The following is a 63,979-nucleotide window of genomic DNA, read 5'->3' as shown; positions in this document are numbered from 1 at the left end:
GTTTTCATAGAAATAGAAATGTATATTTTTAACAATATTTGGCCCCACCTCAATATTTGAGTTAGTCTTTCTGTAATTGGATGTCAATCGTCCATGCTGATTTTGACGCTTAAAAACTAACTTACCCAAGAACATCATCAATAAGGAAACAAACCGTTACTGGAAAACCCCTTGAGTCAGGCTTCAAGCTTGAGACCTTAAGATCTCAAATTTTACAAAATAAATAAACGTTACACAGAGAGTTATACTCCTGTGACAACACAATGACTGCCAAGTAACAACCGACAACATGGTTTCCTGGGGGAACGCCAAAGCCAAACTTTAAAGCCAACATGAGCTCAGTTAAGACAACATAGTCTAACTAAAACGAGACAACAAGACCCTTTAAAATTAAGGAGTTCACGGTAACCTAACACACAATAAATTCGCCGTTAGAAAAAATAAACAAAGAAGAAATGACCGAAATTCAAAAATAAATACAGTTCGGTTTCTGGATTTTAAAAAGCGTTAGGTTCTGTGTTTTTTCGGGTTGGGTCGAATTTGGGCTGAAACCGTATAAAAAACAGAAAATTCAGTTTTTGAATTTTGAAAACAGTTCGGTTCTGGGTTTTTGGTTTGGGTCGGTTTTGGGCTATAACGGAATTAAAAAACCAAAAAATCGGTATTTGAATTTTTGATAACTGTTTGGTTTCGGGTTTTTGGTCTGCGTTCGGTTTTAGTTTTTCTTGGTTTTGTCATTTGATATTGAAAATTTCGGTCAAAATATAGAAGCGAAAACTGAAACTTTGGTTAATGATTTTTTTAATATCGTTCGGTTTTATTGGTTTCCAGTTTTTGGTTTGAGTTCGGTTTTGGTATTTTTTGGTTTTGTCATTTGAGTTTGAAAATTTTGGGCCGAAATTCTTTTTGGCCCAAAATATAAATAAAATGATTATTCTACATTTGGGTTGAAATATTTGAGTTACATATTTTAATGTTTAGTTATAAATAACTTAAAATAAAAACAAAATGAAAGTTCAAAAAATTCGGTTCGGTTTTTATCAGTGACGTCATTAGATGATTACGGGTTTTTGGTCGGTTTTGGGCTCAAACCGAATCAAAACTGAAAATTCGGTTTCTGGATTTTGAAAACCGTTAGGTTCTGTGTTTTTTCGGGTTGGGTCGAATTTGGGCTAAAAACGTATAAAAAACCGAAAATTCAGTTTTCGAATTTTGAAAACAGTTCGGTTCCGGGTTTTTGGTTTGGGTCGGTTTTGGGCTATAACGGAATTAAAAAACCAAAAATTCGGTATTTGAATTCTTGATATCTGTTTGGTTTCGGGTTTTTGGTGTGGGTTCGGTTTTAGTTTTTCTTGATTTTGTCATTTGATATTGAAAATTTTGGGCAAAAAATAGAATCGAAAACTGAAACTTTGGTTAATGATATTTTGAATACCGTTCGGTTTTATTGGTTTTGAATTTTTGGTTTGGGTTCGATTTTGGTTTTGTCATTTGAGTTTGAAATTTTGGGCCGAAAATTTTTTTGACCCAAAATATAAATAAAATGATTATTCTACATTTGGGTTGAAATATTTTAGTTACATATTTTAATGTTTAGTTATAAATACCTTAAAATAAAAACAAAATTAAAGTTCAAAAAATTCGGTTCGGTTTTTATCACATGTAAAACTGAAAAGGTAGGTCCCAGCAGAGCCCAGTTGGACCCGCAAGACTCACCTTAAACAGGGAAGTCTGCGCAGAGACCAACTGGATCCGCAGAACCAACCATGCTCAGAGACGTGACGTCCTTACGCGCAGTACGCAAGCTGGTCCCGCAGGAAATGCCTCCCAATGGTGAAGGACTCCGCCTGTCCCCGCAGCCTCGGATACAAGCCATTAGGGAAGGCCACCCGCGCAGCATGGCTACACGCACAAGGCACTTAGCTCTCGATCATTCAGTGTCACCTGAAGGAATGAGCCAAGCCGGGAGCAATCCCGCACAGAGGCGGGAGGGGGAATACTCCCGCCCAAATAAGCCAGTCCGTATACTGAAGGATCTTTTACTGTACCTGACGAGGTATGGGCGAAAGATCTGATCAGAGATACGACAGCTCACTGATACAGTATGGCGAGCAGCATGCTCCTGTACTGTATCACTATTAGCCGCTGCCTACTCACCAACTACTGTCATACCACGTGCATAGCCGGCAGTTGGTGGAAAGGGAATAGTACACAGCAGGCCTGGTCACTATCAGCCGCTGCCTACCCACCAACTACCAGCAGGGCACGTGCGTAGGCTACTGTTGATGAACAGGAACACTGTAGCAGCCGGCCATACCTCCTTGGAAACCTACCTTCGGCTATAAATACCCCAAATGGTATGATCATCTCAACATTACATTATCACATTATCATCATAATATACCTGATATCTGCTCTAGCAATCTCTTAATATATTTTTATATTTAAAGAGCAATCTAGTCTGATTCTCACGCCGGAGGGTGGTCACAAGGAGGAACCCCCCCCTTCTCAGTGACGAGCTCACGGTGTCTGTTTTGCAGGTTATCAGAAGAACCATCTTCCAAGGGTCTAACCCCTCGTGGGAAACATCTATCTAACCCCCAGGTTACCAGTAATCTGCCCGGGGACCGGTTAGTGTTTCTTCATTGGCGCCATCCGTGCATAAAGCTAGAACTACAATTTTCTCCAGTTTTTTCAAACTTTTACAAAGATGGTTAGAGAAATTCCGGTAACCACAACCCCAGCTACTGGGGGGAATACCGGCAACACAGTTTTTACAAACACTACCCCGGCTACCGAAGCCGGGGCAAGTGAAGTAAATTTTACGAACACTACCCCACTTACCAAAGCTGGGGCAAGTGCAGTAAATGATCAACTACTGGGATCCACCGATACCCAGTTTGAGAAACGAAGACTCCCCCGCCAGACTCTCGATGAAGTTAAGGCATGGGCGGAGGCACAACAAAAGGAATTCCAGGCTGAGTTGGACGAACGCTTGCGTTCCGTGCAACAGGCCGACGAATTCGAATACTGGGAGGATGACTCGGAGGAATCCGACTCCGACGCGAACCCTCGCCATAGGGCAAAAGGGAAGCGTAAGGAAACGGAATCCCAACCGAAAAGGCATTTTGGACAAGCCTTCAAACCAAAAAGCACAGGTGGAAGTCCACGAGACTTCTCCAAAACATTCAGACCAAACGTTGCAAATGCGGGAACGTCCAAATTTGCTAGGGACATTGCGGAAGCAATCGCCCCAAAGAGTGCCAAACAAATGCCTAACATAGGCACATATGACGGTTTATCTGATCCAGACGATCATTTGAACAGGTTCATAGCGGGGGCAACCGTCAGCAATTGGACGGAACCCACGTGGTGCTACATGTTCCAAATGACGCTTGTTGGGGCTGCTAGAGCTTGGTTTGATCGTCTACCGGTCAACCACATCTACGACTGGGCAGACTTCCAACAGAAGTTTAGCCAACACTTCAGCCAGCAACGGAAGTATACCGAGGAGCAATGGACAATCCTCAAATGCTTACGAGAGGAAGATGAATCTCTGCCAAACTTCATCACTCGCTTCAACTCAAAGAAGCTAAGTTTGGGCAATATCAGCGAATATCTTGTTCGCGCTGCCTTCATCCAGGGCGCACATGACCCAGAGCTCATCCGCACCCTAACGGGTAAAGATGGCATGCCATCCACATGGGATGGCATCATGACAGCAGCAAAACGCTATGCGGAAACAGAGAAGCAACTGGGTAGAGATCTCCCACAGAGCACAAACCTCTACACTCAGAAGACGAGAGAAGACAACGTCCTCACCGCCAGACTAAATAAAAAGCGAAAGCTAGGCATTTGGCAGTCAAGGGTAAACTTTGACACCTCATCCGGCTTGCAACATCGAGTGGGCGGAAGGGATAATGTACAGTCGCACCGGAACTCCAGATGGACGCCACTCACCAAAAGCGTCACTGAGATATTCGCCACTGAAGAGCTCCCATGGCCAAAGCCTCCAATAATCCGACATCGTCACGATGCTGATCGGAGCAAATACTGTGACTTCCACAAGACAAAAGGCCACAACACTGAAGAATGCATAGACGTAAAGGACATGGTCGAAGCATTTGTCAGAGATGGGACGCTCGCGCACCTCGTGGCACAATAAAGGCTGAGCAGGCGGGTGCGTATAGAACCTCAGCTGGGGAAGACACGAATCAATTCCAGCTTCAAAATCGAGACTACATGCTGCGTAAAGAACGAGATCCCGAACCAGGTGCGTATCGGCTCGATGGCACTCACATCCCAACATGGAAGGGAGCTCATTTACACAGTCTGTATGTAAATCAATTCCAATTTGTAAAGAAAAGGCCAAGAGCCACTTCTAATGGAAATGATTCTCTTTAAGAACATCGAAGCTGATGATTTTACATTCATACTTTTCTGAACACTAATATGCCGGTTTTCACCGCATAATTACGTGAAGTCATTGCATGGGAAGGCGGTCCTACCCGCACGAACCCAATAACGTGACAAACCTTCACGCAGGTCAGTTTAGGAAATAGTTCAGCACCCAAAAATGAAAGTGCCGGTCTATCCGCATGAATCATTAAAGGAAACTGAATAATAACCTATCAACAACCGCGCGTCGAACGGTTAAACTACGCGACACTGGTGACGGCGTTCACATTACGTGAAGTCGTTGCGTGGGAAGGCGGTCCTACCCGCACGAACCCAATAACTTGACAAACCTTCACGCAGGTCAGTTGAAGGGGAAGAGTTCAATTATCCTATTAAATGAAAGTGCCAGTCTATCCGCATGAATCATGAAAGGAAACCGAACACTAACCTATCGACAACCGCGCGTCGAACGGTTCAAAACAAAATTCTTAAAAAGGATAAGGAAAACCTACACGCAGGTCAGATAAGGGTAAAGTTTTGCCATCCTACTAAGTGCAAGTGACGGTTCTACCCGCACAATCACGAAAGAGGAAGCAAGACTTCCTGTTATCAACCACGTTCAAAGGTTAACTTATCCTCAAAAGGTGAGAAAAACCTACACGCAGGTCAGATAAGGGTAAAGTTTTGCCATCCTACTAAGTGCAAGTGACGGTTCTACCCGCACAACCACGAAAGAGGAAGCAAGACTTCCTATTATCAACCACGTTCAAAGGTTAACTTATCTTAATGCCTTAGAAATTTCGAAAAGGAAAACCTACACGCAGGTCAGATGAAGGTTAAAGTTTAGCCATCCTACCAAGTGCAAGTGACGGTTCTACCCGCACAATCACGAAGGAGGAAGCGAAACTTTAACCCATTATCAACCACGTTCAAAGGTTCTTATTCTAAACACTTGGAAAATTGCTAATTTAAACTAAGTATGCAAGTCATAAGTTTATAAAGCAAGGAACCCAAAGAAGGAAATAACAATCTTATACGCAAAAAGATTAATATTTCAAGAATATATTACAAGAATGGCCGGGTAACTACCCGCCTAAGAGAATAAAACTATACAAGTCTTAGCAATAGGAAGGGATCTTCAGGATCAAGCTTCAGGGCCGCTTCCACTTGGACCCGCTCCGTCAGAAGAACGGGGTGGTTCGAGGAACGCTTTGAGGACAGCTAACCCATCATCAGCAGCAGCTACTTTGTCGACCTTTTCCACCACTGGATGCGGGAAGGCGGCGTATTGGTTCAATGCTTGGTCATAAATGGCTTCGGTATCCACATCGAACAAAGGGAAGTTGGAAGGCGGGACGCCTTTCTCAACAAACCCTAGACCAAGCAGGAAGCCGGCCTTTTCCCCATCCTCATGAGAAGCGTTGAGGGCTGCGGTCATAGCATCATCGTAAGAGGTCTCTGAAAAGACCCGACGCACAACCTACAAAGAAAAAATACAAGTATTAGAACCTTTTCTTACAAAAGAAAAGCGAGAAGATAAAGCTAAACATACCTGAGGCAACGCTTCTCGAAGAAGCCATTGGAGGGCAGCTTGAGCTTCGTTATGGGCGCGTTCGGCTTCGCTCTTGTTAAGGTTGGCAAGTAAAACTTCCTTTGCGGCAACCTCTTCGACGCCCTTAAGCTTCCGCTCGGTGTGGTCAAGCACCCCTCTTTGGTCCAAGATTTCCTGGAGTTTCTTGGCATCTTCCATTGCCAATGCATCATGAGCGCGTTGGAGAGCCTCTAATTTGGCCTTGAGCTCCTCATTCTCCACACGCAAAGGCTCAGCAACGGCTTCAGCCTTGGCAGCCCTCTCGGTTGCGTTTCGCGCAGTCTCCCTGGCCAGCCGAAGCTGTTCATTCACAGCTTGGGCAGCCTTGGAGCGGGCCTCGAGTCGCGCCTGAACTTCAACCTCGAGGGCCTTGAAGGCCTTCTCCTTGTCGGCGGCAGCTGCCGCCAGCTGTTGGTTCTCCTCCCGAAGAGCACGCGCCTCAGATACGTCCTTGGCGCGAGCTGCTTTCAACTTGTCGTTTTCACGACAAAGCAGCTCGACGCGCGGCTGCATCCGGGCTTGGAGAACCCGAAGCTCATTGGTTAGCCTACCCTCCTGGTAGCTAGCCATGGCTTCCCCCAACGCACCATGAGGAGCAGCGTGGCGAGCCCAGTCCACGCACTCCACAGGGGTACGAAGGGTTGTTCCTCGGCGTATGTTCCATCGCGGAACATACACTTCATTGGAATCCGACACTGCAAAAGAAACAAAGGCAGTAAGGAAAAGATGATAAAAAACATAAGGGAAAAAGAAAGGAACCCTACGCACCTGTAGGGTCAATGACAGGCCGATAGCCGCCAAACCCATCACCTGAACCTAAAGGAAATCCATCCAACAGGTCAGGCAGACGGGAAGGGGGCAAAGATCGGCGGGAAGCCCTGCGCGTACCTGATGGTCCGGCCGTAGGTGCCGGTGGCGCGGGCATGGTGGCAGCCGCCGTGGTCGCCGTTGTGGTCGCCGCCGCGGTCGCCGCCTCCTCAGCAGCAGCAGTAACCGCCGGCTCCGTGAAGGATGCTGTAAAAATCGCACTCACGGCCGGCGGTGACGTCATCTCGGCCGGAACAGTTGGCTCAAAGGAACGAGCAACTGGACCAGCGGATGCAGGCGCAGGCGCCTGGGTCGACGCCTCAGGAAGGCTGACCGAGCCTACCGTCATTGGCGGGGAGGTACTCCCCTGCGCTTCACCCCGGAATGCGTCAACATCCACGCCTGCACAAAGAAGAAAGTGTTAAATTTAAGAAGTAATAAATCTGCAAAGACATTATGATTGTACTTACGGGTTTTCTTGACCCTGAACGTACGGACGGGCGGGGAGGAACCCGATGGAGCCGGCCTCTTGGTACCGGTCACCGTCGTCTTCGTTGGTTCTCTGGAGGTAACGGTCGTAGCCTCCGGAACAGTGGTCTTCTCACCACCGGGCTTCCCCACCACCTCTTCACTATCTGACTCCGAGTCAGATAGAACCACCGGACCCGCCGTGGAGGCCTTCTCCTTCCCTTTCCCGCCGGCAGCAGCTTTCTTCTTCCGCACCAATGGAGGAGCATCTGAGGATTCCTCAGAAGAAGACAGGTCAAGAATTCCAACAGCGGGTACAACATTGAGAGATTGAGGAAAGAATATCGCCTTACCTGGCCGCCGGTGGCTCAGGATCTCGTGGCCCAGCGGATAGACCTCCACAAAACGATCCGCCGTTTGCTCCAGGATGGGCAACTCGCCCTCGTCCAGAGCACGAGTACCCATCCGCGCGGGACCGTCGGTTTCCCGCGGGAACAGAAGCGACTCCAAATTATTTCCCTCTGAAAGAAAAGAAACAGTTAGAAGACAAACTTGTATCAAAAAGAAAGACAAGACATACCATAGGGAATAGAGTTCAAACCGTATTCGAGAAGGATGGGAACCTGAGACGCATCCTTCCACACCCGGCTCATCCCTAACATGACCATCCCGGACTCCGCAAACCGGTAAACCGGAGATTGGATCCGGGATATCTTCGAAAACCATTCCGCCTCCTGGTAGTTGGGGGCGTGAAGGCTCGGTATCGCTTGGCCATTTTTAAACTTCATGGCAAGGGGGATGGCGCGGGCAGAAATGTAGAAGAATTCCTGCTTCCACGCGCGAAGACTGCGCTCGGTGTCGCAAATCTTCAGACCCTTAATACGGGTCGTCAAGGTGTACCACCCCTGGATGCACCTCCAGGTATAGAAGGTCATCAGGCGGTCCACATGGGGCTCGATGCCCAAAATCCGGCACACCCACTCAAAATGGCGAATCTTGGCGATCGCCATGGGGTGCAGCTCGGTCAAATGAACACCGTGCCTCTCAAGGACACGGTAAACAAATTTTGTCAACGGGAATCTAAGATTCCCATAGACAAAAAATGCAGCATAAACCCCGATCTTGCCTCTGGGGGCATCATACACGGTCTGGTGGGATTCAGGAAACTCAGGCTCGAGATGATCGAGCATGAACTTCCTGACAACATACCGGTACTGATCGCCGGGCAGAGCACACTGGCACTCGCCAGCAGTACCCCTGTCGTCAGATATAGCTTCAGCATCACGAGAAGACATCTTGCAGAGAAAGAAGAGAACGATTTCGAGAGAATGCTCGATTGAATAAAGGAGTATTCGCCGGAAATCGCCTTAAAGATGAAGAGAAGAGTGAAAAGTGTGAATTGCAAATAACCCTCTACCCCTTTATATAGTAATCGCAATTAATGCGGTGAATTTAATGCGGAGGAGAGAGAAATCGAATGTGCAATGAAACTATGACACGTGGCAAAAAGCAAGCTGGCAACAGCTGTTGAAAGGACGTGTGCCAGTAATTTCGCGGCCACGCGCCCGAAAAATCGCGCCCACGCGCCTGAAAAAGCGATTGGAATGACCATGTTCTGTCACGTCACCATAACTTCCTGCACGTCCTGACACAGTCAGAAGAAACCGTCGCACGACGTTTCAGAGGTTTGGACTGTTCTGATCTTTTCACCAACTCTTCGAATTTCAAAATTCAAAATTCGAAAATATTAAAAAGTAAGCGGGAAAATACCCCTTTACCCATTGGCAAACAAGTAACCGTAAGACGGATGCGGGTACAGTGTAAAGGCAAAACCCTTCACATACCTAGCACCCGCAGGGAATTGAAGCCAAATAAACCTTGGCAAACAAGTAACCGTAAGACGGATGCGGGTACAGTGTAAAGGCAAAACCCTTCACATACCTAGCACCCGCAGGGAATTGAAGCCAAATAAACCTTAGCAAACAAGTAACCGTAAGACGGATGCGGGTACAGTGTAAAGGCAAAACCCTTCACATACCTAGCACCCGCAGGGAATTGAAGCCAAATAAACCTTGGCAAACAAGTAACCGTAAGACAGATGCGGGTACAGTGTAAAGGCAAAACCCTTCACATACCGAGCACCCGCAGAGAATTGAAGCCAAGTACCTCAGCAACCAAGTAACTATAAGACGGCTGCGGGTACAGTGTTCAGGCAAAACCCTTCACATACCTAGCACCCGCAGGGAATTGACGCCAGGAATACCTTGGAAGTAAAGTAACCGTAAGACGAGCGCAGGTACAGTGTTAAGGCAAAACCCTTCACATACCTAGCGCTCCGCTGGGAATTGAAACCAAGAAGGATCTTCTGGGCAATGCTTGCGGAAACGGAAATAACATCCCCGCATAGCGGGAACGTCGAGAACTACGTTGTTTGAAGCTCCAGGATGGAATTGGTGGTCTTAACATAATTGATCACTATGTTCAAAACTACCAAAACCTCATGGAAAATCCATACAACTGGGACTCAATGCTCCTGACTTGCGAGGAGGTTACAGACCTACCCGCATCATACCCAAAGACCAAGCAGGAAACTCGGGCATTTCTGCAAGTGACAAGGACTTCCGCGGAAAGAATCCCCATGGAAAACCTTACAAAACCCTTTTCAAAACCCTTTGCTCAAGTCCAAAAGTTCACCTCACTTTATTAAACACTCATGAGAAGAACATTGGACTGGGGGGACTTGAAGAGGTAGGTCCCAGCAGAGCCCAGTTGGACCCGCAAGACTCACCTTAAACAGGGAAGTCTGCGCAGAGACCAACTGGATCCGCAGAACCAACCATGCTCAGAGACGTGACGTCCTTACGCGCAGTACGCAAGCTGGTCCCGCAGGAAATGCCTCCCAATGGTGAAGGACTCCGCCTGTCCCCGCAGCCTCGGATACAAGCCATTAGGGAAGGCCACCCGCGCAGCATGGCTACACGCACAAGGCACTTAGCTCTCGATCATTCAGTGTCACCTGAAGGAATGAGCCAAGCCGGGAGCAATCCCGCACAGAGGCGGGAGGGGGAATACTCCCGCCCAAATAAGCCAGTCCGTATACTGAAGGATCTTTTACTGTACCTGACGAGGTATGGGCGAAAGATCTGATCAGAGATACGACAGCTCACTGATACAGTATGGCGAGCAGCATGCTCCTGTACTGTATCACTATTAGCCGCTGCCTACTCACCAACTACTGTCATACCACGTGCATAGCCGGCAGTTGGTGGAAAGGGAATAGTACACAGCAGGCCTGGTCACTATCAGCCGCTGCCTACCCACCAACTACCAGCAGGGCACGTGCGTAGGCTACTGTTGATGAACAGGAACACTGTAGCAGCCGGCCATACCTCCTTGGAAACCTACCTTCGGCTATAAATACCCCAAATGGTATGATCATCTCAACATTACATTATCACATTATCATCATAATATACCTGATATCTGCTCTAGCAATCTCTTAATATATTTTTATATTTAAAGAGCAATCTAGTCTGATTCTCACGCCGGAGGGTGGTCACAAGGAGGAACCCCCCCCCCCTTCTCAGTGACGAGCTCACGGTGTCTGTTTTGCAGGTTATCAGAAGAACCATCTTCCAAGGGTCTAACCCCTCGTGGGAAACATCTATCTAACCCCCAGGTTACCAGTAATCTGCCCGGGGACCGGTTAGTGTTTCTTCAAAAACTAAAACCGAACCGTAAGTTCGATTTTACATAAATATAAAATCAAACTATAGGTTCTGGTTTCGTTTGGTTTTTCTGGTTTTGGATCGGTTTTTAGTTCATATATTTGATTATTTGTCATCACCAGTGACCTCGTCAAATGATTACAGGTTTAGTAACTTTTGATCTTAATTCAATCATTGAATATTCTTTTGTCATCAATCACAACTTTAAAACAGTTATTAATCTAACTGAATCAAGAACTCATGCTTCAAAAAATTTAGAAATTGATAATCAGTTTGCTCTTGAAATTACTTATAATATTAAAAGTATAAATGTCTTGACTTTCTTATATTATAGTATGATCAATTTCCACTTTAAAATTATTTATATTATTAAAAATATAAAGTTCTTGATATTTTTTTTTTGTTAGAATACGATCATCGGATAGCTAGGGATGTTTTGATGTGTTAGTTCACTAAATTGAGTGATTATTTATTTATTTGAACAAAGTTTAATAATTGGCATGTTATTATTTGTTTATAAGATCATTAAAGTTTTAACCTTAAGTAGTTTTAAGTGTCTTTTTAAGTAATTTTGATAGATAGAAATTTATTGTTGTTTTTTAAAGATTTAGATTCAACAAAAGTTGAACAAGGTACTGAAGTGAAGAAAGGAAAAGCACCAATTGTTGAGCTAGCATCAGTTTCAAAGTGGCCTGATGAGAAGAATAAACTCCATGAAGAACAAATTGTCGATAAAGCATCGGCTTCAAACGAGTCTGATGACAAGAATATACTTCATGAAGAACAAAGGCGTGTGAACCAAGCACGAACATGCACGTATGAACAGTTAGTGAACGCAACTGAACATTTCGGATCTAGATAACTTTTGGGTCAAGGAGGATTCGGCAAAGTTTAAAGAGGAATATTTGAAGATTCTGGTCAGGTTTGTGAAAACAATATTTCTTACAGTTTTGATTTATTTTTGTAACTATATGTTAGCGTGTTATATTTTTGTTAGATAAATTTTACCCTTTTGCCAGCTCATCAGGCCCACAGAAAACGGCTCGAATGGAACACTAATGGATGCCCTGATATAAGTTTTGTTTAGTTTTTTAAAATGACAATTTTACCTTTTTACTGGGTCATCGGCCCACAGAAAGCGGCTGATTGTTGAATGTTGTCACAAAATTTTAAAATTGATAACTTTACCCTTTTGCCAGCTAACCAGGGTCACATAAAATGAATGTCTGTTAACAGTTTTGTTAATTTATTTAAAATGACAACTTTACCCTTTTAATAGGTTATCGGGCCCACAAAAAACGGCTCGATTGGAACACTAATGTGTTAATTTATTTAAAAATGACCGTTTTACCCTTTTGACTACTCATCGGGCTCACAGAAAACGGCTCGATTGGAACAGTAATAAAATATATATACTTCTTTAATATTAGTTTTATAGAGTAAAACACACAAATGGTTTATTCTAGGATCCAAATTTAAAAATGTTTACTAATTTTGAAACATGATAAAGCTTGTGGTCTCTAAACGGGTGCTTGTTAAAAGCTTGGTTTAGTTTTTAAATGACGATTTTACTCTTTTACCAGGTTATCGGGCCATCATAAAAGGGTTTGATTGGAGCACCACGATTAATATTGCAGTTGGTGCAGCAAGAGGGTTGGAGTATTTACACGACAAAATGAAGCCAGCGGTTATATATCGAGATTTGAAAGCTTCAAATATTTTGTTAGGTGAGGATTAACATGCAAAGTTATCAGATTTCGGGTTTGCAAGGATGGGCCCGCTTGGAGGCAAAACTCATGTTTCGACTCGAGTTATGGGGACTTACGGGTATTGTGCTCCTGAGTATGCAATGACAGGTAAACTCAACTTCTTGAGCAGCATGAGCAAGCCATTAATCGCATTTATGCAAATATTTATGATTTCAAGGTAACTTTGAGACATTTTCTTATAAACGGGATGATTCGAGTTATGTTTATCTCTAATGGGTCAAATTACAAAAGTTGTAGAATTAAGCCCAAAACTTGCTTATAAAAATCCGTTTTTGGCAGCGTACTTGGTTCTCGTTGATTTTTAAAAAGTTTTAAGCCCAAAACTTTAATATACACTCACTGAAAAAAAAAAAATACTTTTTAGTATCATATGATTAAAATTTTGCTACATATATAATACTACATGTGTAGAAATCCATACTTTGTACTTTGATGGTCATGTGCAAATTTAAAGCATTATGAACTGTTTGGGCAATTTTGATTTTTGGCTTCATTTACAACTCATACATTTTGCATCACTTGTAAATGGCAATTACAACTTGTTTTGGTAAGATGGAGTAGAGTACGTTAAACACTCTATTTTTTTTTTAGAAAATTCGGATAAGACGGATTCTTTAAATTCTCATGTTGATTACCCGACGGTTCCTGATTAATATCTAAAGGATGAATGAACACCTTTTATATTTATTTATGTAAGCTAAACATTTTATTTTTGATGGATATGTTGTTTGAATTTTGTTTGTTTTGTTGAATATTTTTGTTTTGGAGGTTCAAGGAAAGTATTGTTAACTTTATTCTTAAATGTTGTCTACACTTGATTATTTGGTGGCTCACTTATGATTATAGGTCACTATATATATACTCGCTTTTTTTTATGAAACTAAAAAAAAGATACGAAACTTAAGTGATCTTTTTAGAGTTTATTAAATTTGATGACAATACAACTCATATAGCTGTATACTATATACACTTTTAAAAAAGGTTCATCTGATGTGCTTACAAAATATGACATTCATGATAATAACAGTGCATGTTCTTATAAATCAAGTATTTATTTAATATGAAATTGTTTATGATTTAACGTGAGTTTTACCTGAAAAGATCCATAATGTTGGTCTTATCTGTATACATGAATTTGACAAGATGAGATCAGAGGATAAGTTTACTTTAAAAATACAATGCACAATGTGGTGTGCTTTTGTTTTCGTTAAACTTTTAATATATTTTATAAAAAAAATGAATTGGGGTTTCTATACTTAAACAATATCAGTTGCAAAAGTAATAGAAACGAGTCACACTACATACGTTGGTGCATAAATTTCTTACTTTTTATATCGTAAACCATACCAACTGTAAATTTTGCTATAGCAAATGCGATACCGTAACGAACCGAACAACCGGCGAGCGATTTCATTTATGTCCCCGCCGCAACGCGCGGGCTTTTCTACTATATAATCTAATATATATTGATGCTAAAGTATCACTTATTTTACACTTTCACATGTGTAAGGATTAATACATAGATAGACTACACTAGCTGCTACTATGTAATTTGTAAAATATTATATTAATAAGAAACTAATAGAAAAGTTGTATATAATATATCATGAGATGATTAATAAATAACATAAACGAGTATTGTGTGGCAACTTGTTTCCATACCCCCCCCCCCCTCACCGTACAGATGTCATCGAATTTTCGTTGCGTCTTAGCCACGAACCTTACTCGTACCTAGCTAATCCACGGTGAGTCTCGCCGCAACGCGCGGGCACACCTTTTAGTAATTTCAAATAATATTACTTAGGACTCATGTTTCTTGAATTTAACCCTCCTTTGAAATCTCAATCTCTTCTCTTCCGCATGCGTCATTTCCGGGCCTCCACTTCCGTCTTTACTCTCGCAACCGCGGTTAATATTATTATTATTATTTTCCAAACCCCATTATCATAAAAATCCAATCTTTTCTTCTCTTCTTCAAGATTATTTCAGATTTCAACAATGTGCTCCATAATCTCAACTGGGTATCTCTCTAATTTCTCCTTTTTCATGTTTTTTTGTCATAAAGTTTAGATTTTTAATCAAAATATTCAAATTCCCAACTGTGTTTGTTGTTATATTGATTTCTTTCATCACAAATTAGGTTTTTTAATAAAACCCCCAATTTTTTAAAATACCCAATTCTTCAAATTTGGTGGATTTTGATTTTGGGTTCCAAATTGCCAATTTAGGGTTTTCATCATGTTCAAGATTGCAATTTAGGGTTTTCATCATATTTGGTTTAGATATCTTGAATACCAGTATATACCAAGAAATCAAGATTTTCTTTTTATTAATTGTTTTGTTTTATTTATTTATTATTATTTTTCATTTTTAATTTACCAACTTTCTTGCCAATTGCAGAATATTAGGTTGATTTGATACCTAAGAATTTCATGTATGAAAAGTTTTGATCTTGTTGGGTGATCATATTTTCTTTTTGTATTTTTGTGTTTATTTATTAGTCCCCTTAATTATTGGTACCAAAACTCCAAAAGTAGTTAACTAATCTTGAAAGTAACATCCTTTTAAGCCGGCGATGACTGAAATGGATGATCGATTAGTTGTTGTCATGGGATAGCTTGAATGCCAGTTTTTAACAAGAAATGAAGAATTTATTCTAATTATTAATTAATTGTTTATTTTTCTTTTTAAAATTCACCAACTTTCTTGATTGATGCTTCATGTATGAGAGTTTTGATCTTGTTAGGTGATCATATATTATGCTTGTTTTTTTTTCTGTTTATTTATTAGCACATGTTATTTTCAACCTTAATTATTGGTACCAAAAGTAGCTAACTAATCTTGAAAGTAACATCCTTTTAAGCCGGTGATGACTGAAATTGATGATCTATTAGTTGTTGTTGATAGATCTATTTTGTTCCCTCTAATCATATCTTCTTTATGCAATATAATATATGTTTGGATCGATTATTATATGCTTAAAAGTTAGAACTGCTCTTAGTTTATTTGCAGTTTCTTGAAGATTGGAAAATTTGTGACAATATAAGTCAATGTTATGCCTGATATTATTGAAAATGGTTGGTGTGAGAATCTATATATTATTAATTACCAGTTTTGAATTTCATCTACTAGACTGTGTCAGTTTTCATTTAAGGTTTTGTCGGTGAATGCTTTTATTCCAAAAATTATATGTCTTTCATTATTAAAATGTAATTTAGATATCTAGCTTAAGATATAAAAATCTCACTGTTTGGATGCACGTTTACGCTTAATAATTAATTTCGAGTGTTTGGTAAAAACGAGTATTATTATGATCTTTTGACTATATAGGTCAGAATAACCAAGTTTGGATACGTATTACGTAGGTAACAATTTGATGCAAAGTCATATATTATTGAGATTAATGTAAACCTTTTGCAATCAAGATTCAAGACGTCAATTTATCTTTAGCTATCTTATTACGAAAGATTTAATTTTTAATTTTCTTTTTGCCTTTATATGTTTGTAATATGCTATCTTATTGCAATTTTAAGGGTATGAAAGGGGTAATTTAGGAATCTTAAATAGTCTTTAACTTGTCTTTTTGTTTGAATCTTAAAAATTAAATAATTGAGTCTGTTATTTAAATTTAATTAAGCTATCATTCTTTGACTTGCCGGCTTCGCTTTGACCGTTATTTTATAATCTATACAAGTTTGGTCAATATTTAGAACTTGTTATTGAGTTATTTAACATCAGATGTTCTGATATTTTGCTTTACAAATTCTGTTTTTACAGACAATACTGGAGCTATGATCGTGTATTAAAACGATTCAACTGAGGATTTCAATCAAGAAAAATATTATTGGGATTTCGATGGCGCCAGGTGGCAGTGCTTGTAAAGATGTTATCGAGTCTCACCCAAAAACTTTGAAGTATGATGTGGCAACATCAAAGACCGATAAAAGTGTTACAAGGACTGCAAGTGGAAAGCACGGGATGCAATCAACAAATGGTGTTCATGAGCTTCTAGAATGCCCTGTTTGCACTACTTTGATCTATCCGCCAATTCACCAGGTTTGTTTTTTTTTTCACTTATCACAAAGTATATATTTTGGTGGACATTAATGATCAATTCACATGTTAACTTCGCTTAGATTTATAGGTGATCACTATATTTTGCAAGTATCTAAACGTTAGTTCGGTATAGAATATATTATATAGAACATTAGAATCCCTCTTTTTCCCTTCATTTTTGGAAATTAATGTTCAATGTTAAGTTTGCTTAGATTTACAGAAAAACAATATTTTCTCGAATTAAGTCAAATAGTATATTATGTTGTAAAGAACCTTGCTTTTCAAGAATCAGAATTTCACTTGTTTACGTTGCTTAGATTTAAGAGTGCATCACTATTTCTTGAACTTATAAAGCTATATTGGATATTATGTTATAAAGAACCATCCTTTTTTGCCTTCATCTACAAAACCTTTTAATAAATTTTTTTTTAGAATATATTCTTTTGTTTTTAGAGGAATTCGCTATATTCTGCAAATTTCTAAAGCTAAATTGAGTAGATTTACAAAACTTTACATTTGATGATTGATGAGTGTAACTTGGAAGGTGGATAACGGGTCAAAATGTTCTGATTTGACAACATACAAATAAAGTTTTATTTTTATTTTATTTTGAATGACTAAATATTTTTGCACTATATAGGGTTTGAACCCATGACCAATTCTTTCAATTAGTTTATATTTGTTCTTTTTCATGTTAGTTACTTCAAAATAGGCGATTAGTTAACCAATTGATTCCATATCTTTGTAGTGTCCAAATGGCCACACATTGTGCTCGGATTGCAAACTTCGGGTGCACAATACTTGTCCTACATGCCGTCTTGAAATGGGAAACATAAGGTGTTTGGCATTGGAAAAAGTAGCCGAATCTTTGGAACTTCCGTGTAAACACCAAGATCTTGGATGCCACGACATCTTTCCTTATTATAGCAAGCTAAAACACGAGCAAAATTGTCAATTTCGTCCCTACAATTGTCCTTATGCGGGGTCCGAGTGTTCAATCACTGGCGATATCCCGTTTCTTGTGACACATTTGAAAGATGATCATAATGTGGATATGCATGATGGATGCACGTTTAATCATCGGTATGTTAAATCTAATCCGCATGAAGTTGAAAATGCCACATGGATGCTAACGGTAAGTTGCTTTAACTATTTTCTCTCAAGTTATTTCATTTTTGTTATCTTATTTTTCATTTTTCATAAATACCTAGAATTTGCTAAACACTTCAAATATGGTTATCTTATTATTACAACTGTTCCGAATCCCATTTTCTACAACTCATTTATTACAACTGACTATTGGTTTTAGTAATTCTATATCACATAGGGATGTAAACGAGCTGTCGGGCTTCACTCTATTATTTTTTATGAGTTATTTAATTTTTTTATTTGTATACTTGTTATTTTTACATATAGTTGTAATTGTAATTCTTATATATAACAAAGTATATAATTTTTAAGTTATTTTTGTAATAATAATAATTTAATATTTAATAGTTATTATTATGTGAATATATATTTAATATATTAAACGAAAGTTATAAAAAGAAGTTGAAGCTTGTTTATTAAATGAGCTTAAATGTAGTTACTTTTATATACAGTTCTATTTATAATATTTTATATATAACACAATATATATTTTTAGTTATTTCTGTCATAATGTAATATAACACTTTCTAAACACACATAAACACCCTTGACTCAAAAACATAAATTCATGTCACACGTTAGAACGGTTAGTATAGGGTAGTTTTGTAATATAAAGTCGGTTTCTTTACGCGTGTAGGTATTCAACTGCTACGGAAGACAATTCTGTTTGCATTTCGAGGCGTTTCAGCTCGGAATGGCACCTGTTTACATATCATTTTTGCGGTTCATGGGTGAGGATGATGAAGCCAAGAAGTTTAGTTATTCATTAGAAGTTGGAGGGTATGGACGTAAATTCACATGGCAAGGGGTCCCACGTAGCATCCGTGATAGTCACAGAAAGGTTCGTGATAGTCAAGACGGGCTTGTCATTCCAAGAAACCTGGCCCTGTTTTTCTCGGGTGGTGATCGGCAAGAACTTAAACTAAGAGTTAGTGGGCGGATATGGAAAGAGCAGTGAGTCAAATAGTCAAACTGGGGTCGGGTTTGTATAGATGGTGGCCTGGATTGGGCTAATGGCTGGGCTCGGCGGTCGATGAATGCTGGTGGTGTTGTGATTTAGTATTGTTATATGAACTATGTGATTGTTGTGTTGTTGGAATGATTGTTTATGAATTATTTGATATTTAAATATATGAATGTGTTGCCAGATTCTAACATTTATATGTTAATTCTGTTGGTTAGCACTTAAATGAATTATGGTTATAGTTATTGAGGCTACCTGTATAACTTTTTGGTCTTTTTCTTTTTCTTTTTCTTTTACCTCAAAACTACTTAAAACAATGTTTTACACAAAAAACATTATTAACAAATAAATATGCATAACATGAGGTTTGTGTGTGCATAGACAACTACTAATAGTACCATATGTGGTAAAGGTAAAAAGGTAAAAATAGACAAATATAACATCAGAAACAACCTGTAATATAAATACAAGAAGACAATCACATGCAAATTTCACATAACCTATAGGCAAAAAACTAAGTCCCTACGAGTATACGACCCACCTATAAAGCATTTATACATTTCTCTAAAAGTTTTTAACCTTAATCCTATGTTTCCACGAACTCCTATCAAATTCAAAACGTAAAAGGAAATTTATTAGATCAAAACTCAATAGGTATGATATGCTTGTTAGATCTCAATATGGATCTATGATTTATAATTCCATTAAACGAAAACACTACATGGATAAGAGATCTTGCATATGATTATGAACGTTACTGAAAAATGAAAACACTACAATCAAATTAACATTATCAAAACAAGGAAAATATACACTTGTACACATCTCACACAACACCAAAACTGAACCGAAACCCATAAACTTGTTTGTTATTGGATTTATGGTCCGAATCAACTGAATTGGAACCATAGATTTGTTATTTTAGGCGAAAATTTTATGACACAAATTCATAGGATTGAATCCTTCTGAATTTATGAAAGGGGACCAAACAAAGGAATTGCAACTTTAATCAATCTAGCCTATGAGGCTATGAACATGAGTGTATGACTTTGCCATTTTGTCAAAGACTTGAAGCACAAACATTTCAGGCACAAACACTTAAAGCCTAAATATAAATGTGAAAAATGATTTATGTGGCCAAGCCTACATCTTTAATAAAACTTTCTTTTTTGGAGATATAAAATAAGAAAAATTACCAAAATAGACATTTTGACGAAAAGCTTTTCAAAATAAGCAAAGAATGAAAACTCAACCAGAATAGGCACACCCAATTGAATTTCAACAAGTAACCGTTAAAGCACCACCAGGCACCAAGAATAAGTGAGTTGTCACCTCCCTTAATTATAGTGTCTTAGCTGGGCTACACATGTGTCTAAACGTGAATAAATAACATGCTACAAAGATGCGTTGTATGCTAGAGGGTAAGGCTAAGGTGATGCCTCACCTTTGGTGCTTGGTCAAGTTCAGTGCCCGACACATCCTTTTATGTTTTTTTTTTGGAAAGGAGGCAAGAGCCGCAAGACAAATTGTTTATTCATGTTTAGACACCCGTGTATCTCTGTTTAGACACTTGTTATTATTAGAGAGGTGCTAACTTAGTTTAATTTGCATAGCTGTCTTGATGCCTTAAGTTAGATTATGTGTTCAAGTTCTATTGGTTATTGTTTTACATGTATTTTTGTTTCTTTGGCTAATTTGAAGAGTTGTTTTTTTTTTGTTTTTTTTGGTGTGTGTGTAAAAAAATGTCAAAAACTATACAACCGAAACATATTACATGGATCATTATTAATATGCAAACTTAGTAATGTCTCATTTGCGCCGAAGGCTGCAAATTCTCAAGTTTGAATTCGATTTTAACCGAGACTTATCACAGTGGTCATTCAGGCGATGGTTTCCCCGTAATAGGAGACGGTGGACTTGGCTGTCCAGCACGATTTGCGATCACGGACATATGAGATTGTATATTGCCATTGGGTTATTAAAGTAGCCAGACTTTATTCGTTGGTCGTTCAAAAGAAGTTTTTAATATGCAAACTTACCCGTCCAATGCATGTAGGGAGAAAATATTAATCGGATCCAACAAGTGACCCAATATCTTCAACTAACTAACGAAAAAAAAAAGATTCCATGAACGTGCATTCATGAAACCAATGCACATGTATGTATATATAATGCATACACATGCATGCTCAAATTAAAGAACAAATACCCGATATTCCCGCGTATTCCAAAGAAAAATCTCTTCTTTAGAGTTTTGTATGTGTTGTTTCTAAATCCAGCGAGAGAGAGTGAGGAGAGAGAAATCAAGAAGAAAAAAAAAAGGATCCCAAACCCAAAATTCTCCGGTTTCAATCTTCTCTCCCCGTCCGTTTGTCCGTCAAAGCTCTGAATTCTCCATCTTTTGTTTCTTTCATTCATTGATTTCATCCCCCCTATATTATTATTATTATTAGGTCGGTCATTGTTGTTTGTTGGCGCCAAAATCTTGAATTTGAGGTATGTTGTTGTATATTTGAATTACGTACACCGTGTTTTGGTTTTGTTTGATTTATTTATATATGCATGTTTGATGAATTGCCTCAATGGTTAAAAATGGGAAAATAAATTACCAAAATACACAATATACATTGACCCTTTTTTTCAAAGATACTTAGATACACATTAATGACTTTTAGCCTACAACTTTCTTTCTAGATTGTGCCACGAGGGATAAGCCAGCTATGCCGGTTCTTTTTGGCTTAGAAAATCATAAAAAGTATTGGCCAACCATGAGTTGACACGAGGTTAATTTTAACCTACAAGATAAGCAGCTAAGGAATTGCATTTGTAGGCTAAGGTTAGCCTACCTGTGACACGTGCTAACTCTTGGTTGGTTAGAGGGTGGGCCCCACTAAATTTCTATCAATTTTAGTGCCAAAAAGTGGTAACTAAGGCTTAGCCTACTTAGCATATGTGGCGATTTTTGATTGGCTAAAATTTAATAATGTTCATGGTCATGTAGGCTAAGAGTAAATGTCTATTTTTGAAAAAGAATTCATTCATTCATTCATTCATACATAGTTATTTTGGTAATTTTTTCCAATGGTTAAATCTGTTTATATATGCATACTAAGTGTTTACTGAAGTGCATGCCTCAATGCGTAATATATGCAGGGATTCCTTTAGGGAGCTAGCATCATCAAAAACAAAAGTTTATGGTTTGGTGAAAAGAGAGTTTTTTTTTGGTGAATTCGCATAAACCTTCTATTTGAAGGATGTCTTGCTGTGGAGGTTCTGAAGAGGACACCTATGATGGTGCAGCCTCCAACAATGTCACCACAGCAGCACCTCGAGGACCGCCTTATGGAGGTACAACAATATTCATAATATCATACATAATATGAGAGACATAATTCATAGCCTAAAGTTTTTGTTTTACAGGAAGTAGTAGAGGAGAGCCAAGGAACACGGGCCCTGCAAGAAGTGGGCCGGCTCAAAAGCCGTTACCGATTGACAAACCAGAAATATCATTAAACGAGTTAAATAAGATCACAAGTAATTTTGGTACAAGGTCTTTGGTTGGCGAAGGCTCTTATGGTCGGGTTTTTTATGGAAAGTTAAGTACTGGTGAAGAAGTAGCAGTTAAAAAGCTGGATACAAGCTCGTCACCTGAGCCTGATAATGATTTTGTAGCCCAGGTGAGATTTTGTTGTTTGAAATTTGAATCGGATAATAAGATGTTTGAGTGTTTGGTAAATATGGAAATTTAAGGAATTAGCAGATTAAAGGAAAGGGTAAATTAGTCACTTTGTATATGTTTAGATGATAACTTGTTTTGCAGTTGGTATGAAACTGATTAGTGCCACTTTAAGTTACAATAATCAGAAAATCATTATTTCAAAATGCAAATCCAAACATAACCTTAAACAATAGATTGCATTGTGCAAATTAATTTGATGATGTTATAAGACAGACACGATTTGGCACAACAAAATATATATGTCGAGGAGATAATTTGGCCCGTTTCGTTGAGCGGGTCAATTTCATTTGTGTGTCATCTCAAACGGGTCATATCAAAGAAATGAACTTAAAAAGGTTAACCAGTAGATTATGATTATAATAAAGTTGGTCCATATAAGGGATGGAGGCTAACTTGTTGTGTTAAGTGCATGTGAAATTGACCAGAATACCCCTTCATATTTGTCCAAAACACGAACCAACAGACTTACGCTGGAGCAAACAGTTGGTCTAAATCTCTAATTTTTGGAACTTGGGGAATAAAGTTACAATGTTACGAAACCACAGGAACATCCGTGTAACTAATTCTTTATGAAAACCGTTTTAACGGGTCAACCCGACCCAACCCGGATCGTTTTGACCGAAATATACCCGTGCAAACCCGACACCATTTGACCATTTCAACCATCTGCTCATCTTGCCACCTCCGACATTATGTTAACTAAGCATTAACAATATTTTGGTTCAAGATTGTTACTAATATGCATGTTTCACCTTTTATGAATAATATGCAGTTATCCAACGTTTCAAGGCTAAAAGACGATCATTTCGTTGAGTTACTCGGTTATTGCTTGGAAGCAAACAACCGAATCTTGATTTATCAATATGCAACCATGGGTTCTTTGCATGATGTATTACACGGTACATATATATATATATATATATATATTTTGCAATTCTATACTTTCGGTCTCAAAATTTACAAAATAGTTTGGTGTCTTTTTCTAGGAAGAAAGGGTGTACAAGGGGCAGAACCGGGCCCTGTGCTGACCTGGACTCAAAGAGTTAGAATTGCATATGGTGCAGCAAAAGGGCTTGAGTATTTACATGAAAAGGTTCAACCTTCGATTGTACATCGTGATGTTCGGTCCAGCAATGTTTTATTATTTGATGAATGTGACACAAAGATGGCTGATTTTAATTTGAGCAGTCAGTCTTCTGATACTGCAGCCCGTTTGCATTCGACTCGAGTTTTGGGAACATTTGGCTACCATGCTCCAGAGTAAGTTTGTTTTAGGCCTGTATGCGTCGTTCGCGTTCGTTGTTCGTTTACAGGCCAAGTTTGTTTATTACGGGCTGGGTTGACCTACAAACATTTCTCGGTCGATCCTATTATAAATAATTAAGGGTTAATATTGGCTTTCATTCTAATATCATTAATGATTTCTGGTTCAGGTATGCAATGACGGGGCAGATAACTTCGAAAAGTGATGTTTATAGTTTTGGAGTCGTTCTTCTAGAACTTTTGACCGGAAGAAAACCGGTTGACCACACAATGCCTAAAGGTCAACAAAGTCTTGTTACTTGGGTATGTCTTTTGTCTTGTTAATAATAATAATAATCTTTAATACTAAAGTTCTCAACTTTTGTGAAATACCAAATTGCCCTTCAATAATGGATGAAAAATAGAAATCTTGTGAACAACTCGATACCGTTTAAGGGCAAATTGGTCATTTTGGCTTTAATGTTTTCTGAAAAAAAAATTTTTACAGGCGACACCGAAGTTAAGTGAGGATAAAGTAAAACAGTGTATCGATCCGAAGTTAAATAATGACTACCCTCCAAAAGCGGTTGCAAAGGTCCATTCATATATTTTAAAAACTTTTATAAAAAGTTAAGATGATAAATATAGAGTGTTCATACTTGTGTTTATACTCAGATGGCAGCGGTTGCAGCATTATGTGTTCAATATGAAGCCGATTTCAGGCCGAATATGACAATCGTTGTGAAGGCTTTGCAGCCACTGTACAATGCAAAACCAACAGGCTCGGAACATCAAGCTCCTTGATTAAATTTCTAGAAATATTATTTGATTTTTATCTAGGAAACCTAGTTTGAAATGTACTAGAAATTAATTGTGCAATTGTACTGTTTGTAGCATTATCCAGAAGTAGAACTGGTGGTATAGAGAGCCCATTTGTTGTAATTTGTTGTAATTTGTTGTAATTTTAGTGATGATATTGATTGATTTGTGAGCATCTGTGACAGTTTTTGTTGTAAGAATGAAAAGTTTTTGATAAGATTGATCAATATAAGTGCATGAAAACATGAAATGGCTAATATGAAATACTAAAGGCATATATGTTTTTGCTATAGTAATCTTTCATAGAAAGATAAAATGTGACTTTGACACTAAACCTTTAAACAAACCGAACATTTAATAAACCGTTCAAACAGAAAGTTCATTTACATTCGTTTATTTGACAAACCAACAAAGACGGACACAACTTAAAACGGATATATACATGTGCCGCTCATTTATTTGTTAATTATTAAATTATTAATAATACTAAATTCCTAATTGCCCGTGAGGTATTGCCTAGATTTAGTTTCGTTATCATTTACTTTTAATTGGTGCCCGCTAAGAATATTAACAAATGTGTACAGACATGCTAATTTTCTTAGCGATAATAAGAAAACATGTTCGTTTGTTTGCTTAAATTTAGCGCCCCCATCATCATCTATAGAAGGCTACTTAGGCCAAAAAAAAACCCCGACTCAAGTCAAGAAATAAACATCAAATTCTCTTAAAAAAGAAAAATTTACAGGGGGGCATTATATTGAAGCCTGATATCATTCAAATTATCCTTCTATTTAAAAAAATAAAAACATAAATATATATATATATATATATATATATATATATATATATATATATTTATATATATATATATATATGGGAGAATGGTAATGATAACATGATACAACAGTAGATTAAATAACAGCTTTTAATCTACTCTTCTTACATTTAAAAGCTTCTGCCCATTGCTTTCTCTCTTCTTTTTTTAAACTTCTAACTCCAAGATTAACGTCTAGTTCTCGGTTTGCAACGAAATTCAGCCATTAATGCGATGTGATCAGAAGACCATTCTGGTGAAGGAAGCGCGGTATCTTTCCTTAAACTATCTTCATCCAAAAGCTCCAATAAAGATTCCACACTCAAACTGTCCGCTGCATAATATACAAGACTGGTAAATTAACAATTTAAACAAGTATTCAAATAATATCGAAAAGCACACTCCTTGATCAAAGAGATGCCTTTTTGGTCATTTTATCTAAGTATTACAAAATTTGAAAACGTACCCGAGTAAAATATGTAATCGAGGGTACCAATGAAATCCCGTGTGCAATTTGTAAATAACGGTTCGTTTGTAGCGGGGTCCACTCTACTCTTTTGTTGTTCATAACCGAGACCACCTCCAATTCTTGCAAAAGACGAGTATGCACTCACCTGTTAAACACAAACCCATCATCAAGATTCAAACTTTTTAAAAAAAATAAAAATAAATTAATAATGATAATAATAATAGCAATAACAATAAGCGTTAATTACACAGATGGTCCCTGTGGTTTAGGCAAAGTAACAGTTTTGGATACTACCTTAAAAAAGTTGCATGTTTGGGGTTTGTGGTTTTAATTTTGTAACAAGGTTGGGTTTAACACTAACTTCTGTTAACTTTTCTGTTAAGTTTGGGCAAAATGACCAAAGTACCCTTGAACAAAAAAATATATACACAAGGATCATCTGTTTTGAAGTTAGTACCCAAACCATTTGTGCCAATAGTTTTAGTAGGAAAACTTTGACAAATAATTAAATATTAATATTACCAAGGGTAGAGCGTGGGTCAATTTAGTGGCGGGTCGAAGAATTCCAAGAGGGTCAACCGCTAAATCTGGATGGATCGGGTCAACTTTACCGATTGCTAAAAGCGCATGAGGAGCACTGCAATAAATTCGAAAGATTCAAATTTAGATGAAACTGAAATGAAATGCTTTTTTATTATCTTGATGACAAAAGAAATAAACAACAAACCTTCCAGGAACCGAGTTAAAATCGCCACAAACTAACATTGGTATATCAGCACTTGCAGCTATCTTTTCCAAACCTTTTAATAGAGTATGAACCTGAAAATTGAAATTATCTCGAATTTGTTAAGAAAATATATAATATATTAATAAAAACTGATACTTTCTCTAACTAGAGCTCAAGATAATTAATTACCTCCCATAGTTTGACATCCTTTAGATCTTGTTGAACGTTCACATGTGTATTTGCCTACACGCCATAGAAGTAAAAATATTATTTTCAACATTAATAAAAGATTCCATATTCAATAATGTATATTATTTGAAGATGTAACAATCAGATAATAAGTTGTGAGTGTGACAAATTATGTGAGTTGGGAGTAAAAGTCTCAATATTTAGTTTTACCATTTAATAATCTTTTTTTAGTACGAAACTGACTATCTAAATAATAAGTAAATAAATTGATAGCATCATACCACACAAAAAAGTTGCCGCTTTCCTGGATTATCAACACCAAGATCACCAAACTTTGCTTCTAGAACAACAATTAGTGCAACATTATCCTGTTCCAAACCATAAAGTTTGTACACAAATCAACACATTAAACCAATTAATAAAAGCAAAAGCATAACATAAATAATAATAATAAAAAGACTGTATGCAATTAGCAATATACCTTAACCAACCGACTTAGAGCGGTTTTCTTCTGAGCACTAGGAACTAAAGCATCAGTTAAAGACTGTGCAGCTTTATTAAACTCAACCTACATGTGCAAACTAATGTACAGTTAGGAAAATGATGGTACTAAAACATTATTTAAAGAAAAATATAATATTTATAACTATACCTCGTATTTTTTGACATGTGAAAATCTATCTCGTCGGAAAAATGTCGCACATCCGTCGATAGTCATAATACTGCCATTGAAAACCTGTAACCAAACACGCACTAGAATTAAAAAAACTCATTTTTAAGAATATTAATCAAAAGTGTCACGTGTAAATCACAACAAAATCTTACAAAAATGATAAAGTGTGAAACAAACCTCAGCGGTTTTCTTTTTATATAGAGCCTGATATCCATGTTTGTCAAGCTCGGGGGCAAAAAATTCCTCAAAATGATTGCTTTGAACCTAAAAAAGGGTAAATAAGTAATTTTACTTTACCCTTTGATAAAGTAGTTTTCTTGAAGAGACTAATATCAAGATTATCCAAAATGATTATGACCCCTAAATAATAAAATAGTTATTATAAACTAGTTATCAGACAATATAATATTACCTCTTGAAGACAAATTATATCCGCTCGATATCCAACGATTTCCTGTAACAAGTTTTGTCTACGATAGGGCCAAGAAAGGGCCCACGAAGGGCAATAACCGTATAAATCACTTGTGGCATACGTGTCGGACAAAATATTATATGACAACACTGTAAAATTTCCCAAGGAGGAATCCAAATTCCCGGCCGTCACGTCAGCGCTACCAACTGAAATCAACCGCCGAGGGCTAGGGGATGGAGCTGGGATCACCCGTGATGTCAGTATAGTGTTCAATGGTCCAACTGTTGACTTTGTTTCTAAGTCAACAGCCACACATTCAAACTTCAAAACATGACCGACATCATCGGCGGTTGGTGTGTAGGTTTTGGACCGCCCGACTTCAAACCATGTTTCACCACCATTCCTCTGTGTCACAGATGCAGGATATAACAGTGTGGATGCACCGTTTGCAAGGCTTGGGAGAGATTGTGAACTAGATAAGGTTTGATTACTATTATTATTATTATTATTATTATTATTATTATTGTTATCGAATCGACCGAACATTTCATCTTCTTCGTTTCCATTTTCAGCAATAGCAGTCGCAGCACGTTCGTGAAGAACACGATGGTGTTGCCATGCGTCGGAAAAACATTTAGGGGAACAATGGTAGCTTTTGGCAACGGGTATTTTGGCTTTAACACAACCTAAACATTGTAAAGTGGCTTGTTCTGATAGATGTATGCTGCAAATTGCAACTTTTTTGTCACTTTGTATACGGTACCTGAATAATTAGACAAATTGTAAGCTGATTAATACTTTAATAATGATAAAAGGGGTGTTTATATGTATTTATTCGCGTATTATGAAAATTTAAGGGGGTAATAAACAAAAAGAGTAAAAGGGACATTCTTGTTAAAGAAAGAAGATGTGTCGTGAAATGTTGGCAAGAACTAAGAAGTAAGAAACTATAAAATATTGCTAGAAAGGGTAAATTGGTCAATTTATTCTTACACTTGCACTAAGATTAACATGTTTACATATGGAATTTCTAATTACTTAAGGGGCTAATAAACGAAAATAGTAAAAGGGACATTCTCGCTAAGAAGATGTGCGTTATGAATTGTGGTAAATACCTATGAAATTTTGCTAGAAAGGCTAAATTGGTCATTTATTCTTACTTCTTACACTTGCCCTAAAGATGAAATTTTATAGCAAAGAACATGTTTTCATATGGTTACAAATAACTAATAAGTATCAGACATAGTTAATTACACATTTGAAGTAAGTAATCTAGGGCAAAACTTAAAAAAAATAGTATACAAAGATTTAATTGCCATATAATGGCAATTTGAATTCGCTCATGTGTATAGTTTATCAGTTCATTGATCCAAAAGATATGTAACTATATTTTGACTAATATAACCTTATGTAACATAGTTAAAACAATAGGTACAAGTGTTTATGGGGTTCTCGTAGATTTGGTTCCTTATCAAAAGACCCCCTTTCTCTATATATGCATATAACACAAAAATATAGACATAACTTAACATTCAAAAAAATCTGATAAAATTATGGTTCAAACAACATCAATTTTTTTTATATATTATATAGCATTTAATCTCATACAAGCTTAATTCTATCAAGCAAGAACTCGAATTGATGTATGCTGTGAATTGTGGCAATAACCTAAAAAACTTTACTAAAAAGGGTAAATTGGTCATTTTATATGTACACGTGCACTAAAGATGAAATTTTTATGGCGAAAAAACAAGTTTTCGTATGGTAACTAATGTGTATAGTTGATTAATTCATTGATCCAAGAAGCATCTAACTAAATTTTGATTTATATTGCCTTATGTATCACAGCTAAAGTACAAGTGTTTAGGCAGTTCTCGCAGTTTTGGTCCCACGTTGAAAGACCCTCAACCTATATACATATATACATACATACATATAACATAAAAATACAATCATATCTTAGCGTTCCAATAAACATGATAAGATTAGTGTTCAAATGACATCTCTTTGTTTTATATTCTTTGAGCACAATTTAAGTAATGTTATTATGTTATTATATGTTGCTATTGAATACTTATATGGCATTTAATCTAATACAAGCTAAACTAGACTTTATTAACAAGAACCCGAATTGATAAAGCAAGAAACAAAAGTAACTATCTATAAATGAGCAGACAATAAATAAAGCTACCATTGTTCCCCTAAACAGGTACAAGTGTTTACGCGGTTCTCACAATTTTGGTTCCGTATTAAAGGAGCCTCATTAATTTGTTTTACATCATATAGCATTTAATTTAACTATTAACTATTACAAGCTAAATTCTGTCAAGCAAGAACAAACTTTAACATCTATAAATGATCAGACAACAATAACTAACCACTTATATCTCAAAAAATGCCCATCAACAGGTGCAGACTCCGGCACATCATCGGCGAAGACAGACTGATCAGGACGTCGAAGAAGAACGTATGGCGAAAGCTCGCAGCCCACAATCGGAATATCGGACGGAAGGTGTACTCTCAGCACGCTCAGCATGCTTCTACTAATCAACACAATTAATTATAGTAATAATAATATTAAACCCTAACCCTAATTCAATAATATTCAACGAAAATGAAATTGAATCAAAGGGTTGAGAGGTAATAGGCGGATCCGCCATTACATGTCACCAATTTGATAAAATCAACATAAAGGTTCGAAATTGGGATTGAATTCAAGAAAATAAAGAAACCCTAGGTTTTGATTTTGAAATTGGGGATTTGGGTTGGAGGGTAAAATTGGAAATTGGGTTTGATTGATTTGATTATGAGATAAAGGGATTATGGATGAATGGAGTTAAAAGATTGAATTTTTTGAAGAGAGAATTGAATTGATTGATTTGATTTGATTTGATTAGGGTTTTATGAATGAAATTGGGGAAGAAGAAGATGATGCACTTTTGATGATTGTCGTCTTGTGATTGGGTGTGTTTGAATAATATTAATCATGCAAAATTATTATTATTATTATTATTATTATTTTTCAAAGTAATAAAAGAAAAATACTATGATTAGGGTGATATGGGTTATTGCGATTTTCTATTTAAAATTAGTTATGTGTAGAAAGATAATGCTAAACCTTTGACCGTTTGCACTCTACCATATTGTCATATCAGTCATTTCATACAGTATACGTAGTTTACTGTCGTACATACATGAGATACGAGCATATAATATTGGTATATGTGCGTTTTTTTAATAGACACCGGTATGGGTGTATACCACTTTGATACGAGCGTAAATGTGACATTTGTCAAATTCGGGTCTCGATTGTACTCGTTTTGGTGTTGTTTTATGTTGTAAACCGACCCGTTTTGTAAACCGAAACTCATGATATATAAAATATTGGATTTTTATGTTACCAAATCATTCCCATTTGTTTAATTTGAAAAACCCTTTTTACGGATTCGAAAACGGACTTAAAACAAGCAAAATACATAAAAACGAACTTCCGGACGCACAAATGAACCACAAAAGGCGAGCTGGGCCAGCCCCCCCCCCCTGGGGCAAGCCGTGCCGCGCGACCAGAGGGCCAAGGGGAGGCCGCGGGGCGCCTAGAGCCCCCTGTACACCATTTTGTTTTTGTTTGTTGTTTTGTGCTCTGCTTGTTTGTTTAGCCAACCTATTTTCATGCAAAACATAAAAGAGAACCTTGTAAATAAACATTGATCCTTACCCTATATATACACACCCATCTTCTTTCATTTTACTCTTGCTCTTACTCCAAATTCTCTCTCAAAACTCCATAGATTCAAGGTTGTTTATTTATGTGTTCTTGAAGGTTTGACTTCTCAAGTCAAAATAACCATAGTCTTTCATTCTGGCTTGTTCATCTAGCATTACAAAAACTTGAATATGATGGTACAACATATATATAATACACACCCCTTGTTTAATTTGGTAGTTGCTTCTCCGGTTCCGATCGGTTAAGTTTCGACCTCGTAAGGCAAGGCTTTATGGAGGACTTCGTGTTCTTGATATATACACACACACATAACTTGTTTGCACATATTATTTATGACTAACCTCTGCTCATTTTAGTTTATTTATCTTATTTACAAGTTCCATGGTTATGGGTTTTAGAGTCTATGCTTCGATTCGATCGCAAATAGCTCTAAACCGGAAACCGAACTTTTGCTTACTGGTTTGGTTAAAAAATAGCTGTTTAAACATGTTTAATGTTAGATTTGAGTTTCTAAAATCATTTTTACAAGTTCTTTGATATTAAGCATATGGAATCCATCTATGAACTCGTTAGGAGATGGAAACCAAACCAAACCGAAACTTTTGCTTAAAAGACTTGTTGTTAACTTTTTAGTTGTAAAACTTAAATATTTCTCATTTATAAATTATTATACAAGATCTATGATATTTGGGCATGTGAAGACCAACAAGGAACATATTGTGAGATGGAAACCGAACCAATCCGATTTTTACTCGCTTAAGACACACAAGTGTGTTTTTAGCTATCAAGACTTGTATATTTCTTTAAAAATAGTTTACAAACTGATTTTTAGTATTTTCTTAAGTACTTGGAATTGTTGGATCCAACTTGATCTCATAACATAGTTTGGACCGACAAAACCGAACACTCGCTTAACGTACGTTGTTAGTTATAAAACAATAGATCTACATACTTGGTTAAGTTTATTATGTTTTAATGAGTTATCTCATAATAATTAATATTTTGGAAAGTTGACTTTGGGTTTGACAATTTATCAAGACCCGAACCGACAACCCGAACACTCGTTAAAAACCCGTTTTAGTATCTTTGTCCCAATGGAACTTGCATTTTAGCATTTTTCCCACCTTATTACTTAACATTGGTTAAGTAAATATTAAGGTTAGGTACTTTAACCCGGTTTTGAGCAAACTCACATTTTTAAAGGGTTATTATCATAAATTCGTAAATAGTTACATGTTAAACCTCGAACTTTAAATTGTTTACTTTTTGCAACAATTATTTTATTTAAAGATCTTCAAGGCAACCTTTCTAAATCCAAGACTTGTTTTATTCTAGGCTTCATACGTTAACTCGTCGTCCGGCAAATCTCCAAATAATCAAACTTTCAAGTTTATTACTTGAACGTGAGTAACTTCATACCCCGTTTTCTATCTTTTATTTTGGGGGTGACATTTCATCTTATCTAAACTAAATGTTTTATACTTGGGTCTTAAACCACAAACGTTGTTGCATACTTTACTTGAATAATTGCTCGATTTGGTGTTCTATGCTTAAATGTCTATGTGTTTATCGCTTTTGGATGGTGGAACTATAAATCCTAGACCATTTGGCAACCCCTCATGGCAAGGTGTCGTTAACGTAATGCAATTAACGATAACTATAAAATCCTAAACTATTTGGCAACCCCTTATAGTTGGGTGTCGATAACTTGTTAGCGATAACTATTTTATCCAAGTTTATAGCTATTATTTATGGTTTTGTATACTAGTTTTGTGGCTTTTCATACTATATATCTATTGTTCAAACTTATGAATTGCTCACCAACTTTGTGTTGACAAACTTTATTTTATGAAATGTTACAGGTTTGCATCTAGGTTGATTTGATGATTGTGGAGGAAACGAAAGTCAAGACCTTTAAGTTATTAGCAAAAATGAACAATATTTGATTTGTTATATTTTGTTATATCTTGTTGTTGACTATCTCTTGAATATTGTTATGTGACATTTTCGATGTTATGAAATGAAATGAGTTTGCTAAATATTGTCGCTTTAAATTAGTGTCATGCGCTTATGGGCAATCGTTACACCTCGGCATGTTCCGCCGTCTTTGGTCGGGGTGTGACAGTAAAGTCCTGTGATATATGGCGGTTCAAAAATATAATAATAATTTAACCTTAGTTATGAAACTCATCAAAATTACGTTGTTTTGAATTTACATGGGTCGGTCTAATATTTCTGATAACTGAGATACACGGATATAGAATGTTAACTTGTCAGGTTCGCTCACGATTAAATTGACCCATGCTTTGCTCAACCAAAAAAACTATACACCAAAGATAAACACTTTAGAGTGGACACATTAGTGCAATACGATATCAATTTTCTAGTTGATATGAATTAAACGGTATTAGTTGCATTTTTAGACATGTTTTATAGTATTTTAACATAATTTTTTAATCGCATATCATGCATTTATCCTTAGATATATCTCGCAGTTTTGCAACACACTTGCTTTGGTGGAACATAATTTACTTTAGCTTGTTATTATTTTTTTGTAGTGACGAAACAATTGTAAAAAAAAACAGCTAGAAAAGAAATATTTATGCTAAAATGAACAACCATAAAGATTGGTGTTATCTTCAAAAAGTAGATGAAATTGAATTGTGAATGTTGGTCACGTAGCAACATCAAAAGGAAACGAAAATTGTTTGTTTGGGTAGGCAAATTTGTTGTAAACTTTTAACAATAAATTGGGCCGATAACTCATGAAGTAATGAGCTGAAAATAAAATTAAGTTTGGGCTGGTAGAGTAATTGGGCTTGGCTGCCAATAAAATAAAACTTGCCGATTTTTTTTTTCTGGTAATTTAAAACCCGGGTACTCGGGTAGTGGTACACTAACCGGTTAGTTGAAAATCGGTTATATTCAAAACCGGTTATCGGTCAACGGTCAAATAACCAGTTAGACCAGTTAGTCGGTTCGACTACTAACCGGTTTTAAGACAAGAAACCTCTACCTGGTATAACCGGTTTCGGTTATAACCGGGTTATAACCGAACTAGTTAACCGGAAAAAACCATTTAAAAATATTTTTTAAAAAACATATAACTGGTTTGTAACCGGTTTCTGAGATCAATAATAAAATCTGGTTACTAATCGGCAGTTAGAACCATATATAAACCGGTTAGTGGTGGACCAATTACTAACTGGTTAGCTTGTGCACCTCTAAACCTGGATCTACTCAGGAATCATAATATTAGATTAGTAATAAACTTGATCAACTCGTCACTTTTCAGACCTTAAACAAGTTTTAATTTTTGATACAAATAACAAACAATGTTTTGTGTTTGTCTAGAAACCAAAAATCATCATAGAATAGATTGAACATTCCGAACAACGTATGTGTTTGATCATAATCCATACTTTTGTCACAATGTGGCACAAGGATATCTAAATGGCGTGGGATTAGACTTGCATATATTAGATGAAGTGGAAGTTTGAATTACGCGAATTATGTTTAATGGTTAATTTTGTTTTCGTTCCAAATTAGACTTCCAAATTTATTAGCAAATCGTTATAATTGTTACTTTTGTTTGCGTTAATTTAAGTTTAATTCAAAATTCACTTTTTCTAAAGTTGTCGTATATGTTAAAGCGGATTGGTATAATTTAGTTACTTTGGAACCATGGTGACACATACCGTATTTCAAACATATAATTCGTAGTAAGTCTAAATAAGTTATTTTATTTGCTAACAACCATACCAGATAAATACCATAAACGCAAATCCAAATCAAATTAATTTTGAAAACCAAAAACTTAAATAAATGGAGGCTATTCTTATATTAATGATAACTATATTCATGTTTCATTTATTTTCAGAGTTATTTGAATTATTATTATTTTTTTGGTCATATTTGTCATATGAAATAATTGTAACCAAAATTGCCTGAAGGTTACACGGGAATTGTCTTTTGTTTCCTCTAATTTACATACGTCTAATCTTGCATCATTGACTTCTTGACTTAGAGGAAGTATCGCTTTCTCTATGGAAATTGCTAAAAGTGGAATATCAAATGCAAAAGAAGCCAAAAAAATATCACTGTATTCACATTATAGGATCTCTTTTTCAATATTTTATTTTTAATAGTTAATAGGTTCGTTAGTTGCTATACGTTGTTGATATTGTACCATTGATTCTTAATGTTCAATAATAAAATACATGATCCTAATAGTTGTAAATTTATTACTAAAGTAGTCTAAGGTATAAACTTTTTAACTATGCCGGCCTTACCCACTCATGCCAATTATTTGTTTGATTAATAGAATCAAGAGTTTATTCCAAAATTAATCTTTTTACTCAAATACATTTATATCAATTCACCACCTTGATTTTTCTCAACTATAGAAAACCCAATTGAATGTTTTGTTTATTATGTTTATCTCTATAGTATATAGAAAATATGAATGTAGAGACTTCAATGTGAATGCCCTTTAATAAATAGAGAAATTATAACCAGTTGAACAGTTGAGCTCGTGCTTGACTCAGTTACATACATGACATAGTTTGAAAGTTACAAACGAAATTCAAATATAAATTTTGACTTCGGTTTGAATGCTAACCATATTCTAAACTCAAAAACGAAATCAAATCTTATTTTGCTCGTGTTTTATTTTTTCTGAACCTGATTAAAATAAAGAAAACATTTATGCACCCTCAACCAAACCAAAACAATAAATATAATGAATAAATATATTGTGTCATTTGCTTATTGTATTGTATAAATGGGTAAAGTATTATCATTTGAATCTGAAGATTGTGAAGTAAGCTAAAAAGGGCTACAGTATTGAGTTTGAATTTCTCAAGTCTTTTAACAAGAAGAACAAGAAGAAAAGTAGAATAGCAAAAAGGAGGAACATGAATCAATGCTTGACATCAACTTTTTTTTATTCTTGTTAAAGTGGAATAGACGTTTGCCTAACTGTTGTAATATATTTTTTTTCAAAGTTTATTTTATTAAAATAGAGTGTTTATTTACAAAATGGAATGCGCAGGGTCTTTTTTCCTATGTGACACCCCTAAAACGCTGCAACACCGCTACACATGTCACCAACATGGGGTGTCTTGTCTCTTTTTGATTTTCCGATGACAGTGTCCTGGGCGATAAGAAGGTCGTCATATCATTAATTCAACCAACCTCCATCATCCGACCTCTTTGAATTAGTTTATTTAAACAATTTTAAAATTATTTATCTGTTATACGCGCTTCAACTACTATGCATAAAACTGGCAAAAGGCCATGTTGTGAGAGGAAAAAAGACGCGCTTTTGGCCCCTCTACTACGGATGACCTAGCATGTTTATTACAATTATGTGCTCCTAAATAAGACATAAACAAAGAGGTAGAGCCCCTTATGACCCCGCTCATTACTTTTAGCATGACGCGTCCAATAAAAAAATAGTCACTAATAGTTGGTGTTGACGGACGAGTTTATAACATTGTATCTAACATTTTCAACAAGGCATTTGAATTCATCACAACACTTTGTCCAGTCAATGAAAAAGTTGTTGCAATGCAAAAATTGGTCTTTGAAGAGCACATACACGAAAAACAATATCATATATAGTGAAAGACTATGTTAATTTGTGTATTTCTTTAAAAAGTTAATGATATTAGGATATTAGATGGTTCAACCATATGTCTTAAATTATTATATAATATAAAAGAGAAGTTTGGTGACGTAATAGTATTATTGGTCCACTTGGTCTTGTGTGATTGGCCAAGTTATTTACTTTTATGTTTTTTTTTAATTTATAATTAAACAATTATTGTGTCAATTCACCGTAGCAACTCCCGAAACAACAACACTCATGTTTTATCGACTCTCTGCCGCGACATTTGGGTTTTATCGATCCTTTTGTTTTGGTTTCTGATACCATAACGAACGTAACCGAAACCGACCGAATCTGCGTCAACACACTGTCAATTTTTTTATTTATTTTTAATTTTTTAGTTCAATAACCATGATACTCGTAATGGAAACCAACCGAATTCGTGGCAAGTTACCTCCTCAACGCTCGAGACCGACACCGCGTGGGTTTACCACCGACAGGATTTGCCAATCAAATAAACATCATTTTCAATATTTTTGTTTTCTTATATGTTAATGTTTTTATATGTTAATTTGGCGAATTAATTTTTTGGGTTTTAACGCTCAAATTCTATCTCGTAGCGAACGCAACCGGTACTAACCGAATTCATGTTAACTCATGTAGTAACGCTCGAGTTTAACCAACGCCTGGGTTTCAACGTTGGGGTTTTGTCAGCTGCCCCGGCGCAACGCGCCGGGTAGAGAAACTAGTTGTATGATATTTTATAGCAAAGAGATGTGTGCCATAAGAATGTTTGATCATTCGATGACTCGTTAAAGTTAAAAAAAAAAGATTATTGTATAAATGGCTGTAGAAGTCACTAGGCGCTCTTAAGTCGGTCAACTAAGGAGTTACGAGTACACGGTATATGTGGATTACTCAGGGAGTACTCGAACATGACAAATTATAAAGAAAGTAATTTTCGAGTAATAATATGTTAAGTATCATCAGTTTACCAATATTTGTAATAAAATAAGTGAATATCAATATAAATAAGAAAGATACAAGAAATTATGTTTAATTATCTAAATCAAAATTGGCTCGGGTTGACTGAATTCGATTCTAATTAAGATTGATTACCTTTGATCGATTCCAGTTAGGTGGAATTCCTTCTTGACACAATATCTAGTAGCGAATACTTGAGTTCTACACCTACTTTTACAAAGACTGTGGTCTACTCAAGATGATTATATTAGTTATTAGTTACAATATAATATTAGTTGCCTTCTTAGATTTGGCTTTTGATCATTAGTATTATTAAATTAAACTTCAATTTAGTTGTCGTTTGCTATACAAAAACATGTGTTCTAGATTTAATAAGAACGAGTCAAAATGATTATATTATATTCATTAATAAAGTCAAGAACACGATGGGGTATATTGTTCAAAATGAGTCATATGTAATATATATGTTATTAGTTATTACCGATTCTAAGAACGTGTAAGTTTGACTTCATCACCTTCATTTGTAGTTGACTACTCTCTAATTAAGTTTAATTAACTTAATGTTTCTTTGTCATCAACGAGAATACGAGATTGAAGCCCCATCACATGAGAAAACAAAGTCTTTAATTATATTGACTTTCCGTTATTAATTATTAACAAAACGTAAACACGACATGATTTTTACTAGTTTACTTGTTTTATAAACGAATTATGGTGGTGGTGGAAGCGACGTCTGCGAAATGGCGACAATAGCGATGGTAGGTGTGTCAATGTTGGCGATGACGGTGTTGAGTTAGTAGTATCGTAAATGATGTGTTAATCACCAAGCCCATTTAAATCTTTTTTAAGTTAACAAGTGTTATAATACTTTTACGTTTTGACCCTCTAGCTGTTTAAGTTTAGAGGTAAAGTTAAAATACAAATTGAGACAAAAATAAAAAGTGTTAGAAGGATTTGTTATCATACAAAAAACCCATTAAAAATAATTCAAAAGTAATAAAAAAAATCATACTCAAAATATAAATAAAACGGAAAAAAATTAAAAACTAAAATGTTTCCGCCATCATTCCTGTTAAAAAAATATAAAATAAATAAAAAAATAGAAACAAATGACGAAAGACACAATGCCGATATCAAATACAAAATGATGAAAATGAACAAAATACACAATTATAACTAAAAACAGAAACAATAGATCGCAAAATATAACACAATGCCGAACAAAATATAACACAATGTTGAGTAATATAACACAATATAAAGAAAAAAAGACATAATCAATAATGAAAATAAACATAAAGTACAATAATAAACAAAAAGACACGACGATTTTTTATGAGAATAAAAAAACGATTTAGAATAACGAAAATAAACGATTTTTTTCACTTACCATTGTGTTTTTTTTATGAGAACGAGAAAGACAGTGGAAACATTTTTGTGTTTTTACTTTTTTCTTTTTTTATTAAATTTTGAATTATGATTTTTTTTTATTTTTTTAAAGTTTTTTTAGAGAGGTTTTTTTGTGTGACTACAAATATTTCCCATCTTTTTCATTTTGTTTCCCTTTGTAAAATAAATTTAACCCTTAAGTTTAGTAAATCTTAAATGACATGTTGGCTTATTTAAGGTAACCTAATTATGAATCTATTATCTATATATGGTGCGCTTAATTATATTTTATGTGACATCTCCTTGCTTTGTAGTAGTGAACCATGATGAAACAAAACATATTCACTAGCTAAGGATTCTAGTCGAACATTAACACCATTACATAATTCACATAATATATAGTTCGTACTAGGGTTTGCATGTACATTATCAATTAACTAACTAAAATTAAAGCTAATGTTTTCATAACCGGACTGTTTAACCAGTCCACCAGTCTGACCGATAAAACAACGTCTGAAACACCATTGGTTAAAGCAACCATTTTGTAACTTTCTTGACAATCCACGACACTTAAAAAGTTACAAGTTAAGATTTTCTTCCGACTCCCACAAGGGTTGATCCTCGGTCATTTGACTATAATCGAATGGGCTCGCAATCATCTGCGTTGTCGGTTGAGCCATAAAATCAGTTGATGTGGTCGCATGATGGTCAATGTTTTGAAGGGCTTGATGATCAACTACTGGTGCCACTGGTCTTCGGTCGAAGGACCTCAAACAGTTTGATTTTATATATACGCGACATAAACTCACTTCTTGGATCAACTATATTTTAAATATAAAATTAAATTAGTAATAATTAATAAAGAAATAGACATTTATAAAATGGCAGGGTAAATTAGACTAGCATCTCATAGCAACTTAAGATCAGATTGTTAAAAGATTAAATTGAGTTAGAAATCAAATTTTAGTTTATTTAATAAACAGTCCAAGAGAGAGCTTGACTATATGTAAATGAGCACTCTTTAAATAGATATGATAATTAATATAATAAATATGTATTACATGATAACTATTATGTATTTATATAATTATGATGAAAATAGATAGATAATATACATTATGTTGTACTTCCTTCGTCCCATTTTAAATGTTCATTTTTTCATTTTTGATTGTCCCAATTTAAATGTCATTTCTATGCATATAAATTCAATTTTCAATTGTGCCCTTACTATTATTGTCAAAAAGTAGTGGATTTTTAGCCAAGGAAGAAAAATGGTTTGTCCATAATAACTTAAAGGACACTATCGTCATTTTACAGCTCATAAAATAAAATGATCAAATATTTCTTAATTTGTGTGTTTTGGGTCCCATGACATTTAAAATTGGATGGAGGGAGTATTATGATCATGAATACATAAAAATAATTATGTATGGATAAAAATAAAGTTATGAACTTGAATTTGAAAAGTTTACATAGAGCTCAGGCTTTGTTAATTGTTATAAGTTAAGCAAGCTGAACTCGAGTCTAGGGGGGGTTCAAGTTTGTCTTGGCTCGTTTACACCTCGTGAAACATCAATTTCTTATTAAATTTGGCAAGTTTATAGACTGATTTCATAGAAACTATACCTTAGGTGTAGTGTTATTGTTTGAGGAGTATTCTTGTTGGAAAGCTTTGTATTCATTCATTTTCCATTTAGTCTTCTTTCCTGAGGGAGCTCTACCATTGTAGTACAACATGCTTCTTTTGATCCCGATGACTCGATTACTTGACGAGTAAACGAAACTCGGAGATCCTGTCCCCTTCCAGTAGCCAGAACGTGTGAGGCGGGATGGCCTACCCCCTCGGGCTTCCTTCTCCTGTCTAGGAATGAAAAAGAACCATTGCTCGGGGTCTCCTAGACAAACCTCGCCCGCATATTCTGCCATTTTTTACAACAAAAAAGCAACATCGATGTTAGACTAGCAATTTAAATAAAGGCTTGTATGTATTTTTATTAGTATGATCATGCATTACCTTCAAATGCATAATAAAACATTTTAAAGGGTAAAACTTAAAAGTTCGTTTTATTCTAATATTTAATACGCATACGAATTGTGAAAGTAAGCATGGCCTAAGGAAATTTTAAGGGTCAGATTATACGTACCTTAGAATATATATATATTAATTCAAATAATGTATTATAGTTGCATGGATAACAGGAATATGTTTTAAATTAGGTTAAATAACTTTTGTGATCATGCATGATAAAGAAGCGTGTTCTATGCTTAAAATAATAATATTTTTATCATGGTTTGAATTAGTAAACACGTGAACAAAGAAACCAATTTAAAATTGCATGTTTTGAGGTTAAAATAAGTGGTAAAATGAAATAAAGTACTAACGAGGGAGATCCCATGGATAGAAATCATAAACATGAAGTTGCGGTATGACATGATCGATACGTTGCATTATCTCACTCGGTTTCGTGCCAGCTTGTATCTTGTGCTTTAAATAAAACGCTATCAACTCTTCTTCAGTCGGGTAAAATCTGAACCCTGGCGTCATCGATCTCTTTTAGTTTTGTTTCGTTTTCTTTTGAAGTAAAATGCGTGAATAAGTTGTACGCCTCTTATGAATCTTTAGTGCAAAACGTGTTGTATATACACATGTTAACGTTAATATATAGATGTAGATGTGGAACTATGGATATATTGTTACCGAGTGAAAAGAAACGAGAATAAGAAGAATTAAGAAACATGAATTTCTAGGAATTTTCTGAGTGTCTAGAAAAGTGGATTCTTGTGTGGACAATAGTACACAATCACATGCATGCATCATTTACTTGGTCCAAATTAACTATAGATTCATGCAAGACTTGCTGGATTTTACTGGTGTCATATTTAAGATATTTGAACGCGTAACTTGACGTAAGAATAACTGCAATATAAAGAGCAAGATAATATAAGTTAGTTGTAATAGAGTACATGACATGGATTCTTAATACTTATTTGCAAATATTCTAGATATTATTGAGAAAAAAAATTCCCAAAACGTTCATTTTGACCGTCACATTTCTAAGAATGCCTACGAAAATCAAAAATCCCCAAAATGTTTACTATTAAATCCTTGCCCAGTCCGTTTCACAAGTCCTAGCCGTCTGAATTGTAAGCCAACAAAATCAAGTCACATGTCAGCTATTCGTTTGGTCTGACCATTTTTAAAACCATCCAACCATTTTTTAAACCGTCCGAGTTCCGACTATTTTTAAATAGTCTTTCCTATTTAAGCTCTCAAACTGATAACTCCCGAATATCCGGTGAACCCTAACAAATTGAAAACACCAATAGTTTGTTTATGCTCAAATACCAATCTCCACTTTATTAAAAACAAATTCACATATTTAGACATTCTGAGACCCCACATATATATGGCCAAGCATGGTTATTTGGTAGGCCCCCTCATTTTCTTGCGAGTCTGTGGAGAAGATGAAGAAATAGTGAGGTAACCCAGTTATTTAAACAAAACTGTGACGACGACCCTACACTATATTTTGTAGATGGTGAGGACCAGCTTATTGTTAAAGATTGTGAAGGTTGCGCGTTTACTCGTGGTCATTTTGGGAATTTTCCCATGTATTTTCTTTCATAGTCAAGGAGTAGTGACCCCAAAATGATGTAATTGTGACCATTGCATATGTGATTAGCGGTACTTGGTTAACATGCATCCCACACAACTTGTCATGCATATATACAACAGGTATACTCGACACAACCATGTCCCATATATTGACAGGGTACCGTGGGTTGGATCGAGTTGATTTAACGGAACTAGTATTATATCTCTTCAAACATTGAATAGTATATATATAACAAAAAATGTCTTTTTATTGGTGTTTGCTATGTGGGTCGCCTATATATGGTCCCCTAGATATATATATGTATTTGTATGTGTATGTGTATGTGTATATACACGTGTGTGTAAATTGTAATGTATATATATATGGTGAAGACCGGTCGTCTTCACCTTTGCAATAAAGCAGAAAATTCTTGCAAATGTTTGGTATGGAATTAAGTTGTGCAACAATTATTTGGGAACAATATGTAGTAGAATAAGACAAAAGAACTTAAGACATGAAACTTCCTATGCATTTTCCTTAAATATCAATGTTATGCTTATTAAAAATAAAAACCGGACATTTTGGTTTTGTCTTTTTTCTAAGTTGTAGGCTGTAGCTAGCAGTTTGATTCAAAATATTTTTCAAAGACAAAACCGGACCGTAAACATTCCTACTCGACACTAAACAATTTTGACCATTTTTACTGGTCACTAATACTGTCTTCGACTCTTCGTAGCTGTTTTACGAAAATTTTCCAATATATACTCTCTTTTATCCCTCTTTAATACCCTAAGTCTTTGTTACGTGTTCTCTTGAGAAACAAAGGTGTAATAAGCACACCATGGATATATATCGAATAACATCAAGAAGGAATTGTGTTCTTGGTCTTCGAATATATGGAATGCAGTCTATGTGATTGTGTGTCGTCAACGAAACAAAACCATTCTCGTAAACCGAGATTAGAGCCATGTTACATAGATGAACTTTTTTAATAAATGTGTATAAAACATGCATGCATTACAATTTTTTAATTTGACTAGAGCAAGATGTCGCCCGTGTAGAGAGTTTCTCCCAACATGAAAATGTTGTCCATAATAAGGGTAGTTTTTGTGTTATCTCGACTGAATGCATAAAGAATCGAAAATCACTAAAATTAGGAAATGTTTTGGGTAATGAAATCAGCAAATCATATTGACATATTTACGGTCGTTAACGAGTTACATTTTACAGTGTTGGTTGTCTTGATCAATTTTCGACCTACGAATCAAACTGATGGTTTTGATTGGTTTAACATTGGCATTAGTAGCTCGTTATATTATGTTAGTTGGTTGTGGGTTCAAATCTCGTTATTGACATCGTTCTCAGTTTATTAACTTGACCATACAAACAAATGTAATGTGTTCTAAAGCATCTTTCACATGAAAACCATAAAAGTAAATATTGAATATATTTTCAAAACAACATATGTTTTCTTTGGTTGGTTCAAAGGAACACACCTGTTGAATTATCAACACTTGCATTTGTTAAAAGGTAATTTATGTTTTAATGTGGCTTCCAATGGACCGCTTTGACCTTTATAAAGACATAAAGACACCCAGATTGTGTTCAAACATAAATAACAAAAGAACCAAACTACAACTAAACTCAAATGTTGGTTCTGGTATATAGTTAAAACAGAAACACAAAATCTAAAAAGTGCTGAGAAAATAAAGATATAGAATGTTCCTTATGTTTGTTAAGCAGAAATACACAACACAAACATAACGAGTAAAACTCACGCGTTATGACACAGAGAGAGACTCGAGTTTTGGAAGAAGGCTTCGCCACGCATCAGCAATAGCATTGGATAAACGAGCCTGGCCCTTTGCAAACTCGTGAAAAGCCCGACCCATATCTTGCGTCTTTTGCTCTTGAAAACGCACAATTTCTTCATTCATCAACTTAACAATCGTCTCAAATCTCCTTGTTGGTTCCTGACTATCCGCTTTAAGCTGTATTTGCGTTTATAATAAGTGGGTCAAATTTATTTATTCTAGAATCTGTTAAATTAAAATATATATATATATGAAGAATAAGAATGATAGATAATCATACTTACCTCCTCATATTCATGTTCTGCATCGAACAACTTCTCAGATCGAATCAACCTCATTTTGTTCCTGAAACATAAATATAAAACGTATAAAACCATCATTACAGTTATTAAATATTGTTCTTAATTACAGTAATTGTTGCATAAAATAATGAAATTCATACAGATCAATTTCCTTTAGCTTTATCGTTTCAGCCAATTCACACTGGTGTTTAAAAGCATTAGCCCTCTCTGCTATTGTACCCTGTTTCACATATCATAAAACACATGGATCGGGCCAACGCATTTGGTCAAATGACAGAATTTGAAAGTCAAAACACTTACCTTAATTGATTGCACAGATCGCACATAGTCTTTCAACGGTTCTTCAAAATTCATTAAAAGATGGTGGGCCTTAACAATATAGCACATAAAAAAATCATGAGATTATTTAGAAACAGAGGTAAACATTTAAAATAATAGATAGAAAATTAGAAACCAACTTCTCGCTGCAGCTTGATTGATAATGTCTCTGATTTTGCCCCGAGCTCAGAAAACGCAGTCCCGAGAGCATCTCTTTCACAAGCACCGAGAAGCTTAACCGCCTTACCAAAATCTGCTAGAGATTGCCCTAATTCTGTAACAATAATTATGCAAATTCAGATTACAAAAAATATAGTATATCAAAAATAATCAATTTTAAAGAAATTAAGAAATTTTCACAATTAAATGAATACACTTAAAGTCAACTTTCTACCCAATTGACCTAGGCTTGTAAACGAACCGTATGTTCAGTGAGGTTCATGAACCGTTCGACAGGAAGTTTGTTTATCTGATAAACAGACGAACTTGAATGCATGTCTCGTTCGTTTAAGTTCGTTCATGTTGAATTCTTTTACGTTCTTTAGTTTACATTTGTTAAAGTTCGTTCGTTAATATATTCCTTAGAATTTTTTTTTGCCTGTTACAACTTTTTCTAGTTTAAATAACTTTCTAGGTCCAACTTTATACTTTATAATGTTCACAAACACAAACATGTCCATTTTCTTAACAAACAAACACGAACAGAAAAACCCCATTCGTTTAATTGTTCGTGTCCGATTGCTTGTTAGGTTAAAGTTAAACAGAAAAATAAAAACATGCCCCATTCGTGTTCATTTACATGGCTAATTTGACCTGTTTGCTTCTAATCTGAACTTTTTATTTGCGTGGTTACAGATGAAACAAACTATTATACCTCTGTGTCTCTTTACGAGACGATATGCATGTTTTTGGGCTTCGGCTAAATGATCCTCAAGCTCAAATATATAATTCTTAAATTTCTCATATTCGGGATTTGATTCTTCCACTGGCTTTTCTTTACCGAGAACTACATCTGTAACTTTAGATTGAACACCCTGTCACATTCATTATATGATATTAAAACATTTAGAATCAAGTCAAAAATACCAATTTTCCAAGAACCGTAGTTAAATTATTAAAAAAAAATATAATATTATATTTTACCCAGAAGATTTGCATCAAATCAGATGGCTTCTTCTTGAAGATTCCAATATCTTGTGACCTTGCTCTTTCCATTGTCTGCAAAAACAGCCAAATAATAAATTACTTAAACTACTTAAAAAATCAACTTGTTTTGCAAAATAACAGCATTGAAAAATAAGCTTGTAAACGATTGAACACAAACAATTAGACAAACAAAGTTTTCTTGTTTGTGTTTGTTCTTTAAAAAAACAAACATGTTCGGGTTCGTTCTTTAAAAGAACAAACGTGCTTGTTTTCGTTTATGTCCGTTAACAGTATAAATGAACGGTTCAAGAACGTAATTGAACATAGATGAATGAACATAACTGAGCTAAACCTAATTAAAATTTAAAAGCAAAAGTGAACAATTTGTTGGGCTTCAAAAGTTATTAAAACCAGGCTATATTGTAATGGGCCTAAAAACTAAAATCATAACGTAAATGATCGAACTCAAACAAACATGCATAAATGAACAAGCGGTCACAAACATAAATGAAGGAAAGAGAAATGTGTTCATGCATGAAAACAGAAGAAGTTGTCATAAATGATTTCATAGTGTACTTATAGGGCAGTAACAGTTATAAAAAGGTTAATTGCATAGAAAGTTTACGAAATACGGTTTCAGGTAAACAACTTTCTTTGCATCATAAAAAACACTTAAGCTTTCAAAACTTATAAGGTAATCTTCTACCTTGACAACAGTAACCAGTTTCTAAATGCCACCTTAAAAAGAAGTTAAATGGCCAAAGGTACCGACAAGTCATCATTGTGGTCTGGTAACCTGTATGGTTTACCTTAGAAGTTTTTGAAAGTTTAAGGATGTATTTCTAAACAGTACTTTTCAGAGTAAAAAAAACTGTTACTTGAAATAGAGATTGGATAGAAGTTTGTTACCATCTTATGCATTTAACCATATTTTAACTAAAAGATCAAACCCATAATGTCTTATCTCATGAATTCAACCATATTTTAAGCAAGTGGTCAAATCAAAACCATAACGTTTACCTGTTCATCAGCCTCCAAAAAGATTCGCAGATCCTCACTTTGTTGAAGTTCATGATGTGATGCAATCCTATTGACAAACGTATCCAATGCTTGACGCCTCATTTCAATGAACTCGGCACTGAATCTAAATTTCTCTGCGTTAGTTATGTCAAAATCAGTCATGAAAAAGGGATTTATATATTAGAAAACAAAATTCAAATTTATCTCTATTGACCACAATTGTGATTGCTTGAATGTTGTCAGTAATCATTTAACAGAAACGTTACCTACGGTACTCTTCTCTGGTAGTGGAGGAATGAAGATACCCTTATACTTCTCAAAAAGACGATCACGCAACCAAACAAAATCAGTATACCGTCTAATGACAATCTTTTCTGAGCCCTGATATTCTGGCAAATTTGTCTGCAAGTAAAACACTTGAATGTAACTAAAATAATAATATGTTTCTGATACATGATTTGCATCCAACTGATAGCATTTATCTAATAACAAGAGCTGGATAGAACACGATTTCCATCAAATTGATATTAATCAGACTAGGGGTGAGGCAAAACAGAATGATAACCGAAAAAACTGATCGGTTAAGGTTATGTAGATCTAGTTAACAGGCCATTCGGTGATGGTTATGGTTAAAGTGTCTTCATTAACTTACTTTAAACAAAACCGGACTGAACCTTGTATATTTTCAAATTTTATACCTCTAATTCCATCTTTTATTTGCAACTGTCTATAACCGAGCTTGGAACTGACATGTTTCAGCTTGGAAACTTCATAATTGAGCTTGGAACACCATAACCGAACCATTTTCAACAAAAACAAAATAATAAATAAAAGCATTGGACACTCAACCGAAACCGACCATACGGCTATGGTTAACCGAACCGACTTTGCACACCGAGATATCAAACAATCTATTGAGGCAATTAAGTCATTATCTATAAATTTAAGATTCCTAAGTACTAATCCTGAGTTCACCAAACGCTAGGGATTTTAAAACTAAATACAAACCCTAACTAACTAACTAACTAGTGTTAATCGAATAATATAGAGGTAAGGTACCAAAAAGACCCAAATACCGTTAAGTAATACCCGCGGGTTAACCAGAAGTCCCTCATAAGGCACCCGCGGGACATCTGAACCATCCGCATAAATCATTTGAGGAAGAAACACCCTCATAGCACATGCGGAAGCATCGTAGCACCCTCAAAGGTCATCCGCAGGAAAGGAATATACTTCCGCATGAATAACCACGAGGTAATGCTCCGGGACAGCTGTCAATAATCAATTACCTTCTAGAAGATTTACCAAGATGCTTTCTTGAGCAATACGTGATCCGACGGCCAATCAACCAATAACACGTGGTATGGTCGTTATAACCGTGCACATGGCCAATATTCTCCTATTAACCAGTGACAAAGAGACACGTGTGTAGGTTGTTATACATGCACATGCAACGTATAAACAAACCTATCGCATAAGGACACATGTCCAGACGGTTATGCAGGAATCTTCTTAAGGGACAGCTGGCCCATTCACCTTCCTACACCCTTCGGCTATAAATACTCTCTCAATCATCATGGGGTATCCATTCACTCCCACTGTACTCTCTCAATTTGCTTAAGTGCTTATCTTCTACAGAACAGTACTTATTCTCACGCCGGAGGGTGGTTACGGGAAGACCCCCCCTCTTGTCCTTCCCGTAACGAGCTCACGGTGTCTGTTTTGCAGGTGTTAGTCATTGGACTTTAGGCAATTGGGTTCATATCGTGTTGGCAGTTAACCGTATCCTACCCTGTTGACTCATTGGATCCAAGACCCATTAGTGGGGAGCGGATCCGTGCTTCCTCACTAAGTACTAATCCTGAGTTCACCAAACGCTAGGGCTTTTAAAACTAAATACAAACCCTAACTAACTAACTAACTAGTGTTAATCGAATAATATCTGAATGGTGAAATTGAAATACGTACCTTAGTGATGACCTTATAGGAGATATAAGCTTGAACGCCGTTGCCCATTTTAGCAGGATCAGTAACAGATACTGATAGAAATGGGGGAGGAGGTTGTGAATTTGGGGATCTAGGGCTTTGTAAACCCGTAGGACTTCGTTGCTGCTGATGCATGTTAGTTAATTTGTAGTTAAATTGGAGGAGATATAATAATAATAATAATAAATTGATTAGATATAGATTGAATTGAGATTGGTGCTACCCACCGTTGTGATCATGATTTTGATTTTGACTGGAATTGATCAGACTTCTTCGTGTGGAGTGAAGAATACGGTTGAACGCTGATGATGATCGATTAATCTGTTGATCTGTGGGTAGATGTAAATGCATATAAACAAAGTGTGTTTTGGTTTTGGATATACATATTTAGATTTTTTAGTAATAGAGTTTAGCCTGTTTTGATTTAACTGGCAGCCTTGAGCACGATTCGGTTATTACGCAAAATCGTAACCCAAGTCATCGATTGTTTTCGGTTTTTTAATTACGTGTAGACATTGTAAAAAAAAATTAAATGAAAATGCATATTTTAAGTTTGCAATAGAGTATATAGAGTACCCATATATATAACTCAAAAAACAAAAATAGAAGCGTGTTACGTTGAACCATATACACGAATGCACTTAAATTGGAATTTACTTAGATTCCAATTCCATCTTCATCTGAACCAAACACGCCATTTCGTGTGAAGAAACAAAAAATTCAATTTCGATTGAATTCCTTTAACTGTTGTGAAACGAATGTGCTATAAGGGCGCCAAGCCTCATTGAGTGCTAATTGAATAACAAGGTAAGTGGCTTAAGAGGTGGTGACGCATCTTTAATTCAACCAATCATATTTTTACACATACATTTTATATATAAAGCTATCTGAAAAAACATTTTAAATAAATTTTTTTTAAGAATAAATTGTGTTTTAAATTAAGTAATTACGTGTTTTAGTTAAAAGTTACATATGTACTAGTGGCAGTAATATTGTTAAACGTTTTTCAACTTTTAGTTAAACAACTCGAAATAAGTCATTCCATACAATACATGGTTGTGGACTAGTGGTCTTACATAATATAACGTGGGGCATTATTCGATCAGTTCACTCGTTGTCGGTGGACATCTCTCGGAGTTAAGGTACGCTGATCATAATATCATCATCAGAGTTACTGCTGTCTGTGTTGTATATACATTATACTCAATCTATTCATCCTTTATTATCCGTATTCTAGTTATAACTTATAAACCCTAATTACTAATTTTCAATCACTTGCCGGAATCAAGCAGGCGATGGCCGGAAACACAGGATCGAATAAAACCGAACAGTTCGTTTACAGAATCAGTACAGCCGACGAGTGGTCGGAACTGCAAACTAATAAATCTACATTCGGTCAACAACTCGATAAAGATTCAGGCTTTATCCATCTTAGCAGCCTCAATCAGGTTCTTTGTCTATTTAATTAAGGCTAAAATTAATAGCACTGAACAAACCGAATCTAAACAAAAACCGACAGTTTGGTTTTTATGATTTTGTAAAAACCGAACCGAAATTGTAGATTTTTATTTTAAGTAATTTACAAGAATTTAATAAAATACGCAACTAAAATAATTTTGGCTGTATAATGATCAATTTAATAATTAACAAAATGATTTAGGTCGAAATATATTATTTTGGGGCAAAAATTTTAAGCTCAAATGGCAAAACCGAAAAGGCGAAACTAAAAAAACCGAAACCAAACGCTTTTCAAAGATTGATAAACCGAAGTTTCAGTTTTAGCCCAAAATCATGTGCACCCTAAATTATTTGATTTTGGTTAATTAATATTTACATATTCACTTTCAACTGTTTTTCTTTATTTGTTTCTTTTTTTAAGATGCAACCTTTTTATTGTAGGTGAAATCGACCTTAGAAAGATTTTACTCGAATACTACAGACGATCTTTTCCTGCTCCAGATCGATTGTGAAAAGGTACTATGTTTGATTATTCTCACTTGAAGATTACAAACGATCAAATCGCGATAATAAGTTACGAACGATTGCATGTTAGATTATGCTTCTAGTTATTTGATTATGCCAAAGTGAATAATATGTTATGTGATTTGGATTTGTTTTTGCAGCATGGAGATGGATTAATATATGAAAATGTGGATGGTGTAAATGTTTTCCCTCATTTCTATGGCCCATCTAAAAGCTTTGTTCCTCTCACCCTTGACATGGTTGTGAAAGCTGAAAAAATAACTTCATCAAATGGCCAATTTGATTGTAGCCTGTTGAATTAGTTAATATGTAACCCATGCTTCTTTCTCTTCCTGCATGAACATACACTACTGGTTTTGTATAAGTTGATGTTTAATTCGGTATGCCTTTGTGTATTGTGTTCGATTGTGTTATCGAGTTTGTAATTGTGGAAACTTGGCATCATGTCAAGTGTTTGATACTTTGATTTATTTTAAATTGAAACCAATGAGTAGTTTGTGCTTCTAGTTGATCAGTAATCAGATGATCTTTGACTTGTGGTGATGGTGGGCGATGATGGCGACGTGAATAGTGATGTGGGCGGTGTTTGACGGCGGACAAGTGGTGGACGGAGGTGGTGTTGGGTAGCTGGAGCCGGTGGTTGGATGACGAGTACATAGTTTGAATGTTACACATATGCTTAGTTATTACTTAATTAGTAGTCAGTAGGCAATTACAATTATAGGTGATTATGACCCATTCTTCAAATAGTGTGTTAAGTAGGGCAAAACCAAGTTGTGTATGGGTTATCGGTGTAAAACGAGTCACCTTAAATTGATCAACAGGTTAAACGGGTTAATTTGGGATATGTTAAATGAAACAATGAGTTAGAATGATAATTATTATAAAACTTGTTAAATTTTAAAAATGGAATGAATGTGTGCTCATGATTATTACACTAAACCCAAGTAATTGAAATGATCAACCGAAGAAAAGCATTTAACATTTAGGTATCTACACAATAAAATTAAAAAAAATAAGGAAAATTGTATTATAATAATTCCACCTGAGAATATTCTTGACATCAATCCCACATTTTAAACTATGTTGTCTTGTTGGACATCTGTTAAAAAAACTTAATTCCGTAAAATTTTATCTGAATTTCAAATTGATGTTTTAGGACTTTTCGATAGAAATGAGGATACGAGTCAACTGATTTAAAACTTATCTCGAAACGGCGCTCCAAACGACGATTACATGAGGATGCGGGTGTATAAACTTCCAATTAATCCAACTGCTCTAATATTTGAAACCGGTTTAATTAATATTTAATAGTAGCTTTAATTTTCGTAACATTCGTTCCTCAAGTTGTAAGGAACTTAATGATATTAATTCAATACTTAGAATGCTTGTAGGGTACTTCCATCTTTTCTAAAAGAAATGAATGTATCAGATTAATATATTGCAAAGTAGTTGTAACACCCAATAAATAATTGGTTAGAAAGAAAGTAGTTAATAATAGCTTTAGTTTTCAAAACATTCTTTTTCCAAGTTGTAAGTAACGTAATGTAGTTCGTATGATTAGCATCTAACATCTTATTTTCTCTTGCTATAAATAATACTAGGAGTCTTACAAAGTACAGTATACAAACTTAAATCCCACCCCCCACACCCCAACCCCCCCCCCCCCCCCCCCCCAAAAAAAAAAAACAAAAAAAAAACAATTCTATTTGAAATATAAGTATATAACTATGGAGAAGGTGTTTGAACACGAGCATCCTTTGAAGTTAATTGATTTGCAGGTGAATGATGAAGATGCGGAAGAATCCGAAGAGGAAGAGGAGGATGATTTAGTTACACAAGATGAGTTTGTATGTGCATGTAAGCGGTGCAACCAAGAAATCAACCCGTACTATAGGTACTACTATAAATGTGTGGATGATTCATGTGATTACTCTCTTCATAAATTTTGTGCCGAGCTCCCAAAAATGTTTAAACACGAATCACATTCACATCCTCTTATCCTCACACACCTTCCATACGGTTGGTCATGCTTTTCTTGTAAAATCGAACACAAGCGTAATGAATTTAGTTATAAATGTCCTCAATATTGCTTTTTCTACATTGATATAAGTTGTGTCGTGAAACCAGACAAAAAGAGGATCCATCACCCTAGCCACCCACACCCACTAGTGTCTCTTATCTCCAATCCTATTTTATGTTATTGTAATGCTTGTGGGAACAAACATGAAGGGATATTCTTCATATGTACCACATGTCCCAACTTTGCCATACACAACGATTGTGCTTTCCTACCAAAACGTTTGTTAATTCAACAAACTACAAATGACATTTTCCACCATACACATCCACTCATGCTTTCTTATTCCTTCCCAAAAGAAGAATGAAATGCAAAATATTCCCCAACATGTAGAGTATGCGGTGGTGACTTTTATTGGTTTACTGAGAATCTTTGGGTTTACAAATGTGAAAAGTGTATTTACTATGCCCATGTGGACTGTGCAACGTTAAGAAAAGAGACATTTGTAACACCCCGACCAAAGGCGGATTATACATCGGGGCGCCACATATTGTTTCATTACTCGTGACACTATTTGGGTGTCAATATTTAATAAATATATTCATTCGCGCACGCGCAACGTAAACACAAGATAACATAATTCAACATAAATCAATATATTATAAGACAAAATATTCGAACAATAATAACTTGTCTTGATACATTTTAATCTAGGTCCAAAAGTAAAAACGTCCTACGTGTCCACAAGCTCCAAATGTAGCTACAGCAAACCTGAACATGTGTTAAAATAAAACGTCAAACACTTGCGTGTTGGTGAGAAATCAAGTTTAATAGATAATAGATAACAATAATCACTGCGCGCAACACGTGTATGTCTGGTGTTTAACAAGGGTGTAATCAGATTGTGATCAAACCTAAATAGATCATAGTTCATAGTTCAATCCGTGCTCCCAAATGAGCACAAAAACAAGAAAACATCTGTGCAAGTGTAAACAAAGAAAACCGTAAACGATAGGTCTCCCGTGTTCATCTAATGGATCCATGAAAACTTCGGAATAGGCCGAACAATGCGGTTAATGATACACACATACAAATAAACAGCCAAGTAAACGTCCTCAACACATGGGATACTGCACGACTAAAGTTCATAAACAAGTTTAAGACTCGAGTTTGTACGAACACATGAACATCCCAAAACATTAAAAATAAAAAGGGATTAGATACGAGATTACTCACTTGATAAAGATGCGTTGAAAGATAATGCAGGAACCAACTTTAAACAAGCACAAGTTAACCTATAATTAAAGATTATTGTTTTAACGATTGGTTTTAAGTCTTGATTATAAGTTATTAATAAGTAAATTATTATATATAATATATATTACCGGAAAAGCAGGGCAGAACAGGGAGGAAGACGGAGGCAGAGAGAGGAGGCGACAGAGGATCAACGGCAGAGAGCAAGGAAGATAATAAGTGTTTGTGTGTGTAGTGTTAAGAAAATAGCATTATTATTTATAGGGAAACCCTAGGGAACACAATCCCTAGAAAAGGGGAAAAGATCTTCAACAGGATCAAGCAAAAGATAACAAAAGCAAAAAGTTCCAAAAGCAAAAGATATCAAAAGATATGACAGCTGCAGGGGACAAGGGAAAAGCTGACAGGTAACAGTAAAAGCATGGACGGTTCAGATAAAGGTACTGGTCAAGCATGGAAAAGCATATCTCAAAAGATAATGTCAGTCACTTTTTCTGCCAACTAATGGGGTTGGTGCGCATGCTGCGCCGAAAGTAACTTTTCAGACATAAGATAGGTCAGGTCAACAGCACAGAAGATAAGACATCACAAAAGTAAACGGCTAGATTAAACAGAAGACTCAAAGGGTTTAGCGCGAGAAGGCTCGAGCGCGTGAGCGCGAAGGCAGACAGAGCAAACCTTAGCGCGCTGCGGGAAGAACTATATTTCTTAGCGCGCTGCGGGGACAGTTCGCCTCGTATCGCAGCAACAGATGGTCTTCACGCAGGCTTCCTTGTAAGGAGTCTGGCGCGTGGAGCTGCGCAGACAACCTTAGGCGGGAAGAAACAAAGGACAGAGAAGGGGGGGTTCAAGGCTTAAGGGCGGAACGACGACAAGAGAGAGAAAGAGGCGGGACGGCAACAAGAGGGAAAAGAAGGCGGAGAGAAGAAGAGGGACGGGACGGCGGAAAGGAAGAGAGAGGAAGAGGCGGGAAGGAAAATATTATTAGTAATATATATATTTTAAATGTCAAGTTTTAAAAGAAAATAATTAAATTTTAAATCATAAAAAGAATCGGATCAGAAAACGGGTACCTGGGTCGGGTCGGATTCAGGCAGATGTCACAGTCTCCCCTACTTTAAGAAATTTCGTCCCGAAATTTATCTCGAAGTAGGCTGCGCAGAGAACAGGTGCGGGTACTTGATCTTCATTTGATCTTCCCTTTCCCATGTAAACTCGGCTCCGCGCTTGGACTCCCAGCGGACTTTCACGATAGGGATGCGACTGCGCTTGGTTTGCTTTACCTCGCGATCCAAAATCTCAACAGGCTTCTCAACGAAATGCATGGATTCATCAACTTGAACTTCATCAAGTGGAATGTGAAGGTTCTCGTCAGCTAAACATTTCTTGAGATTGGAAACATGGAACGTTGGATGCACATTGCTGAGCGCGGGCGGCAGGTCAAGTCTGTAGGCAACTTTTCCCACACGCGCGAGAATCTTGAATGGACCAACATAACGAGGAGCAAGCTTACCTTTCTTCCCAAAGCGGACAACACCCTTCCAGGGCGACACTTTGAGGAGAACAAGATCACCAACTTGAAATTCGAGAGGCTTTCGCCTACGATCTGCGTAACTCTTCTGTCGGCTTCTGGCAGTCAGCAGATGATCACGGATCTTGGCGATTTTATCGGTTGTCTCTTGAACTAGTTCGGGTCCTGTGATTTGAGCTTCACCCACTTCGCTCCAACAAATCGGGGAGCGGCACTTACGACCGTAAAGTGCTTCAAATGGGGCCATACCAATACTGGAATGATAGCTGTTATTATAAGAGAACTCGACCAGAGGTAGGTGTGAATCCCAATTACCTCCAAAATCAAGAACACAAGATCGGAGCATATCCTCAAGAGTTTGAATAGTTCGCTCAGACTGTCCGTCAGTCTGAGGATGATATGCAGTACTCATGTCCAAGCGAGTTCCTAGCGCAGATTGGAGAGATTTCCAAAAGCGGGATATAAAACGGCCATCGCGATCGGATATGATGCTCAACGGAGTACCATGACGGCAGACAATCTCCTTGACATAAAGCTGCGCGAGTTGCTCAACACGGTAGTTTTCACGAATGGGCAGAAAGTGAGCAGACTTAGTCAAACGATCCACTATTACCCAAATGCTATCATGTTTGCTTGCTGTCAAAGGTAACTTGGTAATAAAGTCCATCGCTATACCTTCCCATTTCCACGTAGGAATTTCTGGTTGTTCGAGCAAACCAGATGGGCGTTGATGTTCAGCTTTTACCTTGGAACAAGTCAGGCATTTAGCTACGAACACAGCAATATCCTTTTTCATACCGGGCCACCAATAAGTAATGCGCAAATCCTTGTACATTTTATCAGCGCCGGGATGAATAGAATACCGAGATTTATGCGCTTCACTCAGGATATCAGCGCGAAGATTCTCATCAAAGGGAATCCAGATGCGATTGAGATAGCAGAGAATTTCACTCAGATTAGGGACAAAGTGAGCTTCCGCGCCACACGCTAACTCGGCGCGAAGGTTACAATTACTGATGGATGCGCGCTGCGCGTCACGAATGCGCGATTCAAGGTTGCTTTGGATCGGCGCGAAGTGAAGCTGCGTGCGCGGCAAGATACAGTTAAGCTGGCAGGGTTTGCGGCTGAGCGCATCGGCTACCACATTAGCCTTACCAGGATGATACCGGATCTCACAATCGTAATCGCTGATGAGTTCGTTCCATCGGCGTTGTCTCATGTTAAGTTCCTTTTGATCAAAAATATGCTGAAGGCTTTTATGGTCAGTGTAAAGGATACACTTAGTACCATAAAGGTAGTGTCTCCAGATCTTCAAGGCAAATACAACTGCGCCTAGTTCGAGGTCGTGAGTTGTATAATTCTTTTCATGAACCTTGAGTTGCCTTGATGCGTAAGCGATAACCTTGCCTCGTTGCATAAGAACACAACCGAGACCTTGGTTGGATGCATCGCAATACACGACAAAATCTTCATTACCCTCAGGTAGCGCAAGGACAGGAGCTTCACACAACAAACGCTTGAGCGTCAGAAAGGCTTCTTCTTGCTTCGAGCCCCAAATATACGGTTTACCTTTGTGCGTCAGAGCTGTTAAAGGCAATGCGATCTTTGAGAAGTTCGAAATAAATCGCCGGTAGTAACCAGCTAAGCCCAAAAAGGAACGGATTTCGGTAGGAGTGGATGGCGTAATCCAGTTCTTGATTGCTTCAATCTTGGATGGGTCGACATGAATACCCATCTTGTTTACAACATGACCAAGAAACTGTACTTCATCAGACCAGAATTCACACTTGGAGAGCTTGGCAAAGAGCTGCTCGGCTCTAAGCTTTTGCAACACCAACTGAAGATGTTGCTCATGCTCGGCTTTGGTCTTAGAATACACCAGAACATCATCGATAAACACAATCACGAATTTATCCAAGAAAGGCCTACACACCCGATTCATTAGATCCATGAAAACGGCGGGTGCGTTGGTTAAACCGAAGGACATGACCAAGAATTCAAAATGGCCATAGCGAGTACGAAAAGCAGTCTTGGGAATATCTTCATCGCGGATGCGCAACTGGTGATAGCCAGAGCGGAGATCGATCTTGGAGAAACAAGAGGCACCTTGGAGTTGATCAAAGAGGTCGTCAATACGCGGTAAGGGATACCGGTTCTTAATGGTGAGTTTGTTCAACTCGCGGTAATCGATACACATGCGAAACGTACCATCTTTCTTTTTAACGAACAACACCGGAGCACCCCAGGGCGAAGAGCTAGGGCGAATGAATCCTTTAGCGGTCAACTCTTGAAGTTGACTTGCCAATTCTTGCATTTCAGCGGGTGCAAGACGATAAGGAGATTTGGCTACGGGGGAAGCACCAGGGACAAGATCAACACGAAACTCGACTTCACGAGCGGGAGGGATACCAGGAAGATCATCGGGAAAAACTTCAGGGAAGTCACGCACAATAGGGATTTCGCGAAGTTTCTTCTTTCCTTCATCGGGTTTAACCACATGGGCTAAGAATGCAACACACTTCTTCCGCATGAGTCTTAGGGCTTCGGCGCAAGACATAAGCTTAAGACCACTGGAGGGTTTCTCGCCGTAGATGTGATGATCACCGTTTTCTCGAGGAATGCGAATCAACTTTTTGGCGCAAATAACTTCGGCGCGATTAATCGAGAGCCAGTCCATACCAATGATAACATCGAAACTTCCAAGCGGCATGGGAATGAGGTCGATTAGAAAATCGTTTTCGTTAAGGTTAAGCGTGCAATCCTTAATCACGGAGTTAATTAAAACAGTTTCACCATTAGCCAATTCAACTGAAAAATTTTCTTTTAAGTTATCGCGCGGTCGCGCAAGCTTCTGCTCAAACGCGCGGGAAATAAAACTTCTATCGGCGCCAGTATCAAAAAGTACGGAAGCATAATGTCCGTTAAGCAAAAATGTACCATTAACTACGTCATTATTCGCTTGCGCTTGGTGCGCGGTTATGTTAAAAGCTCGTCCGCGCGTCACTTGGTTCGAGATTTGGTTAACCGGATTTGCTTGCGTAATTTGTACTTGTAGCCTTGGGCACGCGTTCCGGAAATGACTGGGATCACCGCAGTTAAAGCACGACCTGGGTTGTGGATTAAGGTAAGTTGGTTGAGGGTTTTGCGGGTAGGTTGGTGGTGTTTGCGCGATTGGGTTGGCGGGAGGGACTCTACAGAACTCGGCAGAGTGACCAACGCGGCCACATCGGTTACATTGTCGACACGGGGTTTGGGTTGGGTGGTGAAGTTTACAGGTTGGGCAAAAGGGTTGGGTTCCTGTGTAAGGTTTCTTAGTTGGCGGGGCAGGGAGTGCGGGATTGGTTAAGGCATAGTTGTGGACTATAGGGGGAGTTGGGTAGGCTGACAGTGGGGTAGGGGCGTATACTGGAGGTAGGTAGGGTTGCTGGATAATGGGTTGGCTGGTAAGCGCGTAAACTTGTCTGCGCCTACGCTTCGGGTTGTTATGGTTTGAGGGTTCTGGTTTGGTTTCTGTTGGTTCAGGGGCAGTCTTGGTGGGTTTGGTCTTCTCAGTTCCCCGCAGGAACAGGGTTCCTGCTCTGACATGGTTGTCGCTGAGCACAGCGGCCAACTCGATGGCGTCAGAGAGGGTTGCTGGGTTTCTGGCCCATACAGAATCTTGAATTTCCATGGGGAGACCCCCAAGGAACTTCTCGATGGCTCGGCGGGAAGGGGTAACAAGGTGAGGGACAAGCAGGCTTAGTTCATGGAAGCGCGTCGCGTACTCGCGCGCTTCGCCACTGTATTGCTTCAAGTTCCAAAATTCTTCCTCCAGGCGCTTAACTTCGTTGGGAGGGCAGAATTCTCGCGTCAGAATTTCTTTGAATTCCTCCCAGGGCATGCTAGAAGCAGCTTCTGCGCCACGCGCATGAGCTACTCCATTCCACCATGTAAGCGCCCTTGCTTCCAGGACACTTGAGGCGTATAAGGTTCGTCGGTCTGGAGGGCATTGGGTATGGAGGAAAGTGTTTTCAATTTTCTCTAGCCACTGGAGCATCACGGTGGCTCCTTCAAGTCCGGTGAATTTCGGAGGGTTACCCGCATTAAAGGACTTAATGTTATAACCGGAGGTATTGTTTTGGCTCAAAGCTTGGGCTATTGCGGCGGCCATTTCCTGGGAACGTTGCTGTCTACGCCTGTGCGAGGCTTCTCTCCTCTGATGACGAGCTGATAGCGGAGGCATTCTATAAAAGTTTTAGTTTTGTTAATATCTTAGCGCAAAGTATAATCTTATAGAGCTTGGTTTCGCGGGGTTAGATACCATCAACAGTTAAAGTAAAACATGAATTTGAATGCAAACTTAATACAGATAACAAATTCGAATCGAGAATCGACAATTCATGTATCACCATGACTTTCCGAATTCTCAATTTAAAATGACTAGTAAACGAGTATTGGAGATTGACGATTCATGTATCACCATGACTTTTCAATCCCCTATAAAATATACAAGAAAATGAGTATTGGAGGTTGACAATTCATGTATCACCATGACTTTTCAAGTCTCCAACCTCAGAACATAATCGTAAATGGAATTTGAAAATCAACTATTCATGTATCACCATGACTTTTCGGATTTTCAATCCCAACAAACGAATATGTAAGTAAAATCAATAAAAATCGAAATTCAGCAAAAATCGAAATATCGTGAAATAAAACATAAAACCATACGCTGCGTCTGCGCAAGCATATTTATAAATAACGAGTAATTAACAATAAGCGTGCAAACATGAGATTTCTCTCATGCGCGAGAAGGGACTCTTAGGTATTCTAGGCCGTTACGTCTAACCACCTATCCTAAAGTCAACGAGCTCTGATACCAATCTGTAACACCCCGACCAAAGGCGGATTATACATCGGGGCGCCACATATTGTTTCATTACTCGTGACACTATTTGGGTGTCAATATTTAATAAATATATTCATTCGCGCACGCGCAACGTAAACACAAGATAACATAATTCAACATAAATCAATATATTATAAGACAAAATATTCGAACAATAATAACTTGTCTTGATACATTTTAATCTAGGTCCAAAAGTAAAAACGTCCTACGTGTCCACAAGCTCCAAATGTAGCTACAGCAAACCTGAACATGTGTTAAAATAAAACGTCAAACACTTGCGTGTTGGTGAGAAATCAAGTTTAATAGATAATAGATAACAATAATCACTGCGCGCAACACGTGTATGTCTGGTGTTTAACAAGGGTGTAATCAGATTGTGATCAAGCCTAAATAGATCATAGTTCATAGTTCAATCCGTGCTCCCAAATGAGCACAAAAACAAGAAAACATCTGTGCAAGTGTAAACAAAGAAAACCGTAAACGATAGGTCTCCCGTGTTCATCTAATGGATCCATGAAAACTTCGGAATAGGCCGAACAAAGCGGTTAATGATACACACATACAAATAAACAGCCAAGTAAACGTCCTCAACACATGGGATACTGCACGACTAAAGTTCATAAACAAGTTTAAGACTCGAGTTTGTACGAACACATGAACATCCCAAAACATTAAAAATAAAAAGGGATTAGATACGAGATTACTCACTTGATAAAGATGCGTTGAAAGATAATGCAGGAACCAACTTTAAACAAGCACAAGTTAACCTATAATTAAAGATTATTGTTTTAATGATTGGTTTTAAGTCTTGATTATAAGTTATTAATAAGTAAATTATTATATATAATATATATTACCGGAAAAGCAGGGCAGAACAGGGAGGAAGACGGAGGCAGAGAGAGGAGGCGACAGAGGATCAACGGCAGAGAGCAAGGAAGATAATAAGTGTTTGTGTGTGTAGTGTTAAGAAAATAGCATTATTATTTATAGGGAAACCCTAGGGAACACAATCCCTAGAAAAGGGGAAAAGATCTTCAACAGGATCAAGCAAAAGATAACAAAAGCAAAAAGTTCCAAAAGCAAAAGATATCAAAAGATATGGCAGCTGCAGGGGACAAGGGAAAAGCTGACAGGTAACAGTAAAAGCATGGGCGGTTCAGATAAAGGTACTGGTCAAGCATGGAAAAGCATATCTCAAAAGATAATGTCAGTCACTTTTTCTGCCAACCAATGGGGTTGGTGCGCATGCTGCGCCGAAAGTAACTTTTCAGACATAAGATAGGTCAGGTCAACAGCACAGAAGATAAGACATCACAAAAGTAAACGGCTAGATTAAACAGAAGACTCAAAGGGTTTAGCGCGAGAAGGCTCGAGCGCGTGAGCGCGAAGGCAGACAGAGCAAACCTTAGCGCGCTGCGGGAAGAACTATATTTCTTAGCGCGCTGCGGGGACAGTTCGCCTCGTATCGCAGCAACAGATGGTCTTCACGCAGGCTTCCTTGTAAGGAGTCTGGCGCGTGGAGCTGCGCAGACAACCTTAGGCGGGAAGAAACAAAGGACAGAGAAGGGGGGGGGGGGGTTCAAGGCTTAAGGGCGGAACGACGACAAGAGAGAGAAAGAGGCGGGACGGCAACAAGAGGGAAAAGAAGGCGGAGAGAAGAAGAGGGACGGGACGGCGGAAAGGAAGAGAGAGGAAGAGGCGGGAAGGAAAATATTATTAGTAATATATATATTTTAAATGTCAAGTTTTAAAAGAAAATAATTAAATTTTAAATTATAAAAAGAATCGGATCAGAAAACGGGTACCTGGGTCGGGTCGGATTCGGGCAGATGTCACAACATTCATGTCCATGTTGTCTAGTAGTAAGTAAATATCTTCATGTTTATAATTTCTTTTATTTAGTTATTATTCAGGTGAGGCAATTAAATAACTATTTTTTTAATCTGTCAGAAAGAGGTCAAACAGTTAAAAATTTTGAAGATGTCGACTACCCTGATCTTTTGCATCTACCATTACCTGATCAAACTTACAACATACCCAAACAACTATTTTTCAAAAAAAATTGCCCCCCCAATTTATGCAATTGACAGCCAACAGCAAACCAACCATCATCATGAACTAATTTTAGTTAACACAAATTGCATTGCTGGTGCGAGCTCTTCAAAGATCAATTCGTTGATGATGTGCCACAACCCAAGGAAAAAGATTGAACTATTATGCAATGGGTGTGTGAGACCAATCATGAATATGCCGTTTTACAAGTGCGGGGTCAATGGAGATGTGAGTTGCAACTTTGCCCTTCATGAGTGGTGTACTCGACTACCAACAAAAGTAGACAACCATCCGGGTCACCCACAACATACACTCATACTAATGTTAGATGTCCCAGGTATGTTTTG

The 63,979-nt window shown here is 36.9% G+C and overlaps 6 protein-coding genes across 7 annotated transcripts; 3 read left to right on the top strand and 3 right to left on the bottom strand.

The window, feature by feature from the left end:
- Nucleotides 1-14,575: 14,575 nt before the first annotated feature.
- LOC143529346 (E3 ubiquitin-protein ligase SINAT2-like) lies at nt 14,576-19,122 on the top strand. The gene is made up of 4 exons (XM_077025164.1): nt 14,576-14,782; nt 16,539-16,817; nt 17,566-17,952; nt 18,604-19,122. The coding sequence occupies exons 2-4, from the start codon at nt 16,617-16,619 to the stop codon at nt 18,922-18,924; spliced, it is 909 nt and encodes a 302-aa protein (XP_076881279.1). The 5' UTR covers nt 14,576-14,782; nt 16,539-16,616; the 3' UTR covers nt 18,925-19,122.
- A 2,991-nt stretch (nt 19,123-22,113) lies between these two features.
- LOC143529344 (putative protein kinase At2g41970) lies at nt 22,114-24,715 on the top strand. Its single transcript, XM_077025163.1, has 7 exons — nt 22,114-22,278; nt 22,351-22,607; nt 23,442-23,568; nt 23,656-23,929; nt 24,103-24,235; nt 24,420-24,506; nt 24,587-24,715. The coding sequence occupies exons 1-7, from the start codon at nt 22,185-22,187 to the stop codon at nt 24,713-24,715; spliced, it is 1,101 nt and encodes a 366-aa protein (XP_076881278.1). The 5' UTR covers nt 22,114-22,184.
- Nucleotides 24,716-25,572: 857 nt separating this feature from the next.
- LOC143529343 (carbon catabolite repressor protein 4 homolog 1-like) lies at nt 25,573-31,009 on the bottom strand. The gene is made up of 11 exons (XM_077025162.1): nt 30,393-31,009; nt 28,015-28,777; nt 27,780-27,866; nt 27,582-27,665; nt 27,411-27,497; nt 27,211-27,297; nt 26,930-26,983; nt 26,741-26,832; nt 26,536-26,650; nt 26,011-26,158; nt 25,573-25,878 (listed from the first exon to the last, which is right to left on the bottom strand). Exons 1-11 carry the CDS (start codon nt 30,548-30,550, stop codon nt 25,733-25,735), a joined length of 1,821 nt encoding a protein of 606 aa, XP_076881277.1. The 5' UTR covers nt 30,551-31,009; the 3' UTR covers nt 25,573-25,732.
- Nucleotides 31,010-40,048: 9,039 nt separating this feature from the next.
- LOC143529314 (NAC domain-containing protein 90-like) lies at nt 40,049-42,383 on the bottom strand. The gene is made up of 3 exons (XM_077025138.1): nt 42,105-42,383; nt 41,349-41,641; nt 40,049-40,543 (listed from the first exon to the last, which is right to left on the bottom strand). Exons 1-3 carry the CDS (start codon nt 42,265-42,267, stop codon nt 40,301-40,303), a joined length of 699 nt encoding a protein of 232 aa, XP_076881253.1. The 5' UTR covers nt 42,268-42,383; the 3' UTR covers nt 40,049-40,300.
- Nucleotides 42,384-44,957: 2,574 nt separating this feature from the next.
- Nucleotides 44,958-50,239, bottom strand: LOC143529342 (sorting nexin 1-like). 2 transcript variants are annotated; one of them, XM_077025161.1, is made up of 11 exons: nt 50,132-50,239; nt 49,887-50,027; nt 48,185-48,320; nt 47,919-48,052; nt 46,896-46,970; nt 46,627-46,786; nt 45,893-46,026; nt 45,735-45,803; nt 45,575-45,654; nt 45,417-45,477; nt 44,958-45,309 (listed from the first exon to the last, which is right to left on the bottom strand). In XM_077025161.1, exons 1-11 carry the CDS (start codon nt 50,141-50,143, stop codon nt 45,100-45,102), a joined length of 1,212 nt encoding a protein of 403 aa, XP_076881276.1. In that variant the 5' UTR covers nt 50,144-50,239; the 3' UTR covers nt 44,958-45,099. The 2 variants fall into 2 exon arrangements, with proteins under 2 accessions (XP_076881276.1, XP_076881275.1); XM_077025160.1 differs by having other exon boundaries at nt 49,887-50,030; nt 50,132-50,237.
- Nucleotides 50,240-51,126: 887 nt separating this feature from the next.
- On the top strand, nt 51,127-52,306 carry LOC143529313 (uncharacterized). Its single transcript, XM_077025137.1, has 3 exons — nt 51,127-51,352; nt 51,804-51,878; nt 52,028-52,306. Exons 1-3 carry the CDS (start codon nt 51,200-51,202, stop codon nt 52,187-52,189), a joined length of 390 nt encoding a protein of 129 aa, XP_076881252.1. The 5' UTR covers nt 51,127-51,199; the 3' UTR covers nt 52,190-52,306.
- Nucleotides 52,307-63,979: the final 11,673 nt, after the last annotated feature.

Source organism: Bidens hawaiensis, unplaced genomic scaffold (assembly GCF_021521415.1).
Source record: "Bidens hawaiensis isolate Kalapana, Puna unplaced genomic scaffold, B.hawaiensis_p1.1 tig00008535_1, whole genome shotgun sequence".
Lineage (NCBI taxonomy): Eukaryota > Viridiplantae > Streptophyta > Magnoliopsida > Asterales > Asteraceae > Bidens > Bidens hawaiensis.
Note: the sequence above shows the minus strand (reverse complement) of the source record. Positions and strands in the feature narration are given on the sequence as shown.

What these genes read in the sequence shown, in the direction of transcription:
- LOC143529346 (XM_077025164.1), top strand. Translation starts at nt 16,617, where the DNA reads ATGGCGCCAGGTGGCAGTGCTTGTAAAGATGTTATCGAGTCTCACCCA. An exon ending in TCTATCCGCCAATTCACCAG is followed by an intron (nt 16,818 to 17,565) that starts GTTTGTTTTTTT and finishes ATATCTTTGTAG; the next exon opens with TGTCCAAATGGCCACACATT. An exon ending in ATGCCACATGGATGCTAACG is followed by an intron (nt 17,953 to 18,603) that starts GTAAGTTGCTTT and finishes TTACGCGTGTAG; the next exon opens with GTATTCAACTGCTACGGAAG.
- LOC143529344 (XM_077025163.1), top strand. Translation starts at nt 22,185, where the DNA reads ATGTCTTGCTGTGGAGGTTCTGAAGAGGACACCTATGATGGTGCAGCC. An exon ending in TTTGGCTACCATGCTCCAGA is followed by an intron (nt 23,930 to 24,102) that starts GTAAGTTTGTTT and finishes TTTCTGGTTCAG; the next exon opens with GTATGCAATGACGGGGCAGA. An exon ending in CTCCAAAAGCGGTTGCAAAG is followed by an intron (nt 24,507 to 24,586) that starts GTCCATTCATAT and finishes GTTTATACTCAG; the next exon opens with ATGGCAGCGGTTGCAGCATT.
- LOC143529343 (XM_077025162.1), bottom strand. Translation starts at nt 30,550, where the DNA reads ATGCTGAGCGTGCTGAGAGTACACCTTCCGTCCGATATTCCGATTGTG. An exon ending in ATAAAAAGAAAACCGCTGAG is followed by an intron (nt 27,666 to 27,779) that starts GTTTGTTTCACA and finishes GTTTGGTTACAG; the next exon opens with GTTTTCAATGGCAGTATTAT. An exon ending in TGACCCACGCTCTACCCTTG is followed by an intron (nt 26,159 to 26,535) that starts GTAATATTAATA and finishes TGTGTTTAACAG; the next exon opens with GTGAGTGCATACTCGTCTTT.
- LOC143529314 (XM_077025138.1), bottom strand. Translation starts at nt 42,267, where the DNA reads ATGACGCCAGGGTTCAGATTTTACCCGACTGAAGAAGAGTTGATAGCG. An exon ending in CTATCCATGGGATCTCCCTC is followed by an intron (nt 41,642 to 42,104) that starts GTTAGTACTTTA and finishes AAAAAATGGCAG; the next exon opens with AATATGCGGGCGAGGTTTGT. An exon ending in ACAATAACACTACACCTAAG is followed by an intron (nt 40,544 to 41,348) that starts GTATAGTTTCTA and finishes TTTAAAATATAG; the next exon opens with TTGATCCAAGAAGTGAGTTT.
- LOC143529342 (XM_077025160.1), bottom strand. An exon ending in ACCAGAGAAGAGTACCGTAG is followed by an intron (nt 48,053 to 48,184) that starts GTAACGTTTCTG and finishes TAACTAACGCAG; the next exon opens with AGAAATTTAGATTCAGTGCC. An exon ending in TCTCGTAAAGAGACACAGAG is followed by an intron (nt 46,027 to 46,626) that starts GTATAATAGTTT and finishes TTATTGTTACAG; the next exon opens with AATTAGGGCAATCTCTAGCA.
- LOC143529313 (XM_077025137.1), top strand. Translation starts at nt 51,200, where the DNA reads ATGGCCGGAAACACAGGATCGAATAAAACCGAACAGTTCGTTTACAGA. An exon ending in ATCTTAGCAGCCTCAATCAG is followed by an intron (nt 51,353 to 51,803) that starts GTTCTTTGTCTA and finishes TTTTTATTGTAG; the next exon opens with GTGAAATCGACCTTAGAAAG. An exon ending in TCCAGATCGATTGTGAAAAG is followed by an intron (nt 51,879 to 52,027) that starts GTACTATGTTTG and finishes TTGTTTTTGCAG; the next exon opens with CATGGAGATGGATTAATATA.